The 61,291-nt window shown below is 40.3% G+C and overlaps 2 pseudogenes; both read left to right on the plus strand.

The window, feature by feature from the left end:
- The first annotated feature begins 28,743 nt into the window (after nucleotides 1–28,743).
- LOC123788615 (serine/threonine-protein kinase MARK2 pseudogene) lies at nucleotides 28,744–39,644 on the plus strand (annotated as a pseudogene).
- A 336-nt stretch (nucleotides 39,645–39,980) lies between these two features.
- LOC148108849 (serine/threonine-protein kinase MARK2 pseudogene) lies at nucleotides 39,981–41,223 on the plus strand (annotated as a pseudogene).
- The last annotated feature ends 20,068 nt before the right edge of the window (nucleotides 41,224–61,291 follow it).

The raw sequence follows: 61,291 nt of genomic DNA on the forward strand, positions 1-61,291 counted from the left end.
AGTGGACCAAACCCAAATATTAACTTTGGAGCATATCTTCATTCTCTTTAATAGAGTCAACCCAGAGTAACACAAAAAGAAAAGATAAATGATACAAAATGCTGTCTGAACAGTGATGTTGAAACAGCCTTTCCCTTAGTAGAGAGAAGAGAATGTTTGTAGGAGAATCTGCTCCATTATGTCCACCTATGAGAACATATAAATTGGACCAAAGGACCCACAAGCATTGAGTCAAGAGCAAACTCAGCAATAAATTTCAAGGCCCAAAGGTACGAAATACTGAACGAACCCCCCCTCGTACAGGAAGCCCCTCCCAACCCCCTCATCTCACAATGATTCTTCTTCTTGTAAATGTGTATTTCTCTCACAGTCTGTCTCACACAATGTACTGCCTGATGATATCTGGGATTGACTATCTTCTACGTATTACAAATACATGTAGAGCCATTTTATTTCTGGAAAGTAGAGACCATGTCTCCCTTTTACTTTTGTATCCACCAAAAGATGAGCACCATTCTGGCTCCAGATGAATGATTAATAAAACTTGAAAAATATTTAATGATAATAGCCATTCTACTAAAACACTAATATTGTATGATAAAACTAACCATTAATGAGGGTATCACATTGTATTGAGACTTCATTCTGTGCCGTTATATCCCAGTGTACATAATTTGAATCATGTCAAATATTATGCGTCCAGAGCTACACGATAAAGAGGCATATTTAAGACAGTTTCCCCACATTCATGCAGATAGTATCATTTAAAACCTACTACTAAATTTTGAGATCCCAGAAATGGAAAGATAGAGATGGCTGGTTAAATATTTGGTATTTATACACAGAGTATGTAAATCAATCATAATAAAGATACATTGTAGACATTCGCACCCAGCAATTTTAATGAAAACAAGCCTTTAAATCTCTATTACTGTTTAAAGAAAATGGAACTATTTTCACAATTCAGTTACCTAATGAACTGTACATATCTTTTCCTTTGTCTTGAACAATGAGCAGAAATGGACAGGAGAGGCTATGTTTGGCAATGATATTACTGACTATTGGAAGATCTTTTACTATACAGCCTTTACTATACAGACCTCCAGTGATTTACACATCGAACTTGTGAGCATCAATATATAATAACATATAATGTAGTTGACAGCATCAAAAGGTTGATGGTCAGGAACAGCCAGCAGAAAACTCTGTTCATTGCCATTTATCATGCTAAGAACAGAGGATAAGAACAAATAACTCACTGTGCTTTATCTCTGCAAAAATACCTCCACATTATCTCCCTCAGTCTGAGAACCAAGGCCATGTCCCTGGACACATACCCCACTTACTTAGGCAAAACATCCTGCACAATAAGAAGTCAGCATGCTAAGCCTTGTGTAGGTATATGCCTGCTGCATGCACATTTGCCAAGACCTTGAGAATGCCTAAAACCACATAATAGATATGGCTATACTTTCAAACTACTCTATCCAATCAAGCTCGATAGCACAAGGAATTATTCACAAGCTGGTCCATGAGTGTAGTTCTTGACCTAACTAGTCTCCGACTCATTGGTACATTGGTGCATTGGGTGCATTTATGACTATGATCTAGAAATGCAAGTGGGAGGAAACACAGACTTCTTCACAAAGCCAGAACAATTCCCAAGTCTAGAAACAATGAAGGCTGCCTGCCTGTCAGCCCTAGGGAAATAGTACACAGTGCCCAAGACCTTTATTTACAAAACTGACCTGAAAAACACCTCCAGATTCTGGTACCTGCTAAAGCAAATACTTACAGCTAAAGGTAAGTGTTGGAGAAGCACATTTGGGCAATTACAGGGCAGAATATGTTTCCAACATAGCCTTGAATGCTTAAGCCACAGAAAGAAAAAACCCTGAGTTGAGACACCAGTTCTGACTGCACAAACTAGTTGGCAGCCTTAAGCAAGATGAATGAAACTCTCTGGGCATTTGTTGCCTCACCATCCAAATGATGATGAGACTATAGAATCATCTACAGCAGTCATTTGCTAAATTTAAAAAGTATAACAATTACACTTATTGGCTATCTTAGTTCCGGCTGCTATAAGAAAAATACCATAGACTAGGGGGCTTCTAAACAGCAGAGATTTATTTTTCAAAGTTCTGGAAGCTGAGAAGTCCAAGACCAAGATGCCAGCAGAGAGGCTGCTTCTTGGCTTGTAGATGGTTATCTTTTCATCATGTCTTCACAAGGCAGAGAGCTAAGAAAGAAGCTCTCTCATGCCACTTCTTATAGAGGCATCAATTCCTTTCATGAAGATTCCACTATCATGACCTAGTCACCTTCCAAAGGCCCCACCTTCTAACACAATCACATTGGGGGATAGGATTTCAAAATATAAATTTTGAGGGAACAAAAACATTCAGTCCATAACAATGACCAAAGTTCTGACAATTTTACCCATCGATTCCTTCACATTTTTGAGGTGGATGCTATTGAGTACTGCAAGTTTTTATAGCTACATTATGCCTTAAATCTAGGTGTTCTGAGATGGCATTTCCCAAAGTATGTGTTATAGACTGTAAGTTCCAAAGAAAAAATTTTGTGATAAAATAAATTTGGAAAACAGAGTACATCATAACCTCATTTTGGATATTCAATACCTATACTAGTATATTAAAGGTACTTAGAAGTCCTGAAATAAATAAGCCTTTGGTTTGTTTAGCTCATATCCCTTGATTCCTGATGGCTTCCACTGTCCCTATTTGCACCTCTTTGTCTAAGTCCTCTCACTCCCTCCCTCCATCTCTCCCTCCCTCTCTCCATCCTCCATTCCCACCCCAAGCCTCAAAAGATTGTTCCACCTGCTTGTAGAGCAGGCCTGAAGTACAGGAAATTAACTCACACCCCAAGAGCAGCCACTCATTCAATAACTGGGTGTAATTATCCCAGCCCTCTGCTGCTTGGTTGGGATAACTCTGAGGCATGTGTTCTATACTACATGCCATAGCTTTGCCATGAGTTTAAGTTCTAGTCACACACAGTGGTTTCTCGCTTGATAAAGTACCAACTATTAGATGCCTTCTCTTCTTCACTGTCTTACTTCTCCACTCCCCACTTCCCAAATAAACTACTTGCATACAAATCTTATTGCAGGGTCTACTTCTGAGAGAACTCAAACTAATATGCCCATGGTTTCCCACACATGTTTGATGACAGATCAGTATTCACAGCACACTTCTTCAATTAGCCAAAACTCTTGGTAGCAAGTGAAAGGAGCCCAGTACAAACTGGCTAAAACTAAAAAAATTAATTTATTTAAATCCAAGAATAGGCTGGCTTTAGGCCTAGAGGACTCAAGCTCCTAGACAATGTCAAGTTGACTTGCTCTGTCTCCATTTCTGGGCTCTACATTCTTTTGTGTTGGCTTCATTCCAGAAGGTTCTCTCCACAAGGCAGAAAGATGACCATTAGCACTAAGCTTACATCCTCTCTTGTCAGGAAGCCCAATGAAAAGGGGGTTTCTCCTTCCCAGTGGTTCTAAAAAGACCCAAGGATGAATCTCAGGAGAACGTCTTTTGTCACATGGTCATCCCTGCAGCAATTCTCAAGACAGATGTGATAGACTATGCTGACTGAACAGTCTTGGGCCATCTGTCTACCCCTGCACTCAGCCACACCCAAACCACTTGTACCAACAGTGAAGAGGAGGAGTTCCTCAAAGGCAAATCAGGGTGTTATTACCAGCAGAAAGAAATGGCTTCAGGGCAGGCACAGATAACAGATGTCCACTACACCCTTTAATATTCTACAGAACACACTTTAGGAGATGCTGTTCTATAACATTCGCAACTACTTCTCCAAAATTCCTGAAAAGTCCTTCTCAGAAATAGCTGAAAGGACACTCTGAAAAGAATTGAGTCTCCCTGACAATTTCATGTCAGCTCAATACACTCTTTATACACGACCATTTTACTGGTGTTACCAGCTCTCTACTTGGCTTCTTGGTTGGGATATATTCAAAGAAGTATTGATTATCATCTTTGGCATTTCTTGTCAAAAGAAATCCAATTCCTTTCCATCAACCTAGATCCTTATGATAAATTTCTTTACCATTCCTATCCAAAAAAGGTGATCAAGTAACCTTAAACAAACAGGAGAACACATTCACAGCAGTGAGAAGACTAATAAAAGAATACTGGAGGTTAGAAATGTGCTCTATAAATCACTCATCTACTAGTGGAATTTTTTTTTTTTTACTTTCTTGTCTTTCCCATAGGAAAAAAAGATTAAAACCCCCAAACAAAAAAACAAATAGGAGGGAAAAAAAAACACAGAAGAATTTAAATGCACACTTGTGGTTATACTGGTTTTCCTAGAATTTAGTACAATGCCAGAAATTAATTTATAAATAATGGCAAGCATGGGATCTCAACCAACATCACGTGAAGAAAAGGAAAACACCTCAAGAATGTTCTAATTGGCAAGGAAACACTTATCTGTGGCTGGAATAGCCAAAAGAGAAGGGCGAGTTTCACATACCAGCCTTGAAAAGCATTATTGGTTTTCAAATTCTAAAACAATATAATATTATCTTTTGAATTTTTTTTTTATTTCTTTTCTCTGCTCCTAAACCCACTCTCCTGAAGGAATCTCATGGAAATAGGGAGACTCATCTATACTATTAAAGGAGCCATTATGCCACTTTCCTCCATCTTGCTTTGATCACTCTTCACATTTTAAAAGAAGGGTCCTGTGTCATTCCTATTTTTTGGTTCCCTTCACAAATATAACTACTGATGTTTATCATAAAAAGATGCACTACATTAAAATCATATGATTTCAAAATTCTTTGGTCTACCAATGAGAAGCAGCTTTTCAAATAGAGAACAAAGTTCCCCTTTGACATTTTGTCTGTAATGTCTACTATGCTCACGCATGTGCAAGCTTGGAGAGGGGCATGGATTAATTCAGTGTTGCTATTCAAGCCCCAACTAGCTACATCCCTCACAGCTAAGTGCACTCCATGTGGGCACACTCCCATTTCATGAGACTCTACTTTCCCCCATGTACCCTAGGACATCCTCAACACTAGGCCTATGTAGCCCATGCAAAGGGAACTTAGCTACAAAAACATGAAAAGACTCAACATTAGCGGGGCCAGCAAATAAATAGTGAAACATCAATCCCACTCAACTATTTAAAAAATATTCTTCCAAAGGATATTAATGATGAGGAAAAATGGCAACAATAAGAGCTTTTTTTAAAGAATGACAAGAAATATACTCAAACATTAATTAGTAACATTCTATCTCTGGATAATAAGATTATGAGTAGTATTTTTCCTTAATATTTATCTGTTTTTCTCACGTTTTCTACAACGACTATCTGTTCCCTTATAATTGGGGGGCGGGGGAAAGAACAAAAGATAAATAATGAAAAGTACATAAAAGCCTCTGAGAAAAGTCTATAAAATGCTGGAGCAGACCTGATGGGACCAAGTAGATCGTTACTTCCAAAATCAGAGCCCTAGATTCCCCTCTACACTCTTAAATGCTTGTTATCACCACCTCGTTATATATACTTACATTTACCACAACATTGGAACCTCCTGGACTATCACTGCCACATCTCAACTCTTTCACCATCCCAAAAATGCTTATTACAGTGCTTTGCACAAAACAGGTGCTCAAGGAATGTAGTATAAATTGATTTATGAGAGCACGGTGATTACAGGATGGATATGAGCAGGAAAGGACCATCAGGGGAAAGAAAAAACTAAGGGTCCGGGTGCTCCAGAGCCTTGAAACTTCACGTAAATATCTGAAATCAGAGAAGCTGATGGAAGAGTCAAAGGTCCAAGAAGTCAGGCAGGGTTTGGGGGATTAGGGTATTTAAAAAAAAACAAAAAATAAAAAACATCTAGGAAGTCAGTTGACGTGAGGGCACTGAAAGCCAAGATAGCAAAGCACCACTGAGACTGCTTTCAACTTTCTTTTAAGCAGGGTGGTCTTAAGAGCAAGTGTGCTTTGTGGTTATCAAGAGGTGCCCCTGAATACACCAGGTCCAGATGGTCTGACTGAAAACAATTTGGCCACAGAAATTAAGTCAACTGAGCAATTTAAGCCAACAATAGAAGATTCATAGGAACAATCTAGTCCCACAACAGAATGTCTTTAAAAATGTCATTTATTGTTCTTTTCTCCAAATTTCAAAAACAATGCATTATTAGACTAATAAGCATAGCAAACTTAAAATGTCCAAAACTGAGCTCCAGATCTTGCCTCCCAAACTCCATCTTCCTGCAAACCTCCCATCTCATTAATACAGTTCTCTTCTAGTTGCCCAGGCCAAAAAAACTGGATCCATTCATGACTATTCTCTTATCTTATACTGCCCCTCCACCCACAAACACACACATACACACACACACACACACACACACACACACACACACACACACAGAGATAACACACACAAGTCCTGATCCCCAGGGAACACCTTTTGAGCTTGCTGTTCTTTCTGCTATCATATGTTTTCCCCAGATATCCACCTGGGGACCCACACCTCATCTCCTTTAGATCTTTACTCAAAAGCTACTTAGACAAGAGATACCTCCCCTGATGACCTTATTTAAAATTGGAACCCCTCCCAAACACTCCATCCCCCTTCCCTGTTTTACTTTTGTCTGTAGTACTTTTTACCGTCAAACCAAGATATACTTTACTTAATTCTTTTGTCTATTCTCTCTCCCCACTAGTTTGTACCTTCTTGAAAGCAAAATTTCCTTGTCTTTCTTCTTTATTGCTTTAGCCCCAACATAGAGAATATGCCTGACATTTAGAAAGAGCTTGATAAAATTCTGTTGAATTCATTAACAGAATATAAGTAAGCAAAATAATTCCACCCAGGCAAATATTACTCAGACCCTGATGTATAGTTGTCCAAATACTAATCTATACATTATTGTTATCCTATAAATATAGGATTACATCACAGATACTGTTTGAACCTGTATGTTTATTTTACCAGACTATTATTGGATATTCCGGATGTTCCAACTAAATCTTATTATCCCAAATTTCCACTTCAACAAACATCAAAGAATAGGAATAATGGACTGGAAATGAACTTGAAGTATAATAATAAATACATAGGGAAAAACTGAAAAGTTAAATTTCAGAATGGGCAAAATCTTTAAAGATAAAGGTTGCAAAGCAGTCATAATCATGGACCAAAATTATCAAGGAATAGTGTCTGAAGAACATTCATTTTATGGGTTTTTTTTTTCCTTTACCAAATAGTTACATTGATCAACTTATTTTTGACTAAATTGTTTTCAGTAGAATAACCTGGAGCTGGTGTTGACAGAAGTCAACAAAGACATAGGGAGAGCCAAAAGCTTTCAGGAGCATCCTGATTCTGACAAAAGCAGGAGCAGAAGGCCTAGAATCATGAGAAGATCATCATAAATGTTTTCTTTGAAGGACTTCGGGGCCTCAGACCATGGAAATTATCCTACACTTCAATTTCACCATCCATCACATCAAGACAGAAACACCCCTCACCTCTCTACTCAAGGATGGGCAAATAAAGATAAGCCAGACATCTCTGAGATTTCAAAAAACAGTCTTGGCACTGCTCAGTGGGCTTTTTCAGAGCCAAAAGCCAATAGGATGGATATTTGGAGTCCAGTGATCCTCATCTCTTTTTACTTATACTGCTTGGAAATTCATATGAGGGCACTGTGAGGATTTGTTCCACATCCGTCACCCTTGTTGACCACTTCGGTTCCTTGACCACTATGTATCCTCTGAAAACCATCCAGTTGGTGGAAATTTTAAGAGTTGAGGCTGACTTCCCATTACCTGAATAAAGTGGATGGCTTTTTTTGTTGTTTCTTTTCTAAGAAAATGGAAATCGGACTCCCTGTTTTGTATAATCAGTTCAACTGCTGAGTTGAGATGTCACCACAATAGTACTGGGCTTTGGAGCACCTGGGTGGCTCAGTCAGTGATGCATCTGCCTTTGGCTCAATGACCCTAGGGCCCTGGGATTGACCCCCACATTGGACTCCCTGCTCAACAGGGAATCTATTTCTCTCTCCCTCTGCACCTCCCCCTGCTTGTGCTCTCTCTCTCTCTCTCTCTCAAATAAATAAGTAAAATCTTCACAAAAGAAAGAAAGAAAGAAAGAAAGAAAGAAAGAAAGAAAGAAAGAAAAAATACTGTGCTTTAACCACATACAACCAAATACAAAACCACATACAAAGGGGATTGCTGAGAGGGAACACTCAGTTGGCATCTACAAAGGACTCGGTCTTCACATTAAGGGAGGAGAAAGACCAGCCACTCTTCAGCTATTCAACTCAGGGCCCATCTTGAAGAGAAATGAAAAAAGGAAGAAAATAATATTCTGAATCTACTATGTGGCATGCCCTGTGCTGGTGCTTTCACATGTGTTACCTTAGTTAATCCTCACAACCACCACATTAATAACAACTACCTGTGATATGGGTGTCATTATACCAATTACACGGATGAAGAAAGTGTGGCTCAAAGAAATGAAGTAATTTCTAAGAAGCAAGGTCAAATTTTGGAATGTTCTTAAAACTTCTATCTCCTAGTTCATTGCCCTAGTCTAGCCATGCTGTATTTTTGGTCCTCAAATTTAAATGGAATAATGGTATCTAGAATTGAGGAAAATGGGAGGAATAAGAGGTGACTGCTAAAGAATATGAGATCTCTTTTTGGGATGATGAAAATGTTCTAAAATTGGTTGTGGTGATATTTGCCCAACTCTGCGAATATACAAAAATCCATTGAATTATATACTTTACACGGGTGAGTCGTAGGGTATGTGAATTACATCATAATAAAGCAGTTAACAAAAAATAATATTTAATGGAAGGCCTTCCCTGCTATACCAGTGAAGTCACAAAATTTTAATAATCAATATATCCTGAGGTTCAAAGCCTTTGCTTTATATCTCTTCATAATTTTATATGGTGGCAATAAATCAACGGTTCTTGACAGAGATGGTGAAACAGATCCGAACTTCCCCATTCCAATTGGTGGGGGAAATGCCCAGTTAACTGCAGCTGAATGGAGGTCAAAACCATAATCCTAAGTAGAAACAAAATAGTAAAATTTTCTCTAGCATAGACCCTCTCCCATATCAAGTATCTGCCCCCACTCCTCACTTTTCCTCCTTTTCCATCACCACCACCATAATCTTGTGGTTACACAATTTCATTCAGAGTCAAAATCAGAAATTAGCTAAAGAAGCTATGGTATTCTTCTGATTCTAAGATGGTATCCTTTTAAGATGAATCATCAATTTAATAACAACTTTCCAAGGAATAAAAAATGGAATATCACATTAAGCACATACATTGTACACTGAGCATTTCAGAAGTGTTCAAAAGTGAGAGAAAACGCACCTTAAATTTAAAAAAAAAAATGGAGTAATTCCCACAAAAGTGGTAATCCAGTTAACATATGATTTCTCCATATTTGAAGAAAAACAGAATCAGAGTGCTGATGAATCTTTAATGAGAGAAATACAGCCCTGAGACTACAGAAAAAAACAGTGGTATTTATTGCTGGGTTGAGTGGGCAGCTTCCCAAAACCTATCAAATGCTCAAAGGCCATGCCCTACTCATTCATTTTGGCTGGGATGAACCTTCACCCCCATTTCACAAGGGTAATAGAGGAAGGGGGAAAGGGTGTGGCTTTGGGCATGCACACTGAAATCTACATGCTCTCAGAAGCCTGAAGAAGTGTGCATACTTGCTGGGACTTCGTGGCCATCACCAGCGTGCTACAGAACTTTCAACAAAGAATTGGAAATTTGGACCACCCAAGCTCTGACAAACTGTAAAGCCTAATTCCTCACTGTCCACAAAAATAAGTAAAGAAATAAAAATTTAACAAGTTAAAATTTTAAAAAATTAAAAAAGACTACTTAAGAGAGAGCAGAAAGGGAACCAAATCCTGCCCATAAATGAATGCTTTGGCTCTGTAGTATTGATCAGCCCCCTGCAAGGACGACTTGGTTTGAATCTCTGCCACCAGCTTAATCATGGGAAAGATCTGCCCAGCCTAGCACCCCTTGATTCTCTTCTGCCTAAAGAAATAAGACCTGGGATCTCCCCTCACTATGTCAGCAAAAGGAATTAAGCAGGGCAGAGTATAAATCTCTGTTGTGCTGCTCTTGCCAATAAATTGATTTCCTTAATTCTGGACTACGTATACTCCCTGCCTACTCCATCCCCTACTGGATTTGAGCCTGCTGAAACCTCAGGTATTGCTTGGTGGGAAACCCAGGAAAACTCCAAAACCATCCATATATCCACATGATGAAGTTTCTTCATGACAAAGGCAGTGCAAAACGTCATCCAACTGGTGATAATATAAGACAAGATTTTCAATAGTGAGTTCCATAAAGGCAGAAACTACCATACCTGCACTGGGTGTTATACACAAATAATGAATCATGGAACATTACATCAAAAACTAAGGATATACTATATGGTGACTAACATAACAAAATAAAAATTATTATTAAAGAAAAAAAGGAAAAAAAAGAAGAAACTACCATACCTACTAGAACAGAGGTTGCAGATACACTTTGCAGAAAGATTTTCTAAGGGAAAATTTTTAATTATATTATTACATATGAGTTAAAAGTAACTCTAAATTGTAATTACATAAGAATATTATTTTATTTTGTAAATATAGCACATTACATACTGGAATTCAGTAAGAATGTATATATTCTGGATTTCTAGTAATGTTAGCTTTGAAAAAATTATAATTCAAATGGCTAAAAAGTTGGTATCAGCAAATGTGGGTACATAGCAGAGCTATGGTAAAGAAGTCCTCATATTCATATGATTGAGACTACCAAACAATTTTTAAGTCCATTAGTAATATATATTTACACATAATAGACTTACATAACAATTTTATTTTAACTTTAGACATATAAATGTACATTTGTTCATTGAGTCATACCTATTTATTCATTGAGAATAGGTACGTTGATTGAAATTGGTCATTTTCTTTTTTGCATAAACTGAACTCATAATTCAGGGTCTACAATTTCCAGCTTAGGTTTCTTTAAAGAGTAATGAAATCTTAAAGACACTTATGAAGAAATCAAATGGATACTGGTTTTTACTACATTGTTATACCTATCTTTTGCAGTTATTTCTCACACTTCTAATTCCACAGCTATATATATTTTTTAATGATCAAATTAATGAGCCTTTAGAAAGTATCCAACCTTATCCTTACATATATACTAACTTTATTTTTATACACATATCTTATTGGTTTTCTCACTAGGAAACATGGATAATTTCTCTACGGAGAAACAGTGCATTATAATAGGAAAAGAAAGGACACTTATATGTCAATTATATCTCAATAAAAACGAAAAAGACAAATAGACAAACAGACAAGCATAAAAACAGTAACTTTGTAGCCCTTCCTTAGAATGGGAAGGAACTATAATTAAACTGATATGTGTGGTTTCCAAAGAAACTAACAGGAAAACAAGTATAGACTTTTTTGTTAAAACATATATGAGAGTGTGAAGTAAAAGAATGTGTAATAAATGTAGCAAGTAGAACAACAAAACAGAGTGCTCAGAAACATAAGACCTGGTTCAAGTGCCTGTTACACCTCTTTCTAGCATTGTGACCTTGAACAACTCACTGCAGCTTTCTGGAACCTGGGTTCTTCCTCAATAAAATGAGAGGGTGGTCCACGATCCAAAATTTTCAAACTATAATCCTGAGTTCTGTGTACCCACCCCCAGGCTGATAGATGCTCTGTCCTAGCAGAGGAAAGTGAGACACACATGCACCCACATTCACACACACTCTTTCATAGCTGTACCCACATGAGCATACCCTCCATAAAATAGTGACTCAAAGCTATCTGCTTTACACATCAGACATCTGGGGAAGATCTTATTAGTTTTCTGGCCAAAAAAAAAAAAAAAATTGGAAACCACTGGGGTAGATGACATCAGAGTTCAGGCCAGCTCTAACTTTCTCTGATTCTTCTTTCCATACTGCCATTTGTGCAGAAGGCACTCAAACAAATATAAGTTGCTGATGGTGTCTGTTGTGAGTATTGCAAAACTGAACACTCAACTATCAAGAGCTGCTGGAATTAAGCTTCTCTCAACATGCAAGATCACTCACAATTCTGCACATGTTTAAGATTAAAAATGTGCAGCCTAATTAGCAAAGAAAGAAAAAAAGTTAAAAACCTGGCTGCTTAACTTTGGCATTGCCTTCAAATTATATTCTCATTTGCAAATGTTACCACTGGATTTTTTTCACATGTATTTGACATTTTATTTCCCTGTTAAGGCAAAACTCAAGAAAAAAAGAAAAGAAAAGAAAAGAAAAGAGAAGAAAAGAAAAGGAGGAGGAGGAGGAGAGAAAGAAAAAAGAAAGAACCAAACAAGCAGCATGTAGGAGGCTAGAAGAGAACAGCTTGATAAAGATCACCGGAAGATTGCTGCCTCTAGAAGTTCAAGAGCCTTGTAATAAATAACCCTGTATAATTCTAAAGAGGTCTGAAATGTTTAACTGGTTTTTAAATGTGAGCAAATACACATACACACAGCAGTCTAATATGCTTTAGCTTCATATCCTGAACACTATAAAAATGTCCCATTATTGGTGTTCACAACACTTTAACAGCTTGGATAGATTATATTCCTTAAGGGAAGAAGGCAGCTACAATGTAAGGTTCAAGTTCCTGAAGTTAGGACATTAAAAAAAAAATAAAAACCTTCCCATACAAAGAATTAATTTCTCTCAAGCAAAAGACAAGAAGTGAGAATGTGTTCAATTAATCCCATGTATCAGACAGAGCCAGTGGAAATTCTCAGCCTCATAGGTGATTTTTGCAGAAAGGTTTAAACTAGCATTTTCCCAAGAGATCCTATCCAGGTGTGTTAGAAGTGTAAAAGCATGAATATATGGAAGAGATTTGCATATTCATTGCACAAAGTTTACATAAACTGACAAAGTTCGAACAGTTGATTCTCAAGCATTTTTCAAGTTCACATTTTATTGCTGCTACCTCTAAGTTAGGCAGTTGGAAAATTTACTGATCTATATTCCTTCTCACTCGGCTAATAATACTGTCCTGGGTCCTGCAAGGAGAAGTACATTACTTAATCCATAAAATTGGAGGTAGGATTATGAGATGTGAGCATTGAAAGGGTTTTGTTCTCCACCTCTCTGACATACAGAATTAGGGAAGTAAGGCAAGGTTATCTGAAATTTTCCTGTGGTCCCTCAAAGTTGATGAACCACAGTTTGGAAAGCATTGAGCAAATGGGGGAAAATGCATAGAAATCCCCCTGAGTTTGGAGTATAGACTTTGGAGTCAAATAATAATGGGTCCTTGTCCCAGCTCTGCTTTTCCCTAGCTAAAATTTGGCAAGTCACTGAAGCTTTCAGAGTCTTTATTTTCTCATCTGTAAAATGGGGATGATATTAAAGACTGTTTCATAGAGTTGTGCAAATTTAAAAAGATGCCTGTTAAGTGTCTAGTAGAATGAACTAGACCTTGTTCATTATTGTTTTTAGAACCATTAACTCTATCCTTTGCTGCATGACTTTGATGTTTAATAGCATCAAAAGAGAGAATTTCTCCTGAGTAAATTTCTATAACCAGACCTTTCATATTCCACATTAGCACAAGAACTAAGATTATTCATGGAATAGAATTCATATATCCAAAAAAAAAAATGCTTTGGCAAACTAAGGTTATAGGTCATTAATCCAGTTGCCACATCACCAGTCCCACACCTGGTCATGTTTCAACAATGAGCTAAGGTCACCGTGCCCTTCTGTACCACCTTAGAGCCCCCCAATACTTCTCATGGTCATTACCCTTGTTTGTATCCACTTTTTAAAAAGAGCCTGTCTGAACCATTTAAGAAATGAGGGTACAGGGGCGCCTGGGTGGCACAGTCGTTAAGCGTCTGCCTTCGGCTCAGGGCGTGATCCCGGCATTCCGGGATCGAGTCCCACATCAGGCTCCTCGACTGGGAGCCTGCTTCTTCCTCTCCCATTCCCCTGCTGTGTTCTCTCTCTCACTGGCTGTCCCTCTGTCAAATAAATAAATAAAATCTTTAAAAAAAAAAAAAAGAAATGAGGGTACAATTAGGCATTAATTGTTTTCCCCCTTTCGGTTCTTCCATGTTAAAAAGAGGGGATAAAGAAACAAAACTCAGCAACTAGTAGGAAAGAGGATGTTAGACCCAGCCCTTGGCTGAATTTAATTTGAGGCATTTCAGTATGGTTATTTCTCAGAGTCATTGAGGGCTAATGGTGCAATCCGATTTTGCCCAGATGAATTTCCCATGACAAACGATATTGGCTCATCATTTGTGGTCGTGACTGAGTGCCAGTATTTTTCTTCCTCCAAAGCTTGGGTAGGACAGCATGGAGCTCTTATGTTCCTTGGGACATTTGTTTCCAATTTTGCAAACACTATGAATGTGGTTATTTTTGTAGCTCTGTTAGGAAAGTGCATGGCATTTGGTTTTTCTTGTTGGAGTTAATTATAAATCATTAGGGTTCCAGTGCCCACAACAAAGTCCTTGGACCTTGAAGCTCAATCACTGGTGATTGCGATAGTCCTGCCCACAGTCCCCCACCTCTTGCTAAATCCTCCATTTCTCATTATAGAGAAGGAAGGAGGAGGGGGCGTTATTTTAAGATGTTTTTATTGGCTTCTAAATGTGAAGCTTTGGTTCCAAGGTCGTCTTTTTTCCCAGAGCAAGATAAACTTTTTTGGGTTGTAAATCATGGGATTTTTGCATCATTTGACAGGGTCCATGTTTAAAAGCCATTCCGATTGCCTTGCTGATGACTTAGAAGCAGAAAGAGTTGCCCACGCATCATAAAAAGGACCCTTTCAGTAGCACTGGGCCTACACCCAAATCTGTTGCTTTAGAATGATAAATCATTCTATTTTCACCCACTCCCCACTTCAGTCCCCCATTTATAGAAAACACCATGTGACCTGACCAGTAACTTTAGTTCAAGCCACTGGCAAAACTGGGAGGCCCTGAGATAACAAAACTCAAGATAGGCGGCCCTCGTCCACCTCTGAACTGACCGCTCTTCCTGCCCAAAGTCAGGAACCCACATCACTAGGCTGCCCCAGACCCCCTATAATTACCCACCTCATCTCACTCTCCAGGATAGCAGACAGAGTCCCAAGTTTTTCCCATTAAAATATCCCTGTCCCAAATGTCATTTTCCCATAGGGCTTTGTTTCCTGCTAGATAGTAAATGAGTAATCTAATTTTTAAAAAAGTCTGCATTCATGTATCAGTAGGTGCCAAACAGATAATGAAGAGAGAAGACTTGTTTTCTACTTTTTTTTTTTTTAATCTCTGAACTCTCTCTTCATTCAAGGCTTTCTTTGGTTGAATCAGAGTGGGCAGCTGACACGCTCTTGGTCACCCCCAAAACCTGGTACAGTATCTGGCACCCAGTAGACTTCAAGAACTATTCGATGAGTGAATGAGGGCCCATCCAACTTTTCCTTCCTTCCTGCACCCTTGGCAGACCCTGGAGGTGAGATGGGCTTGGAGCACAGCTTGCACACCACGGAGTTAAGGAAATATATTCAAAAAGCACCCTAGTTGGCCCTGAAGACAACTAAGTCCTACCTTGCCACTTCATAGATGAAGAAACTGAGGCCCAGAGAGGGGAAGTTTCCTTCCCAAGGTCACACAGTGAGTGACTGGAACAGAATCTGTTTCAAGTCCCTTGACTCCCAGGTCAGGGCTCATCCCCCACATGGTTTGCTTCCATGTTCTTTACTTTTTAACATAAGCCTTCTGGAGAAGAACTTGAGACAGGTGTTCTCAAGAGTTTCCTAATGAGGATTTACTTTTAATCACATACACACACATAACAAGCCTTCTGATTATGGAAGGAGCAGAAGCTTCTGGTCCTGAATGTCCCCCCATCCTTTTCCACCCCCAGGAATCTCCACAAACCAGAGACACAATCATGACAATCAGCTTGAAAGCAAACATGAAGAGCTTGGAGATCATCTTAGTGTGGCTTCCCTTGAAAAGCAGACCCCAAGACAGAAATCCTAGGAAGCACTGTGAGGAAATGAGGGAGGAAGTAGGCAGAGAAGGTAGGCAAGCCCATCAAGGATGTTTTGAGGCACCAGTCACACCGTTACTAAAGGGTATTAGAGCCTCTGTGCCATCCATCCCATCTGGAATCCTCTCAGAGGCTGTGTAAACACACCTCAGAATGGTCCCCTGAAGGGTGAGGAAGCTAGGGTATTTATCCTCTAACTCCCGTCCCATATCAATAGAAAACCAGTAATAAGTATTAACTCTCTAGGGCTCCTCGCCTTCCCCGCAAGACCCCCCGAGTCTCAGCAGCCAGACAGCCCACTCATGCAGGGGCAGGAGACTCAGCCTGTAAGGCAGGTGTCTGCAGATGTGCCCTGTATCTGCTGCAGAGAACAAACAGGTGATCAAAAACTACCACTATTCCTAAAAAAAAAGGGGGGGGGACCTACTCTTGAGAAAGCCCTGTGTAAGATTGGAGGTAGAGTTTTAGCAGCACAAAGAAATTATATGAAACCTGGTGGGAGCCTGACCTCTTCTGCAAATAATATCCTTATTCCTAGAAAGCTCTTCCTCCTGCTCATTCTTCAGGTTTCAGCTTCAAAATAAATAAGTAAAGTGTCCTGGGGAGGCTTTCCCTTCCTTGCTCTCATGCCCTTCCCTTTGGTAATACTCTTGCTTATAAATGTGTATTCAGTGTCCATCTTCCCCCACAGATTCTACGCTCTGAGTGCAGGAACATGTCTTTCTATCTCACTTCTATGCTGCCAGAACCTAACACAAAGCCTGAACACACAAGGTGTTTGAATAAATACGTAATGTATATCAATTGCTCCTTCTATTTAATATAGCTTCATTGTGGGTCGTATTTGCTTAGCATGGGTGGATTGAATTAGACCTCCTGGCTTGTTTTTGCCTCTTTATACTTGGTCAACTGAGTTTCTTCTGTGGATAGTAAGCGAGGCTACTTCTCAAAGAAGCTTAGGTCGGTAAAAACTCAGGTGAGAGGATCTCATCAAGTTTCATTAAATGAAATTTGCTAAAACTTCCTCCCTCTAACCTCTTTACTGTCAGGACCCATTTATAAAGCACAGGGCTACAACTATAAAGAATTTAATCAGGTTTCCTCTTTTCTTGAGAGGATGAAAATTTAGCTTCCTCATAGAGTGTAAGTTGTATGATGTTATCACTGCCTGTTTTGGGAAGGACAAGCCTACTCCACTTAATGACTAGCATTTTCTCTGTATTTTATATTCTTGGAGACTTTCACAGCAGTAGACAATGGTGAACTGGCAGAAGAGCTGCCCCCAGAGAGCGGAGGGAGAAATGCATGAGTCATTCTTTGGGGACCATCCTTCGATTTTCTACCAATGTGTTTTTGGTCAAGACAAATAACCGTAACCCACTCATACTAACTCATGTAAAGGGTGGAGGTAGTTATTGTAAGACTCAGGAAAGACAAGAAACAAGGCATATTTGGGGTTTGGTCTCTAACACTCTCTCTCTCTCTCTTCCCCTCCTGCTTTCATTCTCCACATTCCTCTAACAACCACCTGTTTCAGGATTTCACTTGAACGTAGCTATTATGTTCCTCTCTTCATACATTAATATTTTAATTCTACCTCCTACCACTAACTGGCAACTAGCTCTTTGTTTCTCAGTTCCATATCCCCAAAAGAGGAATGTGATCTGCCCTGCTGGTTTGAGTTGGAACGAACTGTAATAACAAGTCATGGGTTATTGACAAGCCCATAGCACTGCTAACTTTAAGATAAGTTTGCACTCTGGTTCCATCAGTATGGTAGGAAGGAAAGTAGGAAGAAACAGTTCCAAGGCAAAGAATGCAGACATGCCCACTCAAGTGAGAGTGAAGGCAGAATTTCCTAAAAAAGGAGTGTAAATGGTACCAACAACCCAAAATACTAACTACCCTAATCCTCCCCCAACATGGGTGGGTATCTGGTGGCTCAGGATGCAGAAATGTAAATTAAGACTATTGTATCAGAGCCTCTTTCCACTGTTCTTCGGCAGGCTGACCACTTCCAACTACAAGCATCTATGACTGCCTGGGGCTTTTCTTAGTCATAGGTGCACACTCAGACCAAGCTAGAGGTGTCTGAGTTGAGGGCACCAGAGGCAGCATCTACTCAGTGACAAATGGGAGTTGGTAAATACCCCAGACACCCTGACCCTTAGGTGGGACAACTCTGAGGCATGTTCTACACTTTTCTCCCAGGGGTCCAGACTATAACTGAGCCCACAAAGACAAGCTGCTCAACAGCACAGAATTTTCCAGATGAAGAGTTTGAATCAACACTTTGTCAAGGACTGTCCTCCAGATCTTGTTCTCCTTCCTCTGTGTCATGGTCTCCTTGCTCCTATCCTATGAAGCAATCACCAAAAAACATTTAGGGACAGCAATGACGAAATTCACAAACATATCATTTCCTACAATAAGGTGTGTTTGCCCTGTGTGTTTGTTCATTATAAACACAGATCTTCTCAACTTGTGGAACAGGTTGTGTCTCAGCAATAAAAACAAGAATTTACACCAGCTTACCAAATGAACCCAGTGGTCCAGCCTCAGAAAGATTTTCATAGTCAGAAGAATTCAGTCAACAACCAAAAAGGTAATTTAAAAACAACACAAGTTCTTCAAATGGAAAGGTATACTACGTCCATGCTTAAGAACTCAACATCAACTTCATAAAGATGTCAATCCTGGCAAGTTAATACATAAATTTAATGCAATGCAAATAAAGATTATCAGCAGTATTTCTGAACTATTTTCATATGGAAAAATAAACAAGTAAAACTAGCCAGAAAAATCCTATTAAAAAAAGTAATGAGGTCAAACTAGCCCTGCCAGATATTAAAATATGATATAAAGCTACATTAATTAAAGCAACATAATAGTGGTCCATAAATAGACATATCAGTGGAATATTCCAGTAATAGACCTAAAAACATACAGGAAATTAATATATGATAAAGATGTATTATTAAAGAAACAGTACTCACACAATGGGTAGCCATTTAGAAAACAAAAAATTGAATCCACTCCCCTAACCTCAAAACAAAATAAATTACAGATGGAGCAAACATTTAAATGTAAAAACTGAAAACCACAAAATTATTAGAAAAAAAGGCAGAAATTATTGTGCAATCTCAGAGTAGGGTAGGCTTTCTAAGCATGACATGTAAATCAGAAGTCGTGGAAGAGAAGACCGACAAATTTGGCTACATAAAAATTTTAAAAATTTGTACAGAAAAACCTCCATACCTAAAGTCAAAAGAATGCCTTTTAAAAATGGGATAGATTTGTGCAATTCATATCATAAAGAGCTCAGTTCCCTAGCTCCTAAAAATTATTATGCAAAATCAACAACTCAATATTTGCCAAATGATGTGCCAAGGTTGCAAGCAGACAGTTCATAGAAAAGAAAGTACAAATACTCCGAAAACATGATTAGTTTCAGTTGCAATAAGTCTAAAAGGAAAATACACTCTTCTGTCTCTCCTTTACTCTCACACTACTTCACTTCTAAAACCTGAGGTGTGGGTCTTCCACACATGAGGCAATTCTGCAACTCCAGCTGGGTGTCCCATGATTTAACTCAATTCTGACACTACCTACGTGAAGACGGCATCAGATCCCACAGGTGAAGGGCTCAGTCCTACAAGACTGCCCCCACTTCAGAGGTGAATCACAAACCCAGATTGTTATCTGTGCTTCTGATTCATTGGCTATAAATGGGGAGGTTCCCAAGTTCCCCTCCTTCAGATCATTAAATCTGCTAGAGCAGATTACAGAACTCAGAAAAGCAGTTTACTTGCTAGATAATCAGTTTGTTATAAAAGGATATAGCTCAAGAGCCGACTGATAGAAGAGATGCACAGGGCAAGGTATGGGGAAAGGGGCACGAAGCTTCCATGCTCTCTCTGAGTGTGGCACTCTCCCAGCACCTCAACATGTTCACCCACTCAGAAGCTCTCCAAACCCCATTCTTTTGGGGTTTTATCGAAGCTTCATTACTTATGTACAATGATTGACTGATTCAACCTCCACCTCCTCTCCCCTCCAAGGTAGGAGGGAGGGGTACTGTAAATTCCAATCCTGGTTGGTTCCCCTAGCAACCAGGCCCACCCACAGGGGCTTTCCAAAAGTCACCTCATTAACATAAACTCAGGTGTGGTTGAAAGGGGTTTGTTATTAATATCAAAAAATGCTCCTATCTTTCAGAAAATCCCACAGGTCTTAGGAGATTTGTACCAGGAATCAGGGCCAAAAAACAAATATATTTCTTATTATAACTAATACCTAATACTAAATCTTAGTACTAATAAGATGAGTGCAATTAAAATCATAGTTGAAATACCATTTTTCACATATCAAATTGGACACATAGAAGTTTAATGTCACTCAGTGTTGGTGAGGATACTGGGGAACAGGCAATCTCACACATTGTTAGTGCAAGTAAAAAGAGCAAAATCTACCGAAATTTAAATGCACATATCTTTTGATTCAGCAGTTCTATTTCTGTGGGCAATTCAGAATCCTCTCTAAAACAGTGTTCAGGATGCTTTTAGGCAATGGGCTTGAGCAATGGAAACTTGGGCAAGACAAAAGGGCCCAGGGTGACCACTAAGCTGACACAAACAGGCTCATTAAGTGACCCACCTTAAAATAGCCATAAGCCCTAACCACCAATACAACCAGGCACAGTTTCTAAGTTTACCAAAAAAGAGAAAATTCCATATGTCTGCATATTCCTCCTCGCTCCACCCTATAACTGTGGTCGCTCACCACCACCTCATGGTAGACAATTTCTCCTTTGCTGCCCTGCCTGCTGATTCCTTGCAGTGTATTCAATAAACTTTTATCTCATTTGTTCTGCCTTGGGTGAGTTCTTTCACCCCCATGCCACCAGCCCCCACACAACTGGGTCACCCCACACAGAGTCAGTAAACTTTTTCTGTAATGGGCCAAAGAGTAAATATGTTAGGCTTTGGGCCATGTTGTCCCTGTCTCAACTATTCAACTTTGTTGTTGAGTGTGAAATCTGTCCTAGACCATAATTGAATAAATGAGCATGGTTGTGTTCCAATAAAGCTTTATTTACACAAAGGTGTGGGTGGGATTTGGCCTGTGGGCCATAGACTGCCAACTGTTGCTCCAGAACACAGTAGAATCAGAAAGGCTAGGCACACCTCCACTGTGGCACAGACCATTGCTGTCCCAAACTCCATTTCTTCCCCATAGTAAAAGATCTGCAGCCAGGACCTGGATGGTCAGAGACTGCATTTCTCAGACCTCTTTGCAGATTGGTGATTATATAACTAAGCTCTCAGTGATGTGTAAGCAGAAGTTCTATTTCCAACCTCTGGTTCATTTGCTTGAGACTAAATCTCTATTTTGACAGTGACCAAAATGACATTAAAGCCATATACTGAAAATGGCAGAGCTGCCATCATTCAGGGTGCCTGAATGACTGGATGGGACAGAGTAGCCACAGTCCTGCACATAAGAGAAATTGTTCCAAACATGGTCTGAGGACAGAACCTTTTTGCTTCACAATCTCTTTCTGAGAAGTTAGCATTCCTGATAAAATGCTTAAGCAATTTCCTATGAACTTGAATGGGATTAAGGTTTGCTCTGGGAAACCAATTACCCACATGCCCAATTACCCATACGCTCAGTTGCCAACTGTCAGTCAAAGGTCTAGTGACCTTCAACCAGACTTTCTTTTCTTTCTGTGTCTACTCTAACAGTGATTATCTAACTAAACCGTTTTCCTATCAAGATTCCCTGACAAAAGTGAATTTGAGAAGTGGCCTTCTAGGGTCCATTTCCCTCATGTGCATGATCATAAGACTCTGATACATACTTACAGCTAAATTGTCTAAAAAGTTTTCTTTAACACTTGGAACACCCACCTGATACTGAAACAAGATTGAGAAGTCTTTTTTTCTTTGAGCCATTAAATTTTGTCTCTATTGCAGCCACCTAATCTACCTTAATACATTCACTCTTTATAAATTAGTGTAATTTACTAAATACTTACTATATGCCAGAGATTATACTAAGCAATTGACATGCATTATATGTCACCAAATGCAATTTCTTCCCCATAGTATAGATATGCAGCGGGGATCGCATGTCCTGTTGACTGTGCCCTGATACGCGGCTGTGCCCTTGAAACAGGGAAGAGCTCAGATTTGCAGTCTTGGGAGCCAGAGCTCTGTGCACCCGCTCACCGTGGCCCTGAAGGAATGGAAGGTTTTTCTAGGAGAGCCTCTTTGGTTCTTTCAGTGAACCAGCCTCTTGGGGCTGGGAAGAATTCAGCTTCACCAGCAACAGAGTCTGGCAGGAAGAAAGAAACAGAGGACTGGATGCCCACCCATCATTTCAGACTAAGAAAAAAATCCTAAAATTCATAGAAATGTTCAGGTCATGTAAGTCTCAGGAGAGATATTTGGAGTTCTTGCATATAAGGAAAAGTTTAAGCAATCTATTGGAAAATCAACCATCTATGTATCCATCCCTTCACTACACAAATAATTTTTGAGCACATACTGTGTGCTGGAATGAGCAGAACACTGGGCAGGGGTGAGAGAAAGTGTTAAACAGGGAGGTGCTAGTCAAGAGTACTAAGTTTCAGTTATGCAAGATTAGTAAGACCTAGAGATCTACTGTACAGCATGGTGCCCATAGTTAACAATACTATATACTTAAAAATTTGCAAAAACGGTAGATCTGAAGTTGAGTGTTCTTATCATTAAATAAGTAGGATGGGAAGAAATTCTTAAAGGTGATGGATACATTTATGGCATTGATTGTGGTGATAGTTTCATGGGTATAAACTCATGTTCAAACTCATCAGGTCGTATACATTAAATATGTGCAGCTTTTTGTACGTTGATGATACCTCAATAAAGAGGTTTAAAAAAAAAACACTAGCAATATAACAAGATATTCAAAGAGATAGTCAAAGAGATGTGATTACATTTGTACCCTGTGGTTGTGGGGCAGTTCATATAAGCCGTCAAACATGGGATTGTCTTGTAATGTCAATTGTGTATTTTTTTAGCTGACACTTGCACGTCACCCCACCCACCTCCCCCAGAGTATCTACCCTCACCCAGGGGTAGGGGCATCCATGTATAATGATGGTTATATACAGCCAAATGCTTGCTTCATTGGCCGGCCCCCAAGACTGTAATTCTCCTCAAGGAGTCATTTCTCTGGGTTCAGACTGTGCAAATGCAAAAGTCGCCATTTAAATGCAAATAGTCCTGCAGCCATGACACATTACATCATTGTCATTCATTAACACCTTTCAAGTGTAACAGCAACCAGGAGGTCTAAGAAATCCTGGAGAGGGAGAGAATCTGAGAGAGTGCTTCCAGGAAGAATAAGGCTAGCTGGCCAGCCTCAGCAGGGGGATTGGAAGGGGTTTACCAAGAGATTAGATAAAAGTGAAGTGAGCACAAAAATTCTACTTGGAGTGGCTGAAGGACTCTTTTGAAGGAGAGACCAGGGGCAACAGGATAAACCGTAACAAAGTGAATCATGTCTGGTATTATGTAATTAACTACTCCTGTATATTTTTACATATATCTGAACCTCTTAATGGTTCACAGTCATTTTTGGAAGTAGGGAGGATATACCTTAATAACAAAATGAGAAAAATCTTTACTCAGCAGAACCCACCTACCCAAATAATTTTAGTTGGACAAATAACTAAATCAGAAGCTTTGAGGAGGGAGAAAGCCTCCAAGAGGCACCAGATGACCACTCTGGAGCTAATTTCAGGGTTTGGTTTTGATGGGGGGGGGGGGGAGTCTATAAATTGGGGACATAAGGTGAATAGCTTGGAAAATAAAGGAGTTTTCAAAGGCTATTTGGAGTAAGAGACAGGGGATGACCAGTTTGCTGGCAGAAGACAGAACAGGGATGAGACCTTTATTAGCTCTCTATAACATGGCCTATGGTAGAAATCATCTTCCTTGCTTCTTCATGAAATCTTCATGAAATCAAAAAATGCATTTTTGTTTATGTGCCCTAAAACTGAGGGTTCACCAAAGACCCTAGTGAATAGCAGGAGCACCAGCTTTGCTCAGGAGGTCTGCCACACCTGGATTCCAATTATAATTATTCAAACACCTCTAGTTGTACCAGACCCAATGCATAGAGTCTTCTGTTTAATGCAGGGTTATAGATGTGGAGATGGGATTTTTTTTTTAACGGTAGTAAAAAGGTCTGGGTATTCAAAATACAGTGTTTTGAATAGGACAACATCAATCATTGCTTCATTTTCAAAACCAGTTGCCTACTTTTTAAAACTGAAGGTGCCTAATTCTCAAAGCCAGGGGAACATAGTAGGAATAATTTCCCCATTTTCAGGAGAGATGTGACTTTCACTGGGCAAGACTAGAGAATTCCACCAAGGTCACTTTTCCCAATGATGACAAGAATCAAAGAACCTGGGTCTCCACTGAGAGACAGGCACAATCCATGGGGCCTGGGAGCCACATTTGAGCATAGAGCTTCGTGAAGCTGATCTAAAAATAAAATCCATTTTCCTCTCCATCCGAAGGCTGCTGAGACACCATTGGGTGGCACTATTTCTTACATTTTGAAATTCCAGACAGTCAAAGTAAGTCACGTTTCAAATCCAGCAGCAGAAAGAATAGCAGAGCATTCTCCAAGGAGCCTAGAAGTCGGCATTCTACCAAAGTATATCATCAAGACAGTACAACCACAGAAGGTTCAAGGTAAGTAAAATACAATGTCTTAGAAAATAACCCAACTCATATAAAAGACACGATCTACAGATTCAATGAGCATTAGCAACCTCATTACAATTTCCATGCAATTTGACATCCTAAAGAGCTCTACTCTTGGTTCAAGACGGATTGCCAGCAATTGCCACTCACTTCTGTTTAGGGGCTAATGGGCGAAGGCATACTGTTTTGTGGCTTTTGCTTTCCGCAAACATGCTTAAGCCTTGGTTAGTCGATTACCCCCATGACTCCTATATCCATTTACAGTAATTTCTATTAAGAAAAGTTCCACCTCTTGCACTAATGGGAGCTTTGACGATCAACTCAAGGTCCCCAGCTACTATGTTTAGCTACTATTCCCGCTTGGACTTCCAAGACCTTCCTCCGAATTATAGAAAAATGGATCTTTGAGGAGTGTAATGATTCTGATTACTCCTCCTCTCACACACACCTCACTAGCAGATAGAAATCAGCATGGGTGAAGCCAGGAAATCAACACTGAAAACAACTGTTATAGTTGTCATTGTCTGCCATAACACAACAGGCACACATGTCCCACACACAACGGGATTTTATTCAACAGAGCAATCCTGTATTAATTATATGTTTCACTGTTAATACTTTTTCACTAATTTAAATAGCTCCTTCCATGCTGCTTTCCCAGAGTAAAACCAGACATGTCCACTGCTAATTGCATTACAATAAAGATTCCATTATCACAATGAATTACATGTGCCAACTTTTTTCGGGGGCACAGTCCCAGCTCATGACAGCCAGAGGAGCAACAGGGGAAAAGGAAAAACCAAAAACATAAGTCATATATACAACAAGAGGAAAAAGACAATAGAGAATTATACCCAAGTTTGATGCAATGACCATGACTGGTGGTGGGAACCCTCCCTATTCAAGCCTGGTTCCTAGAAAACTAAGAAGAAAAAGCTCCAAAGCAGTGATTTTAAGCAAAGTCCTCTCCTTACTACTCAAAGTGTGGTCCACATGGTAGCAACAATGGCATTGCCTGAGAGCTTGATAGAAATGCAGAATCTCAGGCCTTACTTAGACCTACCGAATCAGGTTCTGCATTTTAATAAACATGCAGGTGATATGATATGTCTGCACATCAAACTTGAGAATTACTGCTGTTGTCAACAGTCACGAACATAGGATCAAATGCCCCCACTCCATTCCATGACACCACATGTGCCCATCAGTACTCAGATGTTATCTAGAGATAAGAAGGAAGGCAGACTATACTGACTTGACTGACTATAGCTAGAATAAACTAGTGTTATATTTCCTGGCATCAAGCAGAATGAAGTCTCAAAATGAGATGAAGTTAACCTATCAAAGACTAGTGACCTTTTTTGCACAGCTAATTGTTAAATCTACACCTTTACTATTATCAGCCTTCAAGCATCAGTTCACATGTTTTTTAATGGGTCAGTTATTTAATTAGGTTCTTTGTAAGACTGTTCACATTTTTCTATCATCCATGAAGAGCTTCCTGATAGGCCCACCAGGCTCTGTTATTCACTCAATACTCAGTACACATCGTCTTGCTTTGTTAGGGTATTTATTTATTTATTTATTTATTTATTTATTTATTTTATTTATATAGCTCATGTCCCCACTAGATTGTTACCTCTTTGAATTTATTAATACTTGAATTCATTAATGCAAGCCTTTTTTTTTTTTTTTAGAGCATCTATATAGGTTGGAATTGCTTTCAGCCCAGTGCATATCTTACAGTTGCTTGCAAATTTTCAGAATTCAATTCTCTTTCTGGCAGTTTTGGGACTGATGCAGAGGTTTAGCAATGTCACCCCGCACTCAGACTCTATCTTTCTTCTCGTCAGTCTTTACCATATTATCTTTTTATATTTGGGCTTCTTGGTTCAGCAATATGGTTGACTCAAGTCCAAACATCGCATCTTCGCACCACCACATTTAAGACTAGAGAGGAGCTAATCTCCTCACCCATCTCATTTTACTCAGAAGCAAAATCCCTCCCAGAAGACTTCCTTTTACATATCATTGGCCACAAATTGATCACATGGCCACGCCTAAATATCTGGAGCAAATCGGGAATGGGATTACCAAACTAGGTTCAAACCCTGGACTCAGGGAAGTAGTCCATATTCCCAGATAATATTGTAGGCTGAACAAAAGTGGGGGTCTCTAAACAGGAAGAAATGAGGAACAGCTGCTGCGTATGCAGCCAACAGTGTGTGATGCAACTACGACGCTCAAGGCATCCTTCTAGTCACTGCTTAAAATACAAAAATGAATTAGGCAACTGCAGGCCTAACTCACAACATTGCTTGTTCGCACTTCATAGACACTGAGTGCACTTAGCAGGCACTGGGATCCATGCACGATATGATCTCTGCCCTCCTAAGGCCCCATTTCCCTCATCCCTAAGCACACTCCTTGGAGCTAACCACTCTTCACAGTTTGACGTACATCTGTGTATGTGGATACCCCCACATTTATTTTTAGTAAAATGTTATCATAGTCTTACCAAACACTTACTATATGCCAAGGACTATTCTAGATGCTTGAAATAAAACAGTGAATGAGACAGATGCTTCAGAAGCATGCTTTGTTCACATTAAAATCAGCTTTTTTCTTTTAAAAAAAAAACATTTTATTTATTTATTTGACAGAGACAGAGACAGCCAGCGAGAGAGGGAACACAAGCAGGGGGAGTGGGAGAGGAAGAAGCAGGCTCCCAGTGGAGGAGCCTGATGCAGAGCTCAATCCCAGGACTCTGGGATCACGCCCTGAGCAGAAGGCAGACACTTAATGACTGAGCCACCCAGGCTCCCCAAAATCTGCCTTTTTCTCATGGTCATCTTGAAGGCCTAACTGTTTCTTTGTAATGGTCTTCTGTATCACATTCTATGCTTCTACCAAAATATATTTAACTAGTCCCTTTTTAACAGACAGTAGTGTTCTAATTTCCTACCATTGATGGCATACAAGATCTTGATGAACTTTCTTAAAATATATTCTATGAACACATACAGGGGTTCTTCTGTTGGATAGCTTCCTGAAGTAGCTTGCTAACATACTTTTTCCCTTTGTCTCCTCAACACGAGGCACAGTATTTTACACACAGTGGGTGTTTCACCATTTACTGAATGTTCAGTCTCCACCATCCCTACCCAATCAAGAACCCCTTGAACTTTCAACATGACTTTTTTTTTTATCATTTCAATAAGAAACTAAATTCTTACATTTAGAATACATAAATAAAAAAATGTAAACCCTAATTCTATTTTGTAGATTTAAGTTATAATTCACTTCAGCTTCTTAAAAGAATTCTTTTGGATTTTCCCACCAACAACTGAGCATTTTTAATATGTTTTCATTAGTAATAAAAATCTGTGTTTTAAGGAACACGTTTGCGAACTGGCTTTTGAAAGGGTCCCCAGAGAACTGCTGTGGATAGCTACTGACGTGAAGAAAACCCAACATTTACCACGTGAAATTATCATCTGCATATCCACAGGGTCCCTTCCCAGAGGCTGTCTGGGGACCAGTGCTCCACATGGCCCTCGCACTGTGTGACAAACAGCAGGGAAGATGTTCTCTTCTGTATCTCGCCCATCTGATGTGGCTGCCAATAAGTGACAAATGAGCACAATTGTTATTTGTGTTGAATGGGATCAATGTGGGCTATCACCTAATAAAGTGCTTATTGAATGTGCACATTTTTTTTGTCATTTAATAACCAAAGGGAACTCTGTACTTGCGGGCTTGTGAACAGAACTTCAAAGGCATGCAGCACCGAACTCGGCACTCACCAACCAAATCTTATAAAAGCCATGTCAGGTAAGTCAGGGATGGCTGTGAGGGAGCAAAAAATGCTGTACTTTGGGGAATTTGTGATTTGCGAACTTGGAGGATGAGAGGAACTTCTCCATATTTAAGTATGCAGAAACTAACAAGAACCATTTAGGCACATAAAAGTTCAAACATAAGGGGTTGGGGAAATGAATGAATGAATGTATGTGTAGCTTAGTGCAGCATTTTTCAAACATTTTTGACTGCAGCCCACCATAAGAAATACATTTTACATCATGACCCAGGGCAGACATGCTACACACATGTAACTGAAATGAAAGTTTCATAGAGTAATACCCTTACTACATGATACTTTCCATCCTACTCCATTTCATTTCAGTATTTAATGAGGTCTGTGCCCCACTAAATTGACTTCAGGACTCACTGATGAATGGTTTTTCATCAGTGATGGTCAGCAGGTATCCACTGTAATTTTTTTTAAGTCATCTTCATGAAAGATAGGAAACTCGGGCACATAATCATCACATACCTACAGTTTTAGAATCATAAAGATCTGGGTTTTAGTCCCTGCTCTATTACTAGTGTATAACTTGGAAAAAGTGCTTAAATTTCATAAACTTCAGTCTCGCCATCTGTAAAGTGGGGATAATAACAGTATTAATCATATAATGTACTCTCAAATGATAACTACTATCTCCAATATCAGGAGGATGATGACGATGGTTATTTACTCACTCATCCTGAAAAATGTCCCAGAAATGGGGACATAATCCAGGGGAGGACAAGCCCTACAAAATGCAAGAAACTTTTGTGTAAAGACCTTTCCATTTATGAGCTACAGTCACCCAAATAAAGGTTTCCTAAAAAAATAGTGATCAAATTTTTTTCAAATTCTTAAAAGGCACAGTTTATAAGATATTGCTAAAACAAGTACATATACATGCATGTCCATTGCTGCACTATTCACAATAGCCCAAAGACGAAAACATCACAAATCATCATCAACAGATGAATGGACAAACACAATAGAATATTATTCATCCATAAAAAGGAATAAAGTACTGATACATGCTGCAACAAACCATCATAACCAAAAAAAGCCAGACACAAAAAGTGACCTATAGGGGCGCCTGGGTGGCACAGCGGTTAAGCATCTGCCTTCGGCTCAGGGCGTGATCCTGGCCTTGTGGGATCGAGCCCCACATCAGGCTCCTCTGCTGGGAGCCTGCTTCTTCCTCTCCCACTCCCCCTGCTTGTGTTCCCTCTCTCGCTGACTGTCTCTATCTCTGCCAAATAAATAAATAAAATCTTTAAAAAAAAAAGTGACCTATAGATTTCATTTATATGAATATCCAAAATAAATAAAACCATAGAAACACAGAATGCAGAATGGTGGTTGCCAGGAGCTGAGGGGAGGGGAGGGGAGTATGGAAGGATGGTTAATGGAATATACTTTTGGGTGATGAAAACGTTTTGGAAACAGGGTAGTGGTTGTACAACATTATGAATATACTTAAAACCACTGAACTGTTCATTTTAAAATGGTTAATTTTATGATATATGACTTTCACCTCAGTAAAATATGTTTCTTTAGTGAGCATGCATAGTACATAAAAAGAAGTACAGTCATTATTGGTCATTATTATCGTACTAATAAGTTATTTTCACCCTCTCAACAAAATACAGTATTATTATCACATTGTTATTCTTAAAAGATTGTTACAATCTAAAGGCATTAATTCTGTCTTATAACATTCTGACTAAAAAAAAAATCACATTCTCCTCAAGAGATAGGAAGAGAAGCCAGCATCTAAAGAAAGCAATGTATTTAACTACACACAAAACTCCCACAAGAGCCACGCAAATAGAAGAGGGAGACCCAGCCAAATCTAAATGCCAAAACATGGCACTAACCTACAGGAAGAAAGTCAAGAAAAGTTAATATTTTTAAAAGGCAAATTTATTTATTAAGTCTGGTGATGACACCCAAAATACGGAGGTTGCTCTCACAGCCCAAGACTATTTCAACAAGCTAGAAGAGAAAAAGAGATTGAGAGAAAACAAAACTGAAAAAATGTTATAGACTTTCTTTATTGAGATATATTTTACATACAACATTTTATTAGCTTAAAGTGTTCAACATATTGATTTGATACATTTATTTTGCTTTGTCACTCTAACATTAGCTAACACTTCTATCTCATCACGTGATTTCCATTTCTTCTAGTGTTGAGAAAAATAAAGATCTGCTCTCCTAGCAAGTTTAATTTTATAACAAAGCTTTGTTGTCTAAAATCACTGTTCTGTGTATTAGGTCTCCAGGACTTATTTATCTATTATTTTCACAAAATAAAATTTAATGGGAGCAATGTGACGCTGTGTATCTAAGTGTCTTAAAACACCTGTATTTTCTTGTTTTTAAAAAGGTGTAGAATGGTTATCTGGTAAATCTGGTTTAAGATATATATATATATATATATATATATATATATATATATATATATATATATATGTATATGTATATATATGTATATATTTTAAAGGCCTAGGGCTTCAATTAAATAACTGATGTGTGGCTGCTTAAAAAAAAATCTAAGTTAGATTTCATTGGTTGAAGTACAGTGTCCATGTTCAAGGAAAGGATGGTAACAGTGTCACTGTAATCCCTACACTGAGTACCACTGCAATATATTCAAAGAACACATTAGATTGGTGAGGGGTCTAGGAAAATATTCCAAGAAAAATGGGAAAAATTTTGTCCAGGGGAGAGAAAGCAAAGAGAAACACAGTACAAAGAAGCTTAGGGGTTACACTCTAAATGATCAAATAAGAAAATTTCAGACAGACAAAATTGTCCACAAAAGTACTCTAAATCACCTATAGAATACATTTATGTATTTTTCTTTATAAACGCTGATGTCTGAAAACCTCAGAGGGAATGAACAAAAAAGGAAATCTTCTACGCAACTGGGCTTCCAATCTTTGACATAATTTATCAACCCCTATCCATGAATGGGAGCTTGTATTAGATTCTTAGGGCTTCCATAACAAAGTACGACAAACTAGAGGGCTTAAAACAAAAGAAATTTATTTATCCACAGTTCTGAATGCTAAATATCTGAAATCAAAGTGTCAGCAGGACCGTGCTCTCTGAGGCTCTGGATAAAATCCTTGCCTGTCTTCCTAGCTTCTGGTAGTGGCTTCAATCCTTGGTGTCCCTTGTCCTGCAGCTGCTCCACTCAAATCCCTGCCTCTGTTGCCATATGGTACTTTCCCTGTGTGTCTGGGTCTTCACACGGCACTTTCCTTTTCTTATAAGAAGCCCAGTCACACTGGATTAGGGCCCACCCTAATACTTCATTTTAACTTGATGACATTTAATAAGATCCTATTTCCAAGCAAGGTCACACTCGTAAGTACTGGGACTTAGGACTTCAACCTCTTTGAGGGTCAGAATTCAACCCTCAACAGAAGAGTATGTAGAATAGATTCTAAAGTAAATTCGCTCACGGCAAAGTGTCTACCATTAGGCTTTAATAGAAACCCCTATACATTAATGGATGTGACTAGATACGTTTGTTGATAGGGTAATTAATGTTTGCTAGACTTTCATCTAAATTTTCCTTGTTCCAACCCACATACATACTGTATGAAATTTTGAAACCGGCAAAATTTTGGAAAGGAGCTTGGTCAGCTGCTTTCTGTCTTTCTAAATTGACATTTTCAATGGTGACCCCACTGAGGAGCTTCACGCTTCTGCCCTTGGGCACATTCTAGGGAGGTCAGGTTCTAAAGCCACAGATAAATACATGCAGGTGAGAGGGGACTATCTCGGCCTTGGTGCTCAATAGCTACTGCGCTCAACCACCTCATATATAAAATGGAGAAAATAATACACCCCCACACACACACAGACAGAAGGTCATGGTGCATAAATTAGGTAATACTTGTGAGAATTGCACTGAGAACAAATGCTGGTCCTTGCAAGTGCTCAACAATGACAGCTGTGCTCGCTGTTTGTTTGATTTTTTTAAAGTGCAAGCTCTATTGTGTGAAAAGAGATTTAGTGAATTCTATGGTGAATTCTGCGGTGACTTTAGGTGAATTCTCACTTAAAATAGTAAGTAAGCAATTAGGGCAATCCACAAGTGGTCTGGTCTGCTTTGCAAAACAGAGTTCCCCATTCATGAACAGGTGTTAAGCAAAAGCTGTGACCATACGTCACGGATGCCACAGGATGTTTACTCTCCTCTGGACACAGTGGGGTAACCCCTCTACCTCACAGGGTTATTTTAAAGATTAAGAAAATCACAAAGGAAAAAGACATGGCCCAGTGTGTGACATATAGTGGGGTGTTTGGGGGTTTTATTACTCTTGTAATCACTTCTGGTACTGTCATGATTAGAGAAGATTCATGCCCAGAAGAGATCAATCAAAAGACTCCCTTCCAACTCTTGGCAACATAACTTTATAGGAAGACTCACTGCTGAGTGTATTTTCCCGTTTACTTAGTAAGAATATCTGCCTCGTTAATATTTCAAGAAGAAATACAGCCCAGGAGTTATAAGGGCTGAGATTTTTGAGGACTCAAAAAATGTTTATCTGAGATATTCCTGGCAGCATTGTTTATAAATGTTAAGACTGAGAAATAGCTAAAACACACAAAGTTAGAGAACTGCATAAAAATAATGGTACATGATTAAGCGTACAGGCTCTGGAGTCAGCCAGCCATGTTTAAAGCTCCACTCAGCCTTTGGCAAGTTAACCTCACACAGCCATGCTTTCTTCTTATTCATGGAGCCATTGAAAGAATTACAGCAGGCAAAGCCCTTAGCACAGTGCCTGACATAGCAAGCCTCCAATGATGGCGATGATGATAATGATGGTGATGATGGTATAATGATGCCACCACCATTAAAAATAATGCTGGAGGTCTATCTTTTCCTGCTTCATAAATAAAATTAATATATGTGGCTAAATACTAGGTCTTGCAATAGAGGAATCACAATACCTTAATCCTGTGATGGGTTACTATCTCTTTTATACCTTTCTTTAGTGTCTGAACTTTTCATTTACAGTGACTTTAGAATCTAAAGAAAAAAATCTTTTCTATTTTAGCAAAAAAAAAAAAAAACAAGAAGAAGAAGAAAAGAGAAAAGACAAGGTTGGGGAGGGCAGGAGGAAGGAAGAGAAGAAGATTTGCTCTACAGGGCTAATCCCAGTTCCCCCTACAACTGAACTCTGTGCCTTCATTGGACCATTTTAATTACTATTATTTGAAGACTCCAGGGTTGTTGTTTTTTTTTTTCCCCTGGAAAATGAAAAATTCTTTTGTAATGCAAATGGATTTTCTCCGGTGTATTTGTCTTAGAATTGGGAGATTGGAAGATTCCCTTTTTTTTTTAAGATTTATTTATTTATTTGACAGAGACACAGCCAGCAAGAGAGGGAACACAAGCAGGGGGAATGGGAGAGGAAGAGGCAGGCTCCCAGCGGAGCAGGGAGCCGAATGTGGGGCTCGATTCCAGGACCCTGGGATCATGCCCTGAGCCGAAGGCAGACACTTAATGACTGAGCCACCCAGGCGCCCCAAGAATCTTTTTTTTAATTCTGTTTATTTAAATTCAATTAATTAACATATAGTGTCTTATTAGTTTCAGAGGTGATTCATCAGTTGCATATAACACCCAGTGCTCATTACATTACGTGCCCTCCTTAAGGTCCATCACCCAGTTACCCTCCAGCTACCCTCAGTTTGTTTCCTATGATTAAGAGTCTCTTATGGTTTGTCTCCCTCTCTGATTTCGTCTTGTTTTATTTTTCCCTCTTTTCCCCTATGCTCCTCTGTTTGGTTTCTTAAATTCCACATTGGAGTAAAATCATATAATTGTCTTTCTCTGATTGACTTATTTCACTTAGGGTAATACCCTCTAGTTCTATCCATGTCATTGCAAATGGCAAGATTTTAATTTTTTGATGGCTAAGTAATATTCCATAGTATATATATACCACATCTTCTTTATGCATTCATCTGTTAATGGACATCTGGGCACTTTTCATAGTTTGGCTATTGTGGACATTGCTGCTATAAATATTGGGGTGCAGGTGCCCCTTCGGATCACTACATTTGTGAGATCATAAGTTTCGTAAAGGCAGGGCAAACGTGAGTGCCTGTTCAAATAACGGTAATCTTTTTTTCTTTTCCAAACTTAAATTTTGATCATTTTTAAGCCTACAAAAGTTGAAAGAATAATATGAACACCTCTGTAGACACCACTTAATTTCAGTAATGATTAGCACTTCGCCATGTTTGCTTTCTCTAACGCAGATATACCTTTTTAAAAAATGTATTTACTTATTTACTCATGTACTTATTTTTTGCTGAGCCAGTTAAGTTGCAGGTATCATCTCACTTTGCTCCTGAACACTTCACTTCAGCATAACTTGCTGAAGAATAGGGCATTCCCCTAGATAACCACAACAGTATTCGATAACAGCAATTAGATTGTCACACCAGTAAAGATTGCCATGTAACTATTTATTCATTCCACAAATATTTATTGGGAGCTTACTGTCAACTAGTGAGCTAGAGTGATAAGCAAAATAAACATGATCCTGCTCACAGAGTGAGAGACCAACATTTTATAATAGTCATACCGATGACTATACAGTACAAGAGTCATGAAGTGCCACATCGTATTTACTTCAAACTTACCTTCGATTATTTACTACTATTTTGATTATAACAATGGCTAGTACTGGTTTATTAATTAGGAGATTTCCAGTTGCAAGTGACAGAAACCCAACTGAAACTAACTTAAGAATAAAAAGGTATTTATTGGCTCACTCTAGGCACAAGAAGCAGGAGCTGAAATGATAACTCCCTTTGAATTTCCAGACCCCGCCTTCCTCCTCAACGTTGATTTAATTCTCAGGCAGCCTCTCTCCATTGTGGCCAATGGCACGGCTACTGGCAATCCCGTTATACAGGACCTATAAAATTCTAGATCCAGAAGAAGGAGCCCTCTCTCCCAAGGTTCCTGCACCAGCTCCTGGAGAAGACTTGATTTGCCCAGTTTGGGTCATGTGCTCTTTCTGAACCAATCCCTGAGGCCAAAAGAATGGCGTGCTCCCATTGGTCAGGCTGGATCCTACACCCACCCATTGTGCTCGGGGTACAGGCAGGATTGATGCCATCCAAACTCTAAAGAAGGGTTCTTGTACCAAAGTAAGACGTGCTGGATGCTCAAAAGCCATCAGGCCACCCATGGCAGTGTCTGAAATTGTGCCTCTCCGCAGGTCCTTCCAGGACCTTCATAATACAACGCAGTGCACACTCCAAGCCAAATACCGGCAGGTGGGGATACGAGGCAAAGGCTTCCCGTTTCTAGCCTGATCTATGTCTTAACAAGCCGAGTCCACCAGAGGTCGGGGCAGAGCGCAAAGCAGGAATCGTCCTGGGGCTGATTCTTCAACCCTGCTGAAATCAGCAACTCACGCTGGAGGTCCGTGGGCACACACAGGCTGCAGCAGCCAGAAAGAAAACCCAGACTGTGGCAAAGCAACCATGTTTCCTTCCGAACTGCCCTCCTAAGGTACAGGTTTAGACTTCGAAGCAGGGGCACACAGGGTTAGGGAAGTGATTTTTTAAAACACCATATTTTGCAACCTCACATGTTCTGCTGAAGAAACACAGATACCAGGGCTCAGAAGGACGCAAAGTGAGATACAAAATTACCAGTGTTGGATCGCCCAGAGAGGCTGGATTCTCTTCTCTGCTCCCACCCGCCTCTCACCTTCCACCACCCTTCCACCTGTTCGCCACACCGATGGCCTTTCCGCAACTTGATCACACCAAGCCGGTTCCCACTGAAAAGCCTTTGAACGTGTGGAACCCTCTGCTTGGAGAGACCCTTTCCTAGACCTTCCCTTACTGAGCTCCTTCCTGTCCAGGAGTCTGTTAGCACCCCATCTAAAGTAGTGCCCCACCCAGTAGCACCAGCATATCACCCTGTTTATTCCCTTCATGTCATTTATCACCCTCTCAACTTGCCCGTAATTTTTCTGGTTTCCCCCACCCCACAACAAAACAACAAAACTCAGGGACTTTATTCTGCAGTTTACTCAGCACCTAGAATAGTGCCTCCTCAGACCACAGGGGCATAGGAAGCATTTAATGAATGAAAAACAAATGAATGAGTCCCAGTTTCCCACACATAAATTGAGATGGTGAGATTATATAATAATAATAATGGTAAAATACATTGAACACGCATTGCCTGTTGCCCACAGTGCGAAGGACTATGGGTAGCACTGTAGGTGGCTGCCTTTATATCTCTTCACCCCTAACAAGATCTCAAATATTCTCAGGACCTCAAATATCCAAGATGTTTCAGATGCCCAAATTCCTCACTTAGCCATTTATTCCTTTAGCTTAGCTCAGAACCTTTCAAGATACATTTCTGTCACAGAAACATTTGTTGAAGTGAAATTTCACCTAGAAGCCCTATATGAAAAACAAATGGAAAAAAAAATTATGTGTATTAGACCATTAAAAAAGCCGCCAACAAATTTCAAGAATAGGGATCAAAGACCACCATCTCTGACCACAAGGTAATTGGGTTAGAAATTTATAAAAATAGATGAGGAGCCAGTTCTCTTTATAGAGGTACTCCAGCTAATAATTGAAAGGATAAGGTATTTTGCTACTTGTCATGATTTAATGGATCTAGGCAATGAGAATGGAAGCCAGCTAACCTGACAGACCATCAGATATCATGTACCTCCTGATAAAAGAACACAGAGCCCATGAAGTCATCTCACCAAAAAGATCATATACAATCCGATTAAACTTCAAGACTGAACTATCAATTTGCGGGAAATACAGAACTTGTTAATTTATACCACAGGAATACAATCAGCAAATCCAAACAGAAGGACACCAGGAAACTGAATTCCTCCAAAATAAATAATGAGAGAAAAAAGGAGATGGAGCAAAAACTGATTAAAAGAGGCTTAAGAAACGTATCAACCAATCACAATACGTGGACCTTTTTTGGATCCTCATTCAAGCATACAACCTGAGAAACAAAAGATTTCAAAGTATATGAGAATTAAAAAGTTTGGCCCTGAATAGATGAATCATTGTTTTTGGAATGGTATTTTAATTATATTTTACTATATGGAGTCATTTTATTTTACAGACACAAACTGAAATGTGAATAGAATGAAAAAAGTTAATACGATTAATTAAAAATTCCCACCTATTCCAACATTTAAAAAATACTCTAAGACAAAAAAAAATTATTACAGCTTTTCAAACTAGAAATGAAAAAGCCACTGAAGCATCATACAGGTTTTCAATCCTAATAAAGTAAATACCCATAACTATAACCTACATAAACAAAAATCTACTTGAGGTTCTCAATAATTTTTTTTAAGAAAAACAGATTCTTGAGACTGCAAAAAATGAGGAAAACACTGTGGATGATCACCAGCCATGAAAGGTCCCTTTCTTGCTATGACCTCATAAGGAGCCATTATTATGGAATTCCACATACCTATAAAAGCCCCTGGTCATGCCTAGGTTTGCCATCCTTCCAGCTCAGCAAGCTGGTTTTCAGTGACCTGAAGGTCATTTGACTAAAGTTAGCTTGTTTTCTCCTTTGCATTGGGGCTTTTTGTATATTTTGTTTACACTTTTTCCTTTTTCTCATTTTTCCATTTTCTTTCTTTTTTCTTTTTTCTTTTTCTCATTTTTCTTTCCTTTTCCTTCTTTTCTTACTGGTTTTCTTTTTTTTCCCTTATTTTTAAAATTTATCCTTTTGTCTCATTTCTTCTTTTCTTGGTGTGTTAGTATTTGTCTTTGTTCATTTTTAGTCTGCCATTATGTTTTGATTCCATTATAAAGATCAGTTCATCGGGTGGTTTTTGGAAGTGATTTTCTTTTGAGATGACCTGGACCAAGCTTCTCACTAGCTTATCCCAAGCTTAAGCTCACCCTGAGACACTGGGCTTTCAAGTCCAGCAGTTAATCCAACACGTTGCAGGGCTTCTCAGCCATCTCTGCTGAGGAGACCATGTCTGCAACAACCAGCTCTTCAAGACCATCAGCAAGGGTACCTTTGCCATGGTGAACTTGGCCAGAGACATCCTGACTAGGAAGAGGTAACCATAAAGATCACTAACAAAACTCAACAGAATTCCTCCAGCCTCCAGAGACTATCGCGAAAAATAAAAATCATGAAGGCTTTGAATCATCCCCACATAGTGAGATTATGTGAAGTCATGGAGACTAAGGACAAGCCTCCTTGTCATGGAGTAAACTAATGGAGGTGAGTACTTAGTGGCTCATGAAAGTATGCAAGAAAAAGCAATATAAGCCAATTTCTACCAAACAGTGTTTGCTATACAGTACACAGCATCATAGTATAGTTGAGTATAGTATAGTATAACAAATAGTGTTTGCTATACAGCATCATAAGTTTATTGTTCATAGAGACTTAAAGACAGAAAACTAGCTCTTGGATGCTGACATGAACATCAAGACTGCAGACTTTGGTTTCAGCAACTAATTCACCATTGGCAACAAGTTAGACACCCTCTGGAGCAGTCCCCCTTTATGCTACCCTAGAACTCTGCCAAGGCCCAAAGTATAAGGCATCCACCATGGCTCTGTGGAGCCTGGGAGTCATTCTCTATATGCTGGTCAGTGGATTCTTGCCTTTGAAGCACAGAACTTTAGGGAGCTGCAGAAGGTTAAAGTGAGCAGAATATACCATATTCTCTTTGACTTGAGCATGGAATGTGAAAACCTGCTCAAGAAATGTCTCATTCTCAATATCCCAGCAAGAGAGGCATTTTAGAGCAAATTATGAAGGATCCATGGATGAATGTGCGAACCTGTCATTCCTACCTTTAATTGCTGTATTAGTCAACAACGATGGCCATAACAAAATGCCACAGATTGGGTGTCTTTAACAACAGAAATTGATTTCTCATAGTTCTGGAGGCTCGAAGTTCAAGATCAATGTATTGTAATGTCTGGTTTCTAATGAGGTCTCTCTTCCTGGCTTCTTTGTTGTCCTCACATGGCCTTTTCCTCTGCACCTATATATCCCTAGTGTCTCCTCTTCATATAAGGAGACCAGTGATATTATATCAGGGCCCCACCCTTATGACTTAATTTAACTTTTATCATCTCTTTAAAGGTCCTATGTCCAAATATAGTCAACATTGGGGGTTAGAGCTTCACTATATGAATTTGGTGTGGGGTGGGGTTTGGGGGGGGGTGCAGTAGATAGACAATTCAGTCCATAACAATTCCTAAGAATACTCAGAGGAGGGGCGCCTGGGTGGCACAGCGGTTAAGCGTCTGCCTTCGGCTCAGGGCATGATCCCGGCGTTATGGGATCAAGCCCCACATCAGGCTCCTCCGCTATGAGCCTGCTTCTTCCTCTCCCACTCCCCCTGCTTGTGTTCCCTCTCTCGCTGGCTGTCTCTATCTCTGTCAAATAAATAAATAAAATCTTTAAAAAAAAAAAAAAGAATACTCAGAGGAGCCAGTCAGATCTTGAGAGGATCAGGAGACAAGGCAAAAAGCAAGCAGCAAAGCCATCATGACTGCCAGCCCCCTATCCTGCCCAGAGAGGAAAACAACCCCTGGCCCAACTGCAAATAGCAATCTCTCTACAAGCCAAATAAGAGCAGGAATTCCCCACTTTGGGAGAGAGCCAGCCTTGGCCAGGCCTCCATGCAGAAGGGCAAAGACAGCCTAACCATGTCAGGATCCCAGGGCCTCCAGGGCTTCTTCCCCTGCATTCTCCCTGGACTTTTCCTGCCAATTTCGGGCATCCAAGACAGCCTGGGGGTAGCCCAAACAGGCCTCTGGGTCTCCCCACCACGGAGGGAAACTGTAAAGTGCTACAGCCTAGCACAGCCCTGTGTCCCTGTGGCCTCCCCTTCATCCTTCAGCATCAACAGCAGTGCTAGAACCCCGGATAATGCCAATTTCCCCCAGGATGTATCCAAACCAAACTCCATACACACTGGGCAGCTCCAGCAGTGTGGGACCAGAAGATTTTGCCCCAGTGTGCCCCCAGCTTCTCCCTCTTGCAACAGCTACAGCCAACACTGGGCCACTGGGGGCTCCTTCAGCAGATTCTCCTTCAAGAGTACATGGAGACACCTTTGTTTCAAATTTGCTGGGATGTAACCTGAATGAACCTAAAGGCGAAAACTAAGTGGAGATGCTCAACCCTGCAGAGGCCAAGCCACACTCGCTGCACTTCATGTGGAATATGACTATTGCAAGCTCCATGGAGCCCAACAAGATGATGCAGGAATTCAGCAAGGTGCTTGACACAAATAGCTGCCAGGACAAGCTGAACAAGAAATGGTGATGCTCTGCAGGCAGGGCACCCCAGGGCCAAGAAGGCTTCCTGCAGTGGAAGGTGGAGGTGTGCCAACTCCCACAGTGTTCTCTCAACAGGGTTCATTGAAATGCATTCCCAGCACCTCCATGACCCTCCAAAACAAAATAACCAATGCAGTTAAGCCTTAAAAGGCTGCCAGATTTGTAGAGCAGTGAAACTATATGATACTGCAACAATGGATACATGTCATTATACATTTGTCCAGACTCACAGAATGTGCAACACCAAGAGTGAATCCTAATGTCAACTAAGGACCTTGAGTGATAATGGTATGTCGACACAGGGTCACCAGTTGTAACAAATGTAGCACTCTGGTGGGGGATGTCAATAGTGGAGAAGGCTGTGCATGTGTAGGAGTAGGGGATTTATTGGAAATCTCTGTACCTTCCTCTCAATTTTTTATAAACCTAAAACTGCTCTTTTAAAAATAGTCTAAAAAAAAAAAAAAAAGGCTCCCAGGAACCACCTAGGAGACAAGAGGAGGGGCCAGCTGGCTCCATCTGCCAGCCTTCACTCAGCCCCACCTCAAAGGCAGAGACTGGACTGGTTTGTTTCCCCTGGGGCACTTATCCCCTCCCCTATCCTTCTGTGGCTTCTGTGGCTTTTCTTCAGGATTTGTGAGAGAGGGGAAGTGGTTCTATAAAATAAACACAAAAAACAAAACCCTTCCTCCTTTCCCTGCTCCTCCCCCACTTCTTGTGTTTTTGGCCTACACAACAAGAGTTTGGTTACATACAGGGAGAACTGAACAAATAAATACATCAAAGATAATGGAAATCAGGGTTCTCACTGAAGAAAGAGAGTCACAAATATGGAAAAGGTGAAATTAAAAATATGCTCTATGATTTGGGGTTGGAATTGGAGGTATCGGTGTGAACTAAACAGTTTTAATATAGATATATATGTGTATGTGCCCATTCTGTCCACCAAGACCAGAAGCATAATATACCAATAATAGCACCCCCTAGATCTTGGTTCCTGTATATCACCCTCCACTTAAATAAACCAAGGCTCTTGGGAGAAATGTCTAATTCCAGGGCCGGGTAGGGAAAATACAAGATAAACCTGCAACATCCTTTTGCTCCAGAAAGTAAGGAAGAGCTCAAAGAATGATGAGGGCATACCGAAATGACACAGAAGTGTCTATAAAATACAGCAATCATTCTAAATGGGAAAATGCTAGAATCATTCATTTTAAACAGTGGGATGGATCCCACTAATACCTCTTCTATTCACATTGTGAAAGTTTGAGCCAGGATGATAAAAACAAACTGGAGTTGTAAGAATTGGAAGAGAATATAAATCTATAGTTCACTGCATATTTTATGATTATTTAAAAGTAAAACTCAAAAGAATATATCCAAATAAATTATTAGAAATAAAGTTTAGCAAGTAGGCTGGCTAACAATTCTGATGTAGAGTTAGTATCCAATCCCACAGAATAAGGGCTCAGTCCCACATGACTCCCTCCCTCCCACTATACCTCAGATGCCAATCTCAATTTCTTTTATGGTGAAAAAAATTTTGTATTTAGAATTAGCCAGCTGGACTGTTTAGATGATCTTAATTTTGTTGGCAATAAACAAAGCTCATAGTCAGGACGGAACTATGCCTTTTCTCTCCATCCAGCCCAATGAGGGTGTTGACCTTGGCCGGGTCAGTGTTACAGTACTTCATAGCCATGCTGACCTGGTGCTCATTGGCCTTGACATACACAAGGAACATAAGTGTGTTGCTTTCTTCTACCTTCATCATGACAGACTTGCTGGCCAGGGGGAACTGGATGTGATAGTGGTCAAGCTTCTCTCCTAGTGGCACTCTAATGATACTTGAGCTGCTTTCTGAGCCGCTGAAGGAAGGTGGCTGATGTGTACATCTTTTTTCTGTAGCTGTGGACATCTTGCAGCACTGCCTCTTGGACTTCAAAGCCTTTGCTCAGCAACAGACAATTAGAAAATGTAGTTTAAAAAAAAAAATCCATTTACAGGGGCACCTGGCTGACCTGTCTGGGATAGCATGTGACTCTTAATCTTGGGGTTGTAGGTTTGAGTCCCACGCTGGGTGTAGATTACTTAAAAATAAGGGGCGCCTAGGGTGGCTCAGTCGGTTAAGCATTCCAACTCTTGGTTTGGGCTCAAATCATGATCTCACAGCTGTGGGATCAAGCCCCACATGGGGCTCTGAGCTCAGCGTGGAGTCTGCTTCAGATTCTCTCTGTCCCTCTCCCTCCTGCTTGTGCTCACTCTCTCAAATAAATAAAATCTTTTAAAAATAAACAAATAAAATCTTAAATAAATAAATATAATAAAATCAAACAAAATTTTAAATCCATTAACATAATTCAGAGAACATTAAGATAAGAAAACAATCCAACTAAAGGTGTGTCAGAACCACAGAGGAAATTATAAGACTTTATTAAGAGATTAAGAAGACCTAAATAAAAGAAATATCTAAGATGTCCATGGGTAGATAGACAATATTGTGGAAATATCCATTATCTCCCAATTCATCTATGGATTTCAATGTAAAATCTCAACAGAATTTTACATGGAACTTGGTAAGTTGATTCTAAAGTGTATATGGAAGAGGAAAAGACCAAGAATGGCTAGGATCATACATAGAAGAGTAAGGCAGAAGACCTGCCCCACAAACTATCAGGAATATTATGAAGCTACAATAATTAAGAGAGGCATATTTGTTCAAGTTCAGATAAATGGGCGAGTAGAATAGAATGGAATGGGATAGGGTAGGATAGGAGTAGGATGGAATAGAGAGCTCAGAAATAAACCCACACACTTATGTAATGTTTTGATAGATGACAGAAGTAGCATATCGCATCAGTAGGGAAAGGAGTAACTGTTCAATAAATAAAGCTGTGGGAAAAAATACAATCCACATAGAGAAAGAAATTGGATCCCTGTGTCACTCTATACCCAAAAATCAACCCAGATGTATTAAAACCATAAATGTTTTTTAAAAAACAAAACTCATATTTTTAATTTAAAAAGCATTAACTGGATTTTTTTACCTTGAGCTAGGGAATGATTTCTAAGCAACATAAATTGCATTAACTATAAAAAAAAATAAGAAATTGTTTATCATCCAAAGACACCTTAAAGAAAGTTAAATAAGACAAGCTGCATGTCCTACAATGTAACTCAATTCTGATGTAGAGTTAGCATCCAATCCCACAGAATAAGAGCTCAGTCCCACATGACTGCCCCCCTCCCACTACACCTCAGATGCCAATCTCAAGTCCAGGTGGTAACCTACACTTCTGACACGCTATAAATCAGAGGTTCCCATGAGCTCCTCTTTTTTTTTTTTTTTTAAAGATTTTATTTATTTATTTGATAGAGACAGAGACAGCCAGCGAGAGAGGGAACACAAGCAGGGGGAGTGGGAGAGGAAGAAGCAGGCTCATAGCGGAGGAGCCTGATGTGGGGCTCGATCCCAGAACGCCGGGATCACGCCCTGAGCCGAAGGCAGACGCTTAACCGCTGTGCCACCCAGGCGCCCCGCATGAGCTCCTCTTTAATCTGCTAAAGAGGTTTACTTGCTAGATCACTGGTTTATTAAAAAGGATATTAAGGATGCAAATGAACAGCCAAATAACAAATACAGGTGATAAAAAGATAAAGAGAGAAAGGTGAGGTCTGGAAGGATCTGAGCACAGTATCTTCCATTCTCCTGGAGTTTGGGGTAAACTACCCTCTCGGCACTTTCTCATTCCCCAACCTAGAAGCTTTCTCAACCCTGCCCTTTTGGAGTTTTATGGAGACTTCATTACATAGGCATGATTGAGTAAATCACTGGCCTTTGGTAATGGAACTCGATCTCCAGGCGTGAGGCTCAATGTTGGAACCCTCTAATCATAAGGTTGGTTCCCACAGCAAGCAGCCCCCATCCTTAAAGGCGGTCTGACAGCCACCTCATTAACATAAACTCAGGTGTGGTTGAGAGAGGCTTATTATGAATAACAAAAGACACCTTTATTGCGCACCTTACTTAGGAAATTCCAAGGATCTTAGGAGCTCTGAGCCAGGAATAGAAGAACACCAAATATACATTTATTATAAATCACAGCATCACAAGACCCCAGAGAGCTCCCTCACCCATTCCACCATGTAAAGACAGAGCAAAAAGACAGCTATTAACCAACCTCTTACCAGACATTGAATCTGCTGGCTTCTTGATCTTAGACTTCCCAGCCTTTAAGACTGTGACAAATAACTGTTGTTTATAAGCTACCCAGTCTCTGGTATTTCGTAAAAGCAGCCCAAACAAAGACAGGGGGCTTCACTCATATGCCTGGTGGTTGGCAGAACAGATGGCATAGGGGCCTCCTCTGGGTCCCCTGCCTTTGCTCCCCACGTTTTCTCATCTTCTACCAGGCTGATCTGGGCTTCTTCACGTAGTGACAAAAGAGGTCCTACCAGTAAGAGAGGGCAAGCCCAGTGCTTGTTTTTCAAGCTTCTGCTTGCATCACGTTTCTTAATGCTCCTTTGACCAAAGCAGGTCGCATAGCCAAGCCCAGATTTATGAGACAGAAAAAAAAAAGACTCCATCTCTTGATGGAAGAACAAGCAAAACCATGTGGCAAAGAGGAGAGCGATCTGGGATGGGAAGGATTTGCAGCCATTTTACAACCTACCTAACTGTAAACAGGTAAACAACAAGAACGTGAATTCATATTCTAAGTAGTCAGTGACTAAGGAGATGACTTAAAGTACTACCCTCTCATCCTTGCCCTCTGTGGTTTGATTCCTAAAGGAAAGCTTTTCCACCAACAAGTTTATAGAACAGCCATGTTTTTGCTTTTCACAGAGCTCTCTTGTGAAAATCTCTTGTCCAAATGGGTTGACTGAGACATTTCTATAAATATAAATGATTCCCAAGAGAACAAACATCCCCTCCCTCCCCGCCCGACACACCAAACCCCACCCACAGAGGCTTTCCCGACATGAGGTAGAGGCATATAATTTGAAAACACTCAAACTACACAATTTTAGAGTTAGAAAATGAAATATATATACCTATTTTTATAATACAAATTACAGAATTCGTCACATTGATAAAATGGAGAAATGGGTTTTAAAACTTGAGAAATGCCAACCAGTTACTAGAGAGATGCCAGTTTCCAGGTATTCCTGAGCTCAGTGGAAGCCATTTCTCTTCCAAAAGAGACCCATTGGTCCTAGGGTCCAGTTAGAGAGACAGCATCCCTGGAAAAGTCACAGGAATATTAGCCTCCTGGCTGAATCCACCCCCTGGCTAGTTGGCACTTGGCAACCTGACAAATGTTTTACATTCGAAAGGTCAAGCTCTGAGTGAATCTGCCCAGAGACTCTAGTACCACTCACGCCTGGATGCCCAGGCCCGGCATCCGTCCCCTGCCCCTGCCATTCTGACAGCTCTAGAAGAAGGGACCCAGGTCCTGGGTTTGGGCTGTCAGCACAATGACGGCAGCCCTTTTACTGAAGGTCAAACTCTAATTCTCACTCCAGGGAGCCTTCCCTGCTCTCTTTCTCTCTTTCAGCTTGTCTACCTTAATAATTATTGGGATTTTTCTGCTACTTTATAGTCTTCAAAACATCTTCCCTTTCATTTGATCCTCTCCAATAGGGAAAGGTATCAGAGCAATCAGAGTTTCCCTTTTGTAAAAACAAACTGAGGCCCAGAGAGACCAGGCAATTGAGTGTTGGGAGAAAGTATAATACGTTGATTAAGAAAAAAGGCTCTGGAGTTAAACTCCTGCCAGTTACTAACCAAGTAACCTTGGGCAAACTACATAAGCGCTGTCTGACTCAGTTTCCCTATATATAATATACAGATAATTTTTCCTATTTCATAAGGCTTTTTTTGCAGGAACAAAGTATAAGACGACAAGTAAAATGCCTGGAGTATAACAATAGCACCATAAGCCATCAGTATGTTTTTATTATTTATATTGCTTCTGTTGTTATCACATAGCTAGTGAATGGCGAAGTGAGGACTAGAACACACATCCATGGGCCCAAAAGCCATACTACTTATTTCCATCTTTCAATAAAGAGAGTGGGGGCTCTGTTCTGCTTTCCCAATGAGAAGTAAAGCTATCCCATGAAGAAGTAGTCTAGAGGTCTTCTTTAAGCCAGTCTTCTTAAAAGAAAACGTTTTCTCACAGCTTGCTAAGACTTCAGAAAAGAACCCCAGCTCTACTGATAATCAAAGTTTTTGCTTCTAGCCAGGAGTTTCAAATTCTTCCCAACCAACCTTTTATCAGATTTGCTCAAAAATCACCAAATGTTAATTGTTGAGTTATTTTTCCTCCTTTGTCCCAGGGTAATTATTAATAAATATGTTAGTGAGCAGGGAAAATTATAAAATCGGCAATAGCGAGAATAAGGAAAAAAATAAGAGTCACATGATCTAGTAATCGGGTGGCCAACCCCTGAATAACCCATAATATGACTTTGCCCACCATAAAGAAAATTAGAAATGTATAGTTACAGGTTGCAAAAATAAACAAATGACAGCTTAGAAGTAGAAAAGAATTAAATTTCAAATGTAATAGTGATGACAGAGAAAAAAATCAAATGGCCGAGAAAATGAAAAGAAGAGTCAGAATCCTCAGGAAATACATTAAACCATGACTGTGAAAGACAAAGAGAATAGAAAAGAGAGAGAAAAACAACGTAGAAATCTACCTTCATTGCACTGTGTCTGACCAAAGAACAGTATAATGAATCTCTCACTACCATTAAATTAAACACAAATTGCTTTTTTTTCTAATTAACATCTGCCTGGCCAAACGTGATGTGTGAAAGTCATCTTTTTAATGCCTTTCCCATGCCACGGAAATATTACAACCAGAATGAAAGCTTATGGATGTTTTTCAATAGCTTCCTCTAAAGTACAGGCCAAACCTTACAGAAGGTATATATGAGAGTCATTTGAATTCCAAATGCACTTATAAGGACCAGCTCTATTACAGTACATAGCAAATGAATACATAATGAGGAGATATTCCAGACCAATTGCTCCAAATTATGCTTTAGATTATCTTCATTTCTCTTTTTAAAATATGTCTTGTTATTTTTAGCATAACATAAGAAACCCTTGATTTTTCTGGCATCAAATTCCACCTCCAATTTCTATAGTCACTATCCCTTATGCCTTTACACACCAGTCTGACCACACTGGACTTAGATTCTTGCCATTTCTCATCAACTCCCATCATCTTTAAAGCCCAGTTCAAACCCCCCTGCCCCATGAAACCTTTGCCAGCACTCTCAGATGGAGTAAGGAATCCCTCCTCAGTGCTCCCATCACCTTACGTCCAGGCATCTATTATTCTACAAGTGGCTTTTGGCAAGAATCTTCCCCTTTAATATCTGAACTCACCAGGTTATGGGCATAGCCATAGTGCCAAATAAATGGATTGTATTAATAATCTAGTAACAGAGGGGCACCTGGCTGGTTCAGTCAGTAGAGCATCAGACACTTGGATCTCGGGGTTGTGAATTCAAGCCCCACATTGGGTGTAGAATTTACTTAAAAATAAAATCTTAAAAAAAAAATTGAGTAACAAATCTATGGGAGCTAGCTTAAATTTAAAAGGGTGGAGAGGTAGGGTACAAATTATAAGCATACATGGGAAGCACACAAAATCCAAGCCAAGATCCTAGAAGAGACAGATATAAGAAATGGAAAGCCATCCGGAATCCAAAAGTCACACTCGCCCATATTCCATCACCAATTCACCCCTACATCTGCTTTGCACTACAGACTGACTGTTCTATTATCAGATTACACGGCAAGAGGGGAGGATGGTGATGAAGAGACTCAGTTCCACCACAATTTTTCCACCTACAGGGCAGGAGTCCAGCCATGCAAAAAGAATGCTTTGTTGTCTCCTCTTTGGTCCCAATTCCAAATTCCAGAGAAGGAATCAGAATGCCTAGTTTGAGTCAGGTATCCACAATGGTCCGATTTACTAAGTTCAATTGGTCAGGGCTATATGATTTAAACACAATTATTATTATTGAAGACAATGGAAACGGGGCAAAAGAGAAGAAAAAATCATTGTGAGCTAAGCAGACAGCCCAAAAGGTGACTCCTACACAGGTATTTTGTTGAATAGAAGGGAGAGAGGAAAAAAAGGAGGGAGGGAGGAAGGGAGAGAAGGAGGGAGAGACAAATCCCTATAGTGACAGGGAAACGATAAAACCACGACATGAGATAGTGATACGAGTCAAACCTGAAGGTTAGAAATTAAGTGCCTTACTGGAGAAACACTGAAGTCCACTGGTAGTGACATCATCGATGTCCATATGCATGTGAGGAGAATCTGCAGGTAAGCAGCCACTGACAGGGACTCTTACCTTTGACAACATGTATGCCAATCAAAAGCAGAGATCTATAGCTTAGGAAGATAAAAAATAGGCAAAAAGTTCACTGAAGGGGCACCTGGGTGGCTCAGTTCGTGGAGCATCTGCCTTCAGCTCAGGTCATCATGATCCCAGGGTCCTGGGATGGAGCTTTGCAGGCTCCCTGATCAGTGGAGAGTCTGCTTCTCCCTCTGCTCCTCCCCCTGCTCATGCGCTCTCTCTCCCTCTCTCTCTCTCTCTTTCGTGTGTACTCTCTCTCTCAAGTAAATAAATTAATAAAATCTTTTTTAAAAAAGAGTTCACTGAAGAACCCAAAACCAAAAAAGCCATATACCTGTCAGTGGCATCTGCTCCAAACAACCCAGGGGTCTGTGATCTTCGCACTGAGTGGGCATCAAAGGCAAAGAGGAAACCCATATCTGCTCGCACTGATGTGTAAACGGGCACTTGCAGCAGGCAGTTGGTTGCCCTCTGGTCCTCAGACTGTCAATAAGATTAAAGATTTGGTATGACCAACATTCCCCAAAGCATGGTCCACATCAGAATCTCAAACTAGAAATCTGCAAATTTAATGAGCTCCCTAGAAGCTTCTTGTGCACAGCATCACTCTGTAGTAGTACAGTAGGCACCCTCTAAAATGACCCTCCGTAACCCCCAAGCCACACCATTTTATAGCTGCCCACCCCTCCCCCCCAACATTGTACCAGGTTTGGTCTATATGACCAATAGCAGGAGTAACAGTATGTCAATTCCAAGATTAGGTTATAAAAAGATTTCAGTTCTAGCCTTGATCTCTCTCTCTCTCCCTCCGTCTCTCTCTCTCCCTCTCTTTTTCTCTCCCTTTCTTTCTCCTCCTCCCTTCCCTCTCCCTCTATCTTTCCTTAGACCACTCTTACTGGGGTAAACCATATCCTGAGCAGCCCTAGGGAGAGAAGCATGCGGTGAGAAACTGAAAGCCTCCTGCCAACCGCCGCATGAATGAGCTTAGAAGCGGATACTCCGGCTTGTTCAGACACCGCAGCACCAGCTGACAGCTTGACTGCAACATCATGAGAGAGACTGAAATCAGAACCACTCAGCTCAGTCATTCCCAGATCGCTGACCCTCAGGAACATGAGAGATAATAAATGCCCATTGTTTCGAGCTGCTATGTTTTGGGGTAATTTGTTACAGAGCAATAGATGATTAACACTCATAGCTAGTCTCCATCCTGTGTGCCCTTCCTCTCCCTGATTACAGCTCCTCACATCAAGGGATGAAGTTTATTTTTTTCTCCACTTAAATTTGGGTTAGCCTTGTGACTGATTTGAGCAATGGAAGGCTGCAGAAGTGCCACTCTGAAATTTCCGGGCCCACATCTTATGAGGACTAGCAGCTTCCACTTCCTACCACTTGGAACTGAGACACATGCTGTGAGCAACCAAAGCCACGTGGAAAGGATATGTGGGGGAGAGCCAAGATGCTCAGTTTGTCATCCCCAGCTGAGCTCACAGCCAACAGCCAGCACCCCCTGTGTACCACGTGAGTAAACTGCTTTGGACAACCCACCCAACTGAGCACCCCGGATGACTGCAGCCTCCCCCAACACATGTGAAACAAAATTGCCCAGTCAACCGAAAGAATTGTGAGACTAATAAATGGTTATTATTTTAAGTTACTAATTTTAGGGGTAGTTTTTATGCAGCAATAGATAACCAAAACACACTGCCTTAGGCTAATAAATTTATTCTTTAGTGCGTTCTGAACATCAGTCTGTAAGTGAGGTATAGATATCTGTCCAAAGAAACTTTCTAGGCAAAAAATTCATGCCATGTAAGACAGTCCTGCACCTCGTATCTCCCTCGTATCACCCATGATGTGGGTGTCCACCAGAAGCCCATGTAGGCTTTTTGACATTGGTTCTCCCAATTTCATTCCTGCTTCTAATGACTACCGGAAGAACTTCCGTTTCCTGAGCTCTACTAGGCCCTAGCACTTTCCTAGATACTTTACTTCTCTTAATTTATGAAATTATTATAGCAACTCTAGGAGCTAGGGCCTGTTGTTAGCTCCATTCTCCATATGAGGAAACTGAGGCTGGAGAGGTAAAGAGCTTGCCCAAGCTCACACAGAGCTAATACACAGCGGAGCCAGCAGTGGGACCTGGACACACCACCTCCACGTCTACACTCCTAACTACTATACCACACCACCATCAATTCTATGAAGCAAGTTAGATGCTTTTATTACCTCTATTTTAGGGACAAGAACCTGAGGTTTAAGGACAGTGTGTCCCTGGCACAAAGTTCGCACAGTCAATAAAGGGAAGAGCTAGGAGGAAAACTTCCACTAACACCTACATTCTTCAACATAACCTTATTCTGTGCCCCTACATTTGGAGAAAGTGCAGATTGCTGCAGTCTGGTCCAGTCACGTAATCTCAACTCTTGTAGACTCTACTTTGTCAGGTATTTTAAGAACAAGGGTCAGTGAATCACACATTTGTGGAATAAACTCGGCAGCTCCTTAATCCTCCCCACCTCCCTTTTGGAGGAGATCCTCGGAACTTAGAAACATTCCCTTGAGATCTTTAAATACTCTGCAAACAGTTGGCCCATTTTCAGGGACTCAGAAGAAACTCACCATATTTAGAAGTTCTGAGAGAAAAAAAAAAAAAGTCAGCAAACTCACAGATCTGCAAGAGAGAGGTACTCCCTCTGTAATTGCCTTCATCCTGAAAACCCTTTTGCTCTGTCCTTGTTTTAACTGTGAACATCACTTCCATCCAGATAATTTTTCACATCTATACCCTACAAGCACAGTGAGAAAAGAAAAGAAAATAAAATTTCCCACACACCATTTCATCTGAGTTTTATAAGTTTCTTTTAATAGCAAAAGGTATTTTACATATGTAGCATGATGGTTTATTGAGAATTTACTGCAGAATGAAAATCTACTGAGATATTTCTCTATGTCCATTTCTCTGTGTCTTTCTCTGTGTCTATCAGGAAAGAATGAATGGTATTTACCCCTCCCCAAAGGGCCTTGTTCCAGGGCCAAAAAGGAGAGCTGCTTGACAGGGGAGGGAATAGGAGGGCCTGATCACAACTCCAAATCAGATTTGCAAATCCTCAGGGCTTTGTCCAGCGTCAGGAGAGATGGATTCTTCCTAACAGGGCTGTAAATACTCAGCCAGCTGCCCAGAGGGGATTTGGGCAAGGCATTCTAGGAGCAACTAGTTTGCAACTAACTAGGTTATTCCAGAGTGGAGAGGAGTGGTCGGTCACTTGGTCCACTGGTGCTTTGAGGGTAATGTGAGGTAAGATTCCTCAGGCCAGTGGGTGGGGAATAAGGAAGAGTTGACCCTCCTCACACCTCGGGCCTATGAGGCCTGGCCTCAGGAACCTCAGCAGCAATCCATCTCTATCCATCTTTGGGTGATGCTTTAATAGAAATCAATGCAAAGTGTTCTGGGGAACTCCATTAGGTTTTAAAAGGTCCCGTATACATGGTTTATAGCTGCCATCTAAATGAAGTTGAGGCTTCGTATTGCAAATAGAAGCTATTCAAGCTATATTTAGTCAAAAATAAGAATTTTTATAGAATAACATGATGTCAGTTTCTTCTCTATCAGTCAGAATTCAATCAGATAACAGAACCACTCTCAGCATTAGAGAATAAAAAATGTATTTAGGATAGAAATGATAGTTTGCACAACTGTGGGAGTTGCTGGGGAAGAAATGGTCTGAAAACGGCAACTGGAGGATCAGGAAAGTCTCTAACCAGCCTTCCTGCAGCTTAGGCTGGAGGGATGAGCCAGAATGGTGGGAAGAAATGAGGGTACTATAAAGCATATGCCTACTAATGCCTACATCAACATTGTCTGTTATATCTCTTCTCTCTTTGTAAGAATCCCACTTGCACCCATTCAAAGAAATGAACCCCAAAATTCTACCCTTTGGAGGAGTTATGATGCTTTGGCTTACACTGGAGAGAAAAGGGTCTTCATTCAAACTCCTCATTTTCATGCCTGTATGTGAGACGTGAAAAAGATATTCTAGTTTTTCTTCTCTGCGGGAGTTCTTATCTCACGCAGAATAAGCCTTCAAGTCTCAACTTAATTGATTTTGACTTTATTGATTTTACAAAACTTCCGGAACAGTGAATGGGTGAGTGATGGTTTTGAAACATGTTTTCAAGTTCTCCCACAAAAGGTGGGATCTAATTCAGCCTCTCCTTGATTACAGGCTGACCACAGTCACTTCTTCAAAGGGACAGAATGCAGCAGAAGTGACTCCATGAGACCTAGGAGGTTAGATGACAAAAAGCAATACAACTTCTACTTGGCTTTTTCTCTCTCTTTAGAACATGTGCCTCTGGAGCCCTGAGCTATCGTGTAGGAGTTCCAATTACCCTGAAGCTGCCATGCTAGAGAGATTACACAGACCTTGCGGAGCTAGAGAGAGATGTCGGAGGAGCCCTGGCTGATCCAGCCCCCAGCTGTTCAAGATCCCAGCCTAGGCAAGGAGCAGCTTTCAAATGACTCCCCTCTCCAGCTGCCAAGCTGCCCCCGCCCACACCATGGACAGCAGAAATGAGCTTTCTCCACTGAGTGGTGTTCAAAATGCAGCTGTGTGAGCAAAAGAAATGTTATTGAGAGGTAAGTCATAAGTTTTGGGGTGGTTTATTATGTAGCCATTTTAACTGAAACAGGATGCAAAGCAATTTTCCAGATAAGCTATAGAGTTCTAACTTAGAGTAAAGTAGAACTGTCCAAGATAAAACTGCATATATACCAACATATCACTATGGAAGTTCATTCATCTATGTCACTCGTCTATCCATCCAACAAATATGTACAAACTATGTGTGTGCTGAGGATTCAGTGGCAAAGACAGAAATGATCTCTGCCTTCATGGGTCTCATGCTTTAGACTACTGTGGATTAAAGAGACATTGAAGGAGTAATTTATGAGTGTTACAAAAGGGGAAACCCAGGATGCTCTGTCAGATAATAAGTCATATGTCTTTTCTAGAAATTTCTTAAAGATGTGTTCCTCTTAATTAGTAAGAGTCCTTTAAAATCCGGCAATGTTCTGGGTATACAGAGCAAAAGAAAAGAGAGCAATTAACAAGTTCAGCAAATGCAGGCTACCTGTGTTAAAGAGGTGTATGGTGGCTGCTTTCAACTGTGGCAGTCAGCTGTCCTTCCTCTGAGTCAAACATACATAAAGAAGACGCTAATTGTATGCCCTTTCCTGAGCCTGCTTTGAAATTATTTATAATGATGAAACTATAAGATCATCCTGTCTAGGAGACACTGCTGTGCAGAGTAGCCATAGTTTGGTTGCAATAGAAATTGCGCACAAGGTCTATACTAGAAGCTAAAAGCTTTCTCATCAGACTGCTGATAATGAAGTTTGCTAACCATTCTAGTGCAGAAAGTAGAATTATGAAAACTGATTCAGTCTAATTATCCAAGGGTCGGAGTTTTTCCGCTATTCTCAAAATGTAGCCATTGAAGCAGCTTGAAAACTCGTTGTCCAGAATTTAAATTGCCTATTGCCAAGGCTCAGTGACAGTTCCAGGAATGAACAAAAGTACTTAAAATCTCCGGACTGTTTGATCACAGGTACCTCTCCGCCGTTTGCTCGGTCATGTACAAGTGTGCAGTTAAAGCCAATGGTGTCACATAAAAGGCTGACTGAGGTAGATCTGGCCTGCGGGCAGGGTGCCGGTCTGTTAGAAAGAAGTGCCAAGCATGGTGAGGAAAACAATGAGCACAAAGGACACAGGCCCCCATGCAACATACCCCATGCTCCAAGAGGTTGGAGCTTACAGTCTAGGTGGGGAGAAAGATAGCAAATGGCATCAATAAGACAGTGGGTAAGAGCTGTGTTGCAAAGGAGCAGCTCAGCATGGTATGGGATGGCAGAAAGCCACCCGAGGAAGCAACTCTAAGCTGAAGGTTGTATAGGAGTCAGCAAGGCCAAGGTGTGGGGAAAAGGGAGGGAAGAAAGTCTGGCTCAGGCTGAGTCAGGTACAAGCTAGGACACTAGAAAGACTCAGAATGTTAGAGGAACTAAAAAAAAAAATACAGAATGGTTGGAAGATTAGGAGGCAAAATGGCGCAAGAAGAGACTGGACAGGTAGGGGAAAGGGTCAGGTGGGTCATGAAGGGCCTCGTATGCCATTTTAAAGAGGTTCAACTTTCTGTGCCTTATATTTCATTTCTAACACACACAGAAAAGATGAGCTTAGCTAGCACCTCAGATTTGTTCTTTAAAAAGATATTCACTTTTATGAGGATTTCTAAAAAATCAGGTAAATGGAAGAATCAGTTCTTCTCTGGCCTGAGGTCAAGACAGCAAAGAACATGGAGTTCCCATTCTCATGTTCACATTTTTCTCTTCCCAAGACCGGTAGCAATTTACTCCTTTACCCACTAAGCCCTGACCTCTCTCTGCCCAGCAGATTGGAGAGGGAGGCCCCAGAATGAAGTCTGAAAGCTTGGAAAATATCATTTTTTGTTCTTAAGAGGGAATCATGCAGCAAAAAGGATAAGGATTACTGTTTCAGACAAGCATAAGACTAAGTAAATATTGAGAGTTCAGAATTATCAAAGATTTTATTTTTAGCATGAGAAAGACTCCTGCACAGAACATTTATGCCTTTTATCTGGTCTCAGAAAAATCATGTATCTTATAGTTTACTACACAGCACATGTGAATATACTACCAGCACTTGGTAGCAACCATTTTTACTGCAGGCAAAGTGATTACACAGCTGTAAATTTACCAAGTAATGGAATGACCTTCTCTCCTGAATGTTGTTGACCTGTATGCAGAAAGGGCCTGAGCCAAGTATAGGAAGCCTCCTAGATTCAGTGCTAGACACTTAGTGCACCTAGCATGGTACTGGGGAGTGAGAAAATAAGAGATGAATTAAATACAAGTCACAGTCTATCGAAAGTCCAGACACAGGCCTGACGACCTGGGGTAGGCAGGATTCTAAAGCAAAATCTTCACACTCGCCTGTTTCCAGGGAACCAACCAGCGTAAACTCATAATAAAGAAACCCCTTAACACTAAGCAAAAAGATAGGAATTAGTATTAGTATTAGTTCTCTATTGCTGCTACAATAAATTACCACAGATTACTGGCTTAAAACAATACAAATTATCTTATATTTATAGTTCTAGAGATTAGAAGTCCAAAATGAGTCTTATGGGCCGAAGCCAAGGTGTCAAGAAAGCTGCGTTCCTTCTGGAGCCTTTAGAAGATCCATTCCTCTCCTTTTCCTGTTTCTACAGGCTTTCCTATTCCTTGGCTCATGGACCCCTTCCCATTACTCTCTCCTGTTGTCTCATCTCCTTTTCTGACCCTGCAGCCTCCATCTTTCCCTGACAAGATTCCTTGTAGGGGTGCCCAGGTGCCACAGTCGGTTGGTTAAGTGCCCAACTCTGGGGTTCAGCTCAGGTCATGATCTCATGGTCATGAGATCGAGCCCCACATTGGGCTCCACACTCAGTGGGGAGTCCACTTGGGATTCTCTGTCTCTCTCCCCCTCTGCCCCTCCCACTCATGCTCTCTCTCTCAAATAAAAAAATAAATCTTTAGGAAAAAAAAAAAAGAATATTTGTAATTGTTCCGAGCCCACCCAGATAATCCAAGATAATTTCCCCATTTCAAGATTCTTACCCTACATCCTTAATGTTCTTCTTCTTCTTCTTCTTCTTCTTCTTCTTCTTCTTCTTCTTCTTCTTCTTCTTTTTACCTCACTATAAATGTAAAGGGGGGGGAATCCTTAATTTAATTATATTTCACCATCCCTTCTGTCATGTAAAGTGACACTGTCACAGGTTCCCAGGGTTAGGACATGGATATCTTCGGAGGGCCATTATTCAGCCCACCAGAACAAGAAGAGAACAATCTATAAAATCGGAGAGGGCGAGATTCTGTCTGGTTTGTTCAACAGCATCCCCAACGCAGTACTTGGCTCACCATTAGTAATCAATGTATACCAGTTGGGTAACTGAATAAATAAATAAGGAAAGAGAAAGGATGTGCATTTCCTACGTTAACTCCTCATGTGAATAAGGAATAGATGGTTCCCAAACCTGTTATTTGCTGTCTCTTAAAAATCTGAAGGACTGAATGGGTACTGAGTGTCAGTCTGGGAAGATGAAAGAAGAAGTTCTGGAGATAGACGGTGTCGTGATGGTTGCACAACAGGATGAATGTATTTAATGCTACTGAACTGTACACTCTAAAATGGCTAAAACAGTGAACGTTATGTTATGTATATTTTACCACAATAAAAGAATATGAAGAAGTCAAGTCAAGAAAAAATTTATACAATGGGCCTTACCCAAAACAATACCTGACTTGGATATCCCTCCTAGAATAATTTCCTGGAGAGAAAGGTGTGGAATATCCTCAGTCCTGGGGCTGAATCTTCTCATCATTTTGTTTTCCTCCTAAAGCATTAGAATTTGTGACAGGCCATGTTCATTATGAAAAAATGTTTTCCTTTTGCTTTTTGAGTTACACTAATGTAGGAGAGATGAGTCAAGCAAGGGAATTTTTATTTGGGCCTTTGGTTAGTTTATTTTTCTAAGTATTTTCATTTGTCTACATCATGGTTTTAAACTCACACATACACACACACTCCCTCTCTCTAACACACCTACAAACACACACACACACACGTACACACTCACACACAAACCTGTGCAAGAAGTCAGAGCTTTGCTCAAACCCAGTGACTCTGTGAAGTGAATTTTTCACTGATTTATCAGTTCATTGGAGCAAACTGCAGACACAAGCCTCAGAAAGACCATTCTCAGAATAGATGGTCAACTTTTATCCCAGAGCAACAACTAGGAACCAATTAGAGCCATTCTCTTCAATGGGGCTTATTATTGGTGCTAATCTGTGAATAGAAGAGTCCAATTGTGAGGAAGGTTAGCAACCCCAAATAACATGCCCATAAGGTTTATTAGGCTTCTGCCAACACCTTTAGGCTGCCTTAATTGCTTCTTCAGGGCTGGTTTCACACAGAGAATGGAGTCATTTCCCGTGCTCTACCCTAGTTCTCTCAGCTTCAGGTGTGGAAGGCAGGGAAGAACATAGAAAACTTGGGTCACTCTACTAAACCTATAAAGGAGGTATTTTAAGGGGCTTACACAACATCGCACAACCAAAATCAGTAGAACAGAACCTGGGACCCAAATCTGTCTTACTCAAAGTCTATTAAATTTCTACTACATCACACACTAACCCACCACTGAAGAGTCAGCCCTCAGAAAAAGAACAAGCCAATGTGTGCCCTCAACATATATTGCTCAGTTCTTCCTGTATCCTGGCCCTCTTTCAGCAGCCCTCCCTCTCATACTCTTACAGGAGTCCAGTCCCCTGCCACACACACCACTAAGGAATAAAGCATTTGGTGAAATAAACTTGTAAGTCAACTACAGCTGGAACGAACTGGGTGCTTACTCTGTGCCTGGACCTATGTTAAATGTCTCATATGCATTATGAAAAATATTTTGTAAAGTCTTATTCTTAGATATGATTGGTGATCCTGAGGTCTGAGAAATCATCAGCAAAACCAGAGCCTGAATTTATGACACCAGACCGAGTTCCAGGCCTTTCTGTTCCACCACATTGCCCTTGGGGCCAAAACATACAACTCCATCTTCCTTACCACAGTGAATGTCAGTAAGTGGAGTACAATATTGACTTTGTCATATAAACAAAGCAGGCAAGGGAGAGAGTAGAGATGGCAAAAGAACAAGGAGCCCTTAGCCAAGGGAAGAAAGGACTTTTCTATGAACAAAGCTCTCTTATATTTTGCTTTCAAAGAATTTCTTTATCGCAGCAAGGACTCTATGAAATACATTTGTGTTGGAAAGCACAAGAATGCATCAATATTTCTTCTGTGTTTTCTGTCTTGGGTTGAAGGAGCGTGGCAGAAATTGTTCCTTCCAGCAGGAAGCTAACCCTGATTCTAGGAGATAAATAAGGTAAGATGGATCCAGAGGCAGTCTTGATAGCGTCCCAAAGGCCTCTCACTCCTCTGACCAACATCTTAGAAAACTAGATCAGGCATTTCCTAAGAGACTTGCTCATAAGAGGTTCATTATTCTTTGAATCAGGCTGGAGTAAAAATCCCTCCTGTGAAATGGGGCGGGGGGGGCTGCTACCTCTTGCATAGCTTAATGTTATTTCCTGTCTCTCAAGATCTCCAGGACTGAGAGTGCTCACTCTTGAGCACCCCTTTGCAAAGCTGGGGAGGGGTATGGTATGCAGGGAAAAAAGACTTTTCATAGAGATTCAGGTCAAGGAACAAGAGAAGATTCAAGCCGGATCTTGATTTTTTCTTTTCTTTTCTTATACTCAGCCAATAAAACCACCCAAGAAATTGCTTATACAGACCAAAAAAACTGAAGGTTTGAAAGGAGGGATTCTAAGCCTTACTTTTTGGCTTTGTGAAAAGAAATCTTTTTCTCTGAAATTAAGCACAGAAGCAAGCTAACACCACCAAACCAGTGGTAAACAACTTTGACAGAAACTAATGAGGACAAATCAGTGTGGCAGGGATATTTGGTCTCTTTTGAAAGTGTCAGAAAATCATACACTTGTCAGACAGTAAATGTCTAGCCTGCAAGCCAGGACAACGCAGGAAACTTCTCATGGATGAAATTAACACACAGAAAATCCCTCAGTGGGCAGCAGGTACTTTCCAGGGAAGTTTGTGCCTGAGCTTAGAATAATCAGAGTCAAAGGCAACAGACAGTTCCGGGACAGAGCTAAGCTGACCAAAAACATGGTTTTTATGCCTATCACTTGGGCTTGTAAAATTTAAAGAGTTGAAGAGAAGAATTAAATCTTCTACTGACAAGTCTCCTTGACAGCTTGTTTCTGTTCTTTCTGGTTATGGCATTCAAAAACCCCCAGCAAAGTGGTCCTAGTGGAATGTGCAAGGGAAATTCCACTTCATCTGACTGACACCAAGCTAAAGTCAAATTGTGAAGTTAGCCAAAGCCTCATAATATAACTGGAAAATAAAACACCTGGTTTCCCATACTGGCCCTGCCGCCGTCTCCATGGGGAATCAATGTGAGACCTTATTTTTCTCCTCTGCAAAATGAGGGGTTTGATTAGATTGTCTCTGGCATTCCGTTAGGCCTTCACAATCTAGATTTCTAAATTCGTCTCTGGCCTCTTTTATTTCCCTCTATTCCAAGTCCTTCTCCCCCAGTTTTGTCACTTGCCTACTACATTCCAAGGCAGAAGACTGACCCATGATAATGTCTGTAAATGTTATTTGATTCAAAATACACACACACACACACACAGCCAAAAGGATAAAGGTTTTATGATCATTTTGCAGATGCAAAAGCTGAGACTCAGAGAGATTAAAGCATTTGCCCAAGATCAAAGATAGAGAAGAGGGAATTTGAATCCAGGACCATCTAACTCTGAAGTTCACATTCTGCTTGCTATATCCTACAGTCTCTCTCTGTGGCTTTGGACCTTTCCTATGAGTCCCAGGGCAAATGGCTTTTTCTCTCAGCTTGAAACTCCTAAGGAACAAACCTCTGTTTCCCATCAAAGCCTATTTGTCCTATCTCGGATTTCCTCAAATGGTTATCAGTTTTGCACATTTTGTTTATAACTAAGAGAGGATAACCTATTCTAATAACCTAATCTAACCAATTTATTAAAAAAGAGGAAGAGGGGCACCTGGGCGGCTCAGTCCATTAAGCATCCAACTTTG

Source organism: Ursus americanus, chromosome 15 (assembly GCF_024610735.1).
Source record: "Ursus americanus isolate L20-20 chromosome 15, mUrsAme1.1.p, whole genome shotgun sequence".
NCBI lineage: Eukaryota > Metazoa > Chordata > Mammalia > Carnivora > Ursidae > Ursus > Ursus americanus.